The sequence below is a fragment of the Leptidea sinapis genome, chromosome 46 (assembly GCF_905404315.1).
Source record: "Leptidea sinapis chromosome 46, ilLepSina1.1, whole genome shotgun sequence".
Taxonomy (NCBI): Eukaryota; Metazoa; Arthropoda; class Insecta; order Lepidoptera; family Pieridae; genus Leptidea; species Leptidea sinapis.
In genome coordinates this window covers 5,952,555-6,021,624 of record NC_066310.1, presented here as the reverse complement: position 1 = coordinate 6,021,624, position 69,070 = coordinate 5,952,555, and the positions used below count along the sequence as shown (strand labels likewise).

Genomic DNA, 69,070 nt, shown 5'->3' with positions numbered 1-69,070 from the left:
CACACGTTCTTAGCACGATTGGAGAAATGCCATCCGGCCCGCTCGACTTCCTGACATCCAACGAAAACAAAGCTCGCCTAACAGTTTTCTGTCTGAACTGTACTTCAGGCATAGAGCTCTGACACCGCGGGATGGTCGGCGGTGTTTTTCCGTTGTCGTCAAGTGTCGAGTTGGAGGCGAAAAGAGCGCACAGGAGCTCGGCTTTCTCTTTTGCCGTATGGGCCAGGGTGTCATTCCTCATGTGCAACGGCAGCATGGACGGCTGGTTGAAGTTACCAAGAGCAGCTTTCGACAACGACCAGAACTTGCGTGTTCCGGTCGGGTAACTGGAAAGCTGCTCGCCGATTTTGACGACGTGCTTAGACTTCGCACGGGCGATTTGCCGCTTAAAAAATCTGGAGGCACGGTTATATTTCCTCTTAAGAACTTTGCAGTTCGGATCCTTTGTGCCCAGCGCCGCAACCCAAGTTCGATACGCCTGTTTTTTGCAGTCAGATGCTGCTTTAACTGACGCATCGAACCAGGGCTGTGATTTAATACAATTTACTTACTTAAACATACATAAATACATATAAACATCCATGACTTGGGAATAAACATCCATATTCATCATATAAATCATTACACCTACCGGGATTCGAACCCGGGGCCTCTAGCTTAGTAGTCGGGGACACTAACCATTTGGCTATATCGGTTGTCGTACGCCTACCCATAGCTACTTAAAAATAAAGAGTATCATACTGTAGGTACTTTACAGAATAAAATTATAGCATGGGCCACCGACATAAACCCTATCAATAGGTAGTACTTTATTAATATTAAAGGTTTGCATACGAGGTGTATTACATTAAATCTTTATTATGTTATTTTAAACTTTTCAGTTTTTTAAATCGGCTTTTCTAAACATATTTTTTTTAAATAAGTTTCAGGGTAGAATTATCAGTTAATATAATAAATAAAAAAATAACTAATTTTAATTTCTATTAAAATAATAACACAGTGGGAAATAGTAACTGCTCAGTTGAATTCATTGGGAAGGTTGGCAGCATTGTCAGTGATGATAGGGTCACCAGCGCTCCAATGATGGTCTAAGCGTCTATTGTTCAACGATGATAGATGGGTCAGAGTTAATGTTGTGGATGTAGACATCATAATTGGTTATAATTTTTAGACAGTGATGGAGTTAGAGCTGACAGTGTCAATGTTCACGATGATTTGTACTAATGGAGAGTAAAGGGCTCCGTCACTACCCTGCTCTGGGTCAACAAAAGCAGGTCCAATTTCAATACCGTGCTCTGGGTCTACAACAGCGGGTCCAACTTCAATACCGTGCTCTGGGTCAACAACAGCGGGTCCAACTTCAATACCGTGCTCTGGGTCAACAACAGCGGGTCCAACTTCAATACCGTGCTCTGGGTCTACAACAGCGGGTCCAACTTCAATACCGTGCTCTGGGTCAACAACAGCGGGTCCAACTTCAATTCCGTGCTCTGGGTCTACAACAGCGGGTCCAACTTCAATACCGTGCTCTGGGTCAACAACGGCGGGTCCAACTTCAATACCGTGCTCTGGGTCTACAACAGCGGGTCCAACTTCAATACCGTGCTCTGGGTCAACAACGGCGGGTCCAACTTCAATACCGTGCTCTGGGTCTACAACAGCGGGTCCAACTTCAATACCGTGCTCTGGGTCAACAACAGCGGGTCCAACTTCAATACCTTGCTCTGGGTCTACAACAGCGGGTCCAACTTCAATACCGTGCTCTGGGTCAACGACGGCGGGTCCAACTTCAATACCGTGCTCTGGGTCTACAACAGCGGGTCCAACTTCAATACCGTGCTCTGGGTCTACAACAGCGGGTCCAACTTCAATACCGTGCTCTGGGTCAACAACGGCGGGTCCAACTTCAATACCGTGCTCTGGGTCTACAACAGCGGGTCCAACTTCAATACCGTGCTCTGGGTCAACAACGGCGGGTCCAACTTCAATACCGTGCTCTGGGTCTACAACAGCGGGTCCAACTTCAATACCGTGCTCTGGGTCTACAACAGCGGGTCCAACTTCAATACCGTGCTCTGGGTCAACAACGGCGGGTCCAACTTCAATACCGTGCTCTGGGTCAACAACAGCGGGTCCAACTTCAATACCATGCTCTGGGTCAACAACGGCGGGTCCAACTTCAATACCGTGCTCTGGGTCTACAACGGCGGGTCCAACTTCAATACCGTGCTCTGGGTCTACAACGGCGGGTCCAACTTCAATACCGTGCTCTGGGTCTACAACAGCGGGTCCAACTTCAATACCGTGCTCTGGGTCTACAACAGCGGGTCCGACTTCGATACCATGCTCTGGGTCAACAACGGCGGGTCCAACTTCAATACCGTGTTCGGGATCAACAACGGCGGGTCCAACTTCAATACCGTGTTCGGGATCAACAACGGCGGGTCCAACTTCAATACCGTGTTCGGGATCAACAACGGCGGGTCCGACTTCAATACCGTGCTCTGGGTCTACAACAGCAGGTCCAACTTCGATACCGTGCTCTGGGTCAACGACAGCAGGTCCGACTTCAATACCGTGTTCTGGGTCAACAACAGCAGGTCCGACTTCAATACCGTGTTCTGGGTCAACAACAGCGGGTCCAACTTCGATACCGTGCTCTGGGTCAACAACGGCGGGTCCAACTTCAATACCATGTTCGGGATCAACAACGGCAGGTCCTACTTCAATACCGTGTTCTGGGTCAACAACGGCGGGTCCAACTTCAATACCGTGCTCTGGGTCAACAACAGCAGGTCCGACTTCAATACCGTGTTCTGGGTCAACAACGGCGGGTCCGACTTCAATACCGTGCTCTGGGTCAACTACGGCGGGTCCGACTTCAATACCATGTTCTGGGTCAACAACGGCGGGTCCAACTTCAATACCGTGCTCTGGGTCAACTACGGCGGGTCCGACTTCAATACCGTGCTCTGGGTCAACTACGGCGGGTCCGACTTCAATACCATGTTCTGGGTCAACAACGGCGGGTCCAACTTCAATACCGTGCTCTGGGTCAACAACGGCGGGTCCAACTTCAATACCGTGCTCTGGGTCAACTACGGCGGGTCCGACTTCAATACCATGTTCTGGGTCAACAACGGCAGGTCCAACTTCAATACCGTGCTCTGGGTCAACAACAGCAGGTCCTACTTCAATACCATGCTCTGGGTCAACAACAGCAGGTCCGACTTCAATACCGTGTTCTGGGTCAACAACGGCGGGTCCAACTTCAATACCGTGTTCTGGGTCAACAACGGCGGGTCCAACTTCAATACCGTGCTCTGGGTCAACAACAGCAGGTCCTACTTCAATACCATGCTCTGGGTCAACAACAGCAGGTCCGACTTCAATACCGTGTTCTGGGTCAACAACGGCGGGTCCAACTTCAATACCGTGCTCTGGGTCAACAACAGCAGGTCCTACTTCAATACCATGCTCTGGGTCAACAACAGCAGGTCCGACTTCAATACCGTGTTCTGGGTCAACAACGGCGGGTCCAACTTCAATACCGTGCTCTGGGTCAACAACAGCAGGTCCTACTTCAATACCGTGCTCTGGGTCAACTACGGCAGGGCCAACTTCGATACCATGCTCTGGGTTAACAACGGCAGGTCCGACTTCAATTCCATGTTCGGGATTGACAACAGCAGGGCCAACTATAATTTCATCAGGCTTTTCAATAGCGGGTCCAACATCAATACCATGTTCTGGATCAACAACTGCTGGGCCAACAGGGATCAATCGAGCTGCCGGGATGGCGCATGCCGCTGCGACGAGGGTCAGCAATATAAATAATTTCATAACAACTGGAACAAAGAGCAAATCTTAGAAATAGCTCACCAAGCTTTTTTTAAAGATAAATAAATAGTTAACGACGGTTCTTACGGAAAGTAAAATTTTATTATATTTTTTAATTTTATTCATAAATTCCAAAATGTAGCCAAGAATTATATCAGGTAATTAAAATATGTAAACTTTTGATATTAATATTAATAAAATAATGTTTTACTTACTTTCTTTCTCGCTCTTCAGCAACTGATGCATCTAAACTCCAATATCTGATTTTTATACAAAATGTTATCATATCTTGTTAAGTTTTATAACTAATCTCTAGCTTGGGAATCTTATATGGATTTATTGCATAAAATATTGCGCTACCAAAATGCTATTCTGATAGGTACAATAAAACACTTAATATCAAGTACTTAATTTCTCTTAATGATAAGGTTTAAAATATAACTCTATTATTACATTCAGTTTGCAACTGCTGTTTCATGCGTACGAATACGTTTTTTGTATAAAGTTTCCTATCTTTTTTAACACTATATGGAATTTGTGATTCCATATCTATTATAGAACGTATAAATGAAAGATTCCAGTAAAATGTAAGTAGCTAAACTATTACAGTTGTATGATTTTATATAATTTTCTATATCATTTATAATTTGCCTGGATCGATCTTCGTCTTTTAATTAAATTATAATATTTTATTAAGTTTTTTCAACTTATTTAAAATATATGGCATGTTTATTTTAGGACTTTAGGATGAAAAATAGATCCGAATTAGTACATAAATAGTGTTGATGCTAAATTGTATGTTAACCAAACAAAAGAAATTTATTGTATCTGTCTTTCGTCCCAAAATGTATTCTTGCCGTAGCTAAATCGGTATATTTTAAATATTTATCATAAAAGGATAAACAAAGGTCCTAAATCACAGCCTTGACACATTCTGTTGTGTCGAGGCAACATGTAAGACGTGAGTAAATTAAAAACTTTAGTTATGCCTCTCAAAATCTTTAGTAAAACACCAGGATACTGAATAAGATATAATTAAAAAATAATAACATTACTCCACCATTGATTTGTATAATGGTACATAAGTACTTTCTGTTAGTTCTATTGCAGGGCTAGGTAGTGGACTCAAATGATTTTTTTTACAAGACGAATAAGATATACACCTTGTGGTAAATAATAATAATAATATAAGAATTCCGAATGCGGTAATACGAGCGCGCTGTGGTTTGAAAGAGGATGTTGTGACAAGGACTGAAAAAGGAATGCTTAAATGGTTTGGACAAGTGGAGCGAATGAGTGAAGAAAGAATGACGCATCAAATATATAAGGCAAGTGTGTGTGGGCAAGCCGGTCGCGGGAGACCTCGTAGAACATTCGTCGATAGAATTGGGGACGTTTTGAGAAAAGGAGAGGTCCGAAGCACCCGCCACCGGCGAGCATGTATGAAAAGAGTAATGAATGTAGAGGAAGCGCGTGAGGTTTGTAAGGATAGAAGCAAATGGCATTCTATTGTCTCTGCCTACCCCGACGGGTACTGGCAGGCGAATTTTATAAGATTGTACTATGAATGATTTCCTCTTCCTTATCTATATAAATGATCTTCCTAATCTTATAGAGAAAAAACATAAGGTAGTATTGTTTGCGGATGACACTTCACTGATTTTCAAAGTGAAAAGAAACCAAGCTATGTATGACGAAGTGAACGATATTTTATCTGACATCGTGTACTGGTTTAGCGCTAATAACCTATTGTTAAATAGCAAGAAGACTAAATACATTAAATTTACCGTACCAAATGTCAAGAATGTAAATGTAAATGTTTTGTTAAACGGAGAGGTGATAGAACCGGTGGAATCTGCTATATTTCTTGGCATAACTCTAGATTCCAAATTACAATGGGGCCCCCATATTGAAGGATTGGCGATCAGACTTAGTTCTGCAGCATACGCGGTTAAAAGATTAGACAATTAACTGACATAGATACGGCGCGACTAGTATACATTAGTTATTTCCATAGTATTATGTCCTATGGTATATTGCTATGGGGCAACGCTGCCGATATTAATACAATATTTGTGCTGCAGAAGAGGGCTATTCGCGCTATTTATAACCTAGGTCCTAGAGAATCATTGAGAGCAAGATTCAAAGAAATTAACATCTTGACTGTTGCTTCTCAATATATTCTTGATAATTTAATGTATGTTCATAGGCACATAAGTGAATTTGCCAGAAACTGTCATAACCATAATGTTAACACCAGGAACAGACATAAATTGATGATGCCTACTACTCGGCTAAGTCGAGTAAGTAAGTCTTTTGTGGGGCGATGTATATGCTTTTACAACAAGATCCCAGAAAATGTTCAAAACAAAAGTATTACGTTATTCAAAAGAATTGTTAAAAAACGTTTGTGTGGTAAAGGTTACTATAACATAAATGACTTTCTTAATGATACCACTGATTGGGAATGGAGCGACCGCCCTCAGGCTATTAAATAATAAGTTTAATTGTACAATGTTACTTTGTAAATGTTACTTTAATTGTAAAACATATTTTTGATGGAAAAAAAAGCCCGCTGAGTTTGTTGCGCCCATTCTTCTCAGGCCTGAGGCATTCATTTTGGAATGGGTGGTAGATTTTTTGACTTTCAATAAGTGATTTCACATCCTATTTGGAATAAAAATATTTTAATTTGAATTTGAATTTGAATTTGAATGGTTGAATCTAGACTCGTAGTTACCATAGATATTATATTCTTGTTTTATCTACGCCTTCCCTAGCTACGCCCTTGACAACCCGTCTAGTACAATTAAGTGTCTCTCAAGATTCTTGAAAATGATAGTTTACTATAGCTATTATTACAACCACTAATAGTACATCCATGCAGTAATGACTGGACCTGCGCTAACGCCTAGCTTTCGGCCATCGGTCTTCATTGCTGTCTCTAACGCAGTAATTAGGTACAATTCCTTTATATTCAAGTATATCCTTAATATGAAGCAAAAACACATTGGTAGGTAGGTACGTGAAGTACAAAATATACATACTTTAAATATCATTTTTCTAGCTTAAGATTATTTCAATTGAAGATTTTATGTAATCGATCTTGGACCTGCTTTTAGGGTTACGATTTTATAAATCCGCCATTAGTAAAGCGTATTAGTGGTAATCTTGAGTAATATTATAAATGGAAATGTCAATTTGTTTGTTTGTTTTTAACGCTTTCACGCCTGTAATAATATTGTTCAAGCAAACATAATGGAATATTGGACGCACATTGTCAGGGGTAAACATGAAGACATAGGATACATTATTCTCTGGTAAGGAGTCGAGAGAGTATACCTATTTTACCCACTTATGTACCCGACACTGTTCGTGCTGGGTATGGTTGGGTATTCTGAGTTGAGCGTCCGTAGGGATTCTTTTCTGGCAGCGTATGTGGTGAAGTTGTTGCGCGGGAAGGAGCACAACCCGGGAGTTCTGTGCTGCTTGAGTCTCCGTGTGTCGGACCGGTACGTGAGGAGGCACCTCCATCCGCCACTACTATCCATTCCGGTGGCGAGAACAAATGTGTCGCCTTTAGCTAAAGCCCTTCGCCATATAAATGAACACCACAACGAAGTGGACATTTTTGAGTGTACGTGGAGTGTGGACATAGTTATATGTTCTAGTTTTTTGTATTTTCTAGTGTGATATATTATTTGTAATGTAATGTTTAATAATAATAATAATAATTTGATTTCTCACCAACAATCAAAATAACAATACAGCGAAATCTTAAAAATACAGGAGATACATAAGTTTTGGTCGTGGATCGCTGGTGCCTGTGGTAGGTAATAAAATACCTGTATTACTGGTCACCAGGATTCCACTTTTACACTGTGACTAAAAACCTTGAAATTCAAAAGGATAGAGGTAAATGTGTGTGTTTGTGTGTGTGTAAGAGAGAGAGGGTGTATGTGCAAACATGCGTACAATAGGGTGTTCTCGGTAGACCTCCAGAAGTCGTTTAATTGTATCTATGATTAGTTTTAGATTGATTTGTTTGTTGTTTGCTGTGTTTGTTATTCTTGTTTGTTTGTAACTCTCGCATTAGGTAATACCTGTAATGATAGTTGCTATGTGTGTGGTAAATAAATAAATAAAAATAATCATGACAAACCAAAATTCTTTTCGGGTAGCCAAAAGTGGGCTATATGATCGTCGGACATATTTAGGTACTTGGCCGCCCGGTATGTTAAATAAACATTTCTTAATAGAATTTAGAAATTAGCTTCTAGCGTTCCAATTAGATTGGACAAAAAGTTAAATATATTTCACCTCTTCTGTTTAATTTCATTATGTAATTAAGTATGGATAGTATTAGCTATTATCTAAGCTTTTTTTTTAATTAATTCTTTTTGATAATCTTCTAAGTTATCTATAATATAACCGTCACTTTCTTTCTCATTTGCATCATCAGTCCGTGAAGATGGAGCAGTTCTATTAATATTATGCAGTGAAGAAGAACACATCAAAATATTGACGTTTTCTCGTGTTTCGTGTTCGTGTTCGTTAGCACACAATTCCCTGGTTTCAACGGTTTTAGTTCCATGTGGCACAACAATTTCCGATAGATGCCTTTTAGTTGTTTGGCATTAGGGTTGTCATTATAACCACCGCGCATACGTGAAAATAATTTTGCGCGGCGGCCATCTTGGATTTCAAAAATGATCCGAAATTCGTTCCCTGAACCCTGGTGAACCTCAGATAACTATATCCATATTGTTGAAATCCTAATTTTGCGCGGAATCCAAAATAATTGTTTTAAAAATAATAGCTGGCAACGGCGCCTCTATCGTCTCGCTTTTTCGTTTCATCGAGTTTCAAATCACAACGATTCTAAAGAAGTTTCACTCAAATAAGTTTTGTTATTAATTTCGTTTTTACCTACTTAGCAAGGCGGTAGTCTCCATGTTATTAAGTCATAATGTCTTCAACAGATCAACTACTGTTGCTTTGGTGCATTTCTTCTTCTTTTATTATTTTATTAATCACCACATTGTTTACGTAAATAATGTTATTTTTTTTTAATAGGAATCGTGAAAGACTTACAAAAACAGCAAAATGGAATTGAGCAGGCCACATATCAAAGACAATAAACGAAAAACGCAGTAGTAAAACCTCAAACTGGTATCTATTAGATTAGACACCAAAATGAGAAGAGAAAGACCTTTACGAGATGTATAAGCTAGTAAGTAATATTTACATTGAAGTTATATGGAAATAATAATGACGAACGGAAGAATGGTATAATATAAAGTATGTATTTATTACAAGTATATTAATTAGTTGTTAATTGTATGTACATTGAGATAGCTCAAATCTACCAAAAGTAAACTATATTGGTTATAAAGTAGTTACATAAATGATGGTATTGTAAATAGTATTTCATAGTAGATTTGTTTTAAATGGAAAAGGAGGACACACGAGCGTACGGGTCACCAGGTGTTAAGTGATCACCGCCGCCCACATTCTCTTGCAACACCAGAGGAATCACAGGAGCGTTGCCGGCCTTTAAGGAAGGTGTACGCGCTTTTTTTGAAGGTACCCATGTCGTATCGTCCCGGAAACACCGCACAAGGAAGTTCATTCCACAGCTTTGTAGTACGTGGAAGAAAGCTCCTTGAAAACCGCACTGTGGAGGACAGCCACACATACAGATGGTGGAGATGAAAACCTAACTTGTGAAAATTTATTATTATTCTACTCATAAACTATTCAAATATAAGAGATACTAGCTGACCCGGCAAACGTTGTTTTGCTATATAAATTATTTTTAGTGTTTGACCGTTTTTTCTCATTTTGGATAATTCACACTCTAGTTTTATAAATTATAGCCTATGTGTTATTCTTATGTGTAAGCTATATTTTTGTAAAGTTTCATCAAAATCCATTCAGTGGTATTTGCGTTAAAGAAGTACAAACGTACATCCAGACATACAAACATTCACATTAATAATATTAGTAGCATTTTGGAAGGAGATTTCTTTTTTTTTTTTGTAAACAGCACGTGCATCTTTTCGGCTAATACATCCCCGAGATACATTTTTCTAGAAGTCATTCCAAATCTAATGAGCCATACATTTTTAGGACGTTTGGACCTTTTGAACCAGGAGGACCTGTACAAGACTAGAATATGATTACGGTTATTTGCATTTATACTAATAATAGCTTTTAGCCGCGACTTTGTCCGCGTTCAATAGTTAGTTACTTTGGGCATTTTTTTAGGATACTTTTCAAATAATACACATACATACAAACTGCTCTTTCAGCTGCTGGCAGCGCTCTTCTATGAAACAGCGCAAATCCCTTGTCATTGTGAACAGTCTTTTTAATAGTATCATCCTGTGAACTTTAATCTCCTATTTCATCCCCATGTAGTTTCAAAAAATCTTAAACAAATGCTTATAAATAATTTCTTATCAAGTGCCTAAATTCAAAGTTTCATGGTTCTATCTTTGGTAATAAAGAATTTCCATACAAACTGCCATCCCTTACTACAACCCCTCCATTTGATTTTTGTACAATAAAAAGTAGTCTGTGGCCTTTTTCAAGCTCTAGAGTATCTCTGAACTAAATTTCATCAAAATCAGTTGGATAGTTTAGGCGTGAAAGCGTAACAAACAAATTTAAATTCACATTTATAATATTAGTAGGGATTGACGAAGAGTAAAAAAGCATCAGGAGTATGTAATTCTAATTCGGGGTTGTTCTGTATTCTGGGTCTTTTCAAAAGTAAATCCAATCTATATATATACGAATTCATCAAGAGAGCGAGCAATAAAAGTCACAGCTAAAAGCTAGTAAAGACATAAAATATCAAGATCCGAAAAAGAAAATAATTTACCGGCGCAACAATCTCTAAGTAATCCCTTATGATGGAAATTGATGCTTTTATCAAAATCTAATGAAAAATAAAAGATTAACTGTGTATTATTAGACATTTACTTATCATAATACATATTAGATTAGAATATTAACATTATATAACGAAAGAGGCATTTGATTGACCAGGTGACAAGTTAATAATAATAATTGTCTGTTAATTTATAAAAACAACTTTTGAAATAGCTGCCATAAAAAGCTGATGATAACGATTCCATACCGCTTAATTTAAGCTTAATAAAATAAAGATTATTTTTACTTTGCATGCTAGTAAAGAATGTAGTCCTTTATATCAAGCGAAGCTGCCTAAAATAAACTTTAACTCTCTAGATAAAGTAACTTTACAGGCAAGTAAGTATACATTTCAGGGGTGTTACGGATATTCGCTTCCGCATTCGTGGAACATTCGCATTAATTCAGACATCCGCAGCTGCATCAATTGATACGGATCTATTTCGGATGCGGATCTGCAACAAGTAAAGACTTGCAAAAAAAGTGGGCGGGGCTAGAGTTTGCTAGTAGCTATCTTCGTTCGTTGACCAATAGAAAGGCACACATTGGTGACAAGTTTTTTTGTTTGTTTTGTTTTACTTACCAGCGTGACTCGCATTGCAAATCAATTAAGTTCAGTGTTTGTTAACCGTGTTCGTTAGCTGTGTGTACCTATATAAGTATAAGGTGAAAAAGATAAAAATGCTACCACCAATAAAAAGTAGTATTTAGACATATTTTACAGTGGACATAAATGATACGGAGAAATCTGAATGCAAAATATATAATTCCCCAATTGTTAAATTTAATTACTGAATAAAGTTTCTATAACTATTAAATAGGATCATAAATTGTTTTGGTTTTGTTTGTCAGTTTTTAATAAAAACATAAAAAATAGAACAACTTTCATCTATTCATGGACTTTAAATTTAAATATCTTAAAAAAATACTGAAATCCGTATCCGCATCCGCATCGGCATTCGCGGATGCGAACATGTAATAATGCGCAGACGTATCCGCGGATGTCAAAATATTTGCATCCGCAAAAACCCTAATACATTCCCTCGTCTTAAACTCGTGCAATAGTTTTTTAAGTCGAAAGAACTGTGCACAAAATATACTTTAAAACTCTTGAGCATAATGTAATGTCATAAATAAAACAAATTAAAATCTTTAAGTTTGCTGGTTTTATTTCCTCGCAATAGAAATGAAAAGCAGAAAATAACTCGACCATATCTTAATATATATAAATTATGTGACACATTGTTTGTCCTAAACTAATGAACGGATTTTAAGTGGGATTACTTCATGGAGTGCAGTTTGGTCCTACTTGAGAGATGGGATAGTTTTTATTTCAATTTGGGACCCATAATTATTTTTATTTTCAATATTTGTTTTGTATGGACCTATTTTCTATGAGAGAATTTAGTGACGCACGGTATGACAGTTGAAAGTCGCTGTGAAACAATTTCATTATAACAACAGAGAGCATTGCTTACGAAATAATTCTTGATGTTTTGAAATATTATTGGCAAATTCCTATAAAACAGTATTTTTTTAGATTTACAGAACAATGTCTGTCGGGTCAGCTAGTAATATTATATACTTTACTTTGACTTAACTATGTAACTGTCTTGGGTAAAATAGATCGTATTTTGCTCTTGCTGTACATTATATTTTATATAATATTTGATTATGATATTTATTGTCATTGATATTATTTATTTTTTAATTGACTAGCTAATATTACGTATTCCTATTACGTAGAAATCATCTAATGTTGTACCAATATTTAAAAAGGGGGTTATAATTGATGTTTCTAATGATTTTTTAATGGAATAGGAGGACAAACGAGCGTACGGGCCAGATGTAATCAAAATAACCCATATTCTCTTGCAACAAAGGAATCATAAGAGCATTACCAGCCCTTTAGAAAGGAGTACCCCCTTTTTTGAACCCATGTCATATCGTCCTGGAAACACTGCACAAGTAGGCTCATTCCATACACTATATGTACTTCTTCCAGGTGGTCGCTATTCTTCTGTCTATTTCTTGGGCACCTCTTCCTTTACTAAACGAGATTTGTTTGAGATCAAACATGGACGTTTGATTTAAAAACGAGGAACAAAATACAGACTACTCAAAGGAGAATGGAGAGAAGCTGTCTAGGTTTAAAAATTAAAGACACGGTGAGAAACGCAGACCGAAGTAAAACTAAAATAACCGTTGCACTAACTGTCTCCCTCGAAAGAAAATGGAAGTGGGCGGGGCACGTGGCCAGATACTCTGGCGACAGATGGACACACAGAATATTGAAATGGTCCGGTACTCGAGGCATTAGAAAGAGAGGCAACCTTGTGGTAGGTAGACAGATGAAATAGTGGCGGTGGCGGAACAAAGTTGGATAGAGACCAACAAAACTAAATGGAGTTCTTTGGAGGAGGCTTTTACCCAAAAGGGGTCCATACAAAACCAGAGATTGAGTAGATAGTAACTTAGAGTAAGATTAAATAATTGTTATTTTTGCATGGAATGAAATAAAGCTTCATTTTTATTATTATATGAATAAGTGTCCGTCAAAATGCGTTAAATTAGGGTGGCGCTACAGTCGCATCAGGGTAGATCTTAAAAGAAGCGCCAAATATAAAATCACTCTAGTTGCACGTTTCTCTATAATAATAATTCTTAAAGGTTATAAGTACTACATTATATTTATTTACATGGTACAACGTAAATTGTTGAAATATTCAATAATTTACTACTTTACTCGATAATAATATGAAGTTTTTTAACTCGGCATACTTCACTTCGTTTAGAAATGCTACATTCATCATACTTCGTATCATACCCTGTGAGAGTGTGTCAGTATTATTATTATCATATTATTATTTCTAAACTGTTATTTATAGCATACTTTATCAATATTTCTCCCATATGAAAATATTATCTTTGCCTCTAACCTCCAAAGTTGTAAGTTGTCTACTCCGGGAATTTTTTTTTGTTGAAAATAAGGCATGAGACGAGCAGGACGTTCAGCTGATGGTAATTGATACGCCCTACCCATTACAATGCAGTGGCGCTCAGGATTCTTGAAAAACCCAAAAATTCTGAGAGGCACAACAATTGCGCTCGTCACCTTGAGACGTAAGATGTTAAGTCTCATTTGCCCAGTAATTTCAATAGTTACGGCACCCTTCAGACCGAAACACGGTAATGATTACAGATTACTGATACACGGCAGAAATAGGCGACGTTGTGGTACCCATAATCTAGCCGACTTCCTGTGCAAAGCCTCCCACTGGTACTCCCCTCCATATGTTGAAATGAGACACGATAGAGGCATATTAGCTATCGGAGGTTCAATAGACGATTATGATTAAAAAATCTTATCGATCGTTCGATAGGCTTAAAACACGATTAATATTATATAGCCCTATAAGCATTTTGTTGCAAATAAGACGGTTAATGTTTATCTGGATTTCTATTATTCCTAGGTAAGCCTATTTTTGGAAGTGAGCAAAAATATGCCTACCAGTGGGAGGCACAGGATGTCTGCTAAATTATGGATACCGCAACGGCGTCTATTTCTGCCGTGAAGCAGTAATGTGGAAGCATTACTGTGTTTCGGTCTGCAGGGCGCCGTACCTAGTGAAAATACTGGGCAAATGAGGCTTAACATCTTGTGTCTCAAGGTAACGGTCTCTATCTACTGCGCCACCGACCCTTTATCTATATATATAAAAGGGAATGTATGTTTGTATGTTCCCTAATAACTCCCCGATCTCAATGAAATCTTTTGTAATAGATTCGTTGAAGCTCAAGGAAGGTTTACATTATATAATTTATATGGCAAAACAACGTTTGCCAGGTCAGCTAGTATAAATCGTCGAATACAGTACACATTATAGATCTTAAATTTATTGTAGTGTTATCTATTCGGCTTATTTAAATTAGCATGTAAGAAGTATAATTAAAATTTAAAAAATCCTTAACTCTTTTTTTTTTTTTTGTCGATTAACCATTTAAACAGGAGTCCTGTAAATCGTTTCTGTGCTAGGTTTTTTTTATTTCTAGACGTAGATGGTTGTATAATTTTACACACATTGCGTGGCTACTAATTAGGTATAATGTTGTTCTGGGACAGTGGTTATAAACCAGTCTATCCGGTAATCTGGTGGAACGAGGATTCAATTCAATGGCCCTTTAAAATAATTGATTATTTTGTTTTACAAATGTACACTCTTCAAAATATACATACATATTGGGAAATGTCATAATATTTAACTTTTTAAGTACTTTTAATACATTTATACTTTTTAATCAAGTCATAATTTTCGTTAGCAAAATAATCTCCATAATTTTGCATTATTTGATGACCTTGCAACTGAACGCTTAATCTAAATAATCTTAAGCTAAGCTATATCTATTTTATATCTTAAGAAGATTACTAAGCCCGGTTTAAAACCCTACTGTTATTATTATCTAAGTTATATTCAGTATGTACCTTGATTAACGCGAGTGTTACACATTTAAATAAAACATTTCTAAATAATAATAATAATACTTTATTTCAGACGCATGATCCATAATACAGACACACTTTAAAATATATAATTAAAATAAAGTCAACAATATAAACTACAAATAGAAACTAGGTTGCAATATCCACCAAAGGTCGATACGTTGCTGATAGCATCAGCCTGTGGGACAGACTCCTGATAATGCCGTTATTACACGTCTCAACCCTGGACATGAACGATGCAATTATTTTACGCTGAATAGAATTAAACGAATCAACCCTAGCCTCCGCGTACATTTCTGAAGCGCTACAGCAACGTTTCAGGCCCATGAGGAATCTTAAAATATTAAAGGATTAAAACGCGCGGACTGTTCTTTCCAGACCGGGCTCCGCAAAGGTCACGAAACGTAAAAATCTAATGTAAAAAACAGTTACAATTACACACGTTTTAATAACAGTGATTTATTTATTTCTTAAGGCTTACAAACTAGATACATCATTTAACATATACGAATAAGATAAACAAGGCCGGCAACGCTCTTGTAATAATTCCTCTGGTGTTGCAGGAGAATGTGGGCGGCGGTGATCACTTAACACCAGGCGACCCTCGTTTGTCCTCCTATTCCATAAAAAAAACATAAATAAGTGTTACTATATAAATATCTAACTCAAAGGTATGCACAACGTTACTAATCTAAACAATGCTAAAACCAAATAAAAACGAAATAAAAGTAGTGAATTTTTAATCGTTTTTTCGAAACGATAGATCAAAATAGCAAAACTATTTAAGGTGTCAATCATAATATGGATTTCTTTCTTCACAGGTTCTTAGATATGTGCTTTTTATTGATGTAAAACTTCGTTACCCACGCTTGACTTGGGAGCATATCACTTATATTACGCCAACAGCTTCGTATGGTAGCGTGAATATGAGAGATGCAATGTTCCAAATATTTTTGACATTACGGCACCTCTAATCTAACTGAAAACTCATGTTATGGTCTATGTTATCTTTAGGTCTTCAACAGTTCTTGGCTTGTTGATATACACCAGTGATTTAATCCCACAAAAAATAATCAAGCGGTGCTAAATCACATGATCTTGCCATGTCTTGTCCCCAAATCTTGTGGTCAGGAACATGTTGAATTTTTCTTTCAATAAACTTACTGTTCTTTGGTATTATTTATACTACGAATAAAAAGGGTTATCTATGCTATTATTATTAAAAATGATGTTTTATATTGTTAACTCCACGTAACATCAAAATTTTTCAGAATTTCAACGATTGACGTTCGATCTTGTTACGAGAATACGCATCATACGATTTTCTTAAATCGGAACTGAAACGTAGAGTATGAAATTCAACTTTTTTGTCATAAGGCCGCTTTGATTCTATTCTCGTTTTGTTATGTGAATAGGCCCTCAGCCTCATATTTTGTAGGGGTATAGATTCAAATCCTTTCGCAAAATTGGCGCCAAGTTGAAGTATTAGACAGGCCAGCTTGTTGGGAACGTAGTGGAATTGACAAATTCGGGGTTTCTCTCGCATTTCAGCTACCAAATCAATAATCTCGGTGTTTCGCACATTTCGACGACGAGTAGAAGGTGAATGATACATCAACGAGCCATGGTCTCAAATTTATTCAATACTAGCTTTTGCCCGCGACTTCGTCTGCATGGGATAGTTACTATGGGCAGCATTTTTTATTTGTTAGGAATCTTTGCAAATAATACACACACGAACTGCTGCCGGCGCGGCGCTCTTCTACGATACAGCGAATATCCCTTGTCATTGTGGATAGTCTCTTTAATAGTATTTCCCTGCGAACTTTAATATCCTATTTCATCCCCATGTAGGTCTAAGTTTCTTATTTCTACTTACTTCTTATCAAGTGCCTAAAAACAAAGTTTTATGGAGTCATCTTCGATAGTGACAAATTTCCATACAAACTTTCATCCCTTATTTCAACACCTCCATATATTTTTTCGCAACAAAAGGTAGTCTATGTCCTTTTCAAAGCTCTATTCTATCTTTGAATTAAATTTTATCGAAATCGGTTGAGTGGTTTAGGCGTGCAAGCGTAACAAACAAACTTACATTCACATTTATAATATTAGTAGGGATTGTGACAGATAGTGTCCTCTTTTGATAGTACAGTTGAATCATTTCAACTCGCTGTTCAATCTTGATAAATGTCAAACACTTAATATCTGTCAAAAACTCGCGTCAATAGACAGTAAGATGGCCGCCAGCGGCTGTCAATGATAGTCTTTTCCTATTGGAAAACACATTAAAAATAATTGTCGTGTTTGTATGAAGGTTTAATTTGATGCAATTGTGAATTTGGTACAATAGGAATGGAATGAAATGAAATGAAATTATTTATTTTGCCTTGGTAAAGGGTATGTTACAATGTTGCCACCATCCAGCTTAAATTAAAAGAATGCAAAAACTTAAAACTTATTTAAAATATTCATACTATTCCTTTATTATGTAAATCACAACATAGAAATTGTTAAATATTCTATACTCATTTATATTCAATAGTACACGTACTATTTTAATTTGCAAGTAATGCATCAACTTTTTTTTCTTATGTACTTCTAATATACAACCCATATTGAAGTTCAAAACAAAACTTATACATACTAACTTATAAAATGTTTAGCTGAAATCTAATTAATAAATTTATTTCATCTTTTTAGTAATAAGATCGTATTACAAAAATTTTCGCTCAATTCCAAATCATATTATTTTATTTAGACATCGGTCAACTAAAGCTAAGGCCCTGCGGGTTATTCAGTTTTTATATGATGGATATCAAGAGTACTAAAAATATAACCCTTAGTACGGCTTAAATACTAACGGTCATCAATTTTAATATAATAATGTAACTATATGTTTTATGATAACGATTACCTACCTACATAATATAATTCCAAAATATGTATATGAGTTAAATAATAATAAGGAGATACCTAAATTAGCGCGCGTTACGTTCATCTTAACTAGAGCCGCCACGTCCCCCCTGCCTTGAATATTTGCAACATGAATCGTGTTTTTAATTTTATTGAGAAGTATCTGCTGTTTTATTGCATGGTAGTCAATATACCTTTGACCTTCATAATATTATAAACCATGACATGTTACAAACTTAGATATTTTATACGTCTGCGTGGAGCCTCTTGCTCTGCTAGACAACCGATGAAAACAGGCCAGCCCTATTTCTTTAGTGTGCATGACAAGCTACGTCTTATACTCGCGATTTGTATGTAACATTGTGTTAGTGTGCGTGCCTTACTCAAAATAGAGGTTAACTGTCAACCTGATTTTTTTTTCGACTGTTACAGTCTATCTAGACGTATAAATGATCTAAGCATACAATTAATGAAAAACATTATATAATTGTTACGATAATTATCTATAATAACTTGACTATTTAAAATTATTTATGCAACTGCTTACATTAACAACTAGAATGTATGTGATATAAATTTGTAATTTTAAGAACATTTATTCATTCAGTCCGATACGAATGTACTGGTCACGCACGGGCGATACAAATCCGGATCTAGTGGTCGCGCACCTTAACTCGCGGGTGGGTGTGACGACGTGGTGTGTGATACAGATCCGATACGGATGTAATGGTCGTGAACCTTAACTCGTGGATGAGCTGGCGCGACGGGTGCTTCGTGCTGGGTGCGCTAGTAGTAATGGTAGTAGTAGTTGGGTATTGAAAGTATAGATTTTTTCACTCCAATATTTTTCCAGATCATGTTAATTCTTCTAGCTAGTTTGCCTATGTGAATTGTGTTCTTGATTTGTATTCCAATTTATCTAGAGTTCTGTTCGTATTCACGGGGTGTGTTGTTTTTTTTGACATTTGGTTTATCTAAATATTCATTATTACTATAAAAAATATTTTCGACCGACCATTTGAAGAGTCTTGGTATAAACATTTTCTTTGACAGTATTTTCAAGTCCTCAGGCAATTTGTCATACAATTTTATACACATGTTATGTCTATTTTTAAGAAAAAGTGTTGTTTTAGGACAATGTTTCAAAACAAGTCTATGCAGCTGTCTTAATACTCTAGCATTCACCTCAACAGCTGACGTGAAAAGATATCTATGGGTACGCACAAATTTGCAAGCCTCGAAAATGTACATACATGGTAGATTTACCAGATTATGTTTTCTACATAGCGTTTTGCTAGAGTGCCACGGCCCTACACCTACTATTGCACGTAAACATTTTTTTTGGGCAACAAAAACTCGCTGAACATATGAACCCTATATTATTATATTACCCTATATTACTCGTAGTAGTCCATAGCCTAAAACTGATGCAACGTATCCATGATAGTCCATAAGGGATAGCTTGTGTGACCCTATTCTTCTTAACCTATTAAGTACGTAGACAAAACGATTAATTTTGTTACAAACTTTGTCAATATGACTAGTGTAGTTGATATATTTATCAACCTGTATTCACAAAAAAAATACATTATCAATTTCATTTATAACTGTACTATTATATTTTATATTTAATTGCATTTGTTGACGTCCTTTTACATTAAACTGTATATAATTTGTCTTTGTTAAATTAACATTTAAATTATTCATGTCAAGCCATTTGATTATTTTGTCCAACGTCAAATTTATTTCTAATTCATACTCTTTATTATGCTCAATATATTTGTCATGTTTAATGTGAGAAGATATAACAATTGCAATGTCATCAGCAAACATTAGGGATCGATAATTAGTCACTTTAGGAAATTCATTTACATAAAGTAAAAACAAAAGTGGCCACAATAAACTTCCCTAGAGAAGTCCACGATTATTATAGAGGCAGTTTGATTGATAAGTAGTTACTGTATTTGTATTATCAAGAAAATTTAGTTGGATACACTGCACCCTGAAGATATGACTTGAACCATAGTAATGATGTTCCCCTGATTCCATATCTTTCCATCTTAGTTAGCAATATGTCTTGGTCAACATAGTCAAATGCTTTTGACATGTTAATAAAAAGCGTGAAGGCACGTCTTCCGCTGTCCAAGTTATAAATAATAGATTCAATTAAATTAAATATCGCCAGTGTAGTAGATTTTTTCTTCTGAAAACCATATTGATCTGTGGACATTATTTTATACTTGTCACAATAACAAACGAGCCTTAGATACATAAATTTTTCAAATATTTTTGCTAGTATTTTTTACATAGTGGTCTTATTGATTGGGATAGTTTTAAAATATTTGGATAAATGCTTTTTTCAAAAGAAATGTTAATAAGACTCGTTAAAATTGAAGCTAATTCATCTTTACAGGCCTTAAAAATCTTAGTCGGAATTTCATCATATCCGCAAGTATTTGAAGTTTTTAATGATTGGATAATTTTTTTGAATTCTTCTGTATCAAAATAATTTTAATAAAATGAATTAAGCATAGGTTTTATACGTTTACAAGCTTTCAATGTATTTGTCTTATGGTAAGGTATGTCGGATTCTAAATTAGAATAGAACTTATTGAACTCAGTATCCATTTCAAAGGGAACAGTTACTGTTCTATTATCTATTTTTAATATCTCTATATTGTGTGTATATTGTGTTTATACGGTGTGAAGTCCGTTACTATTCTCTTCTTTAATAACTGTCCATGAAGCTCGGGCAGCATTTTTACTATTTTTTATATAATTCATGAATCGAGTTTTTTGAGCATGGTAAATAAATTTCCTTAAAATTCTAGGGAAGTTGAGATATTTTATTTTATTTTCTTTACATTTTGTTCTGTAGTATCTGAAACGTAGACTTCTTTTTGTTTTACAACTTTTTTTGGCCCTTTGGTGACCCAATTCGGACTGTTAGCGACACAGTCGCTGTGTTAAGCGTCCGAATTAAGATGGTCGCGTGGACAGACCGGTTTTGGTTTGTAAATCTTCAGGATTTACAAATGCCTTCTGGAATTTGTTTAGCAGACCCGTCATTTCATATTTCATCTGCTATAGATATATTAGTAGGAGCAGATATATTTTCGAGCGTTATTGGCACTAATCGCATCAATCTTGGCAAAAATAAACCTCTTCTCTTCGAAACACAGCTAGGATGGCTAGTTTCGGGTACAGTACGAACAAATAACAAAAATAACAATGAAATATGCATGTTGAGTAGCGAATTAGAGTTTGATCTATCCCGCTTCTGGGAGTTAGTTTCAATATGTGCCAAATATAATTTGACCCCAGAAGAACAAGCTTGTGAGAAACTCTTTTTAAAACCGCAAACCGCAAACCTGATGGATGATTTACTGCCTTATTACCTCTGAAGGAATCACCTGAAGTATAGGGGATTCATATGACATGGCTAAGTGCAGATTTTTGTCTTTGGAGCGAAAGTTGGGAAGAGATTCTAACATGAAGCAACTTTATGGGGACTTAATGAAAGAATATCTTATTCTTGGTTACATGACTGAGCAAAATTATGTTAATTATAAAGCTTGTTATTTGCCTCATCATGGTGTTTTAAGGGTGTCAAGCAAAACCACAAAATTACGTGTCACTCACGTCACAAGTCAAATCACTCAACAATATCTTAAGAGTGGGATCAACAGTGCTAGACGATTTACTGTCTATATTGCTGCGTTTCAGACAGCACAAAAATACGTCGTTACTGCGGACGTAGAGCAGGTGTCAATCAGAAATCTTCGAACAGGAACGCACTTTTCAACAAATTTTGTGGAGATCCGATCCCTCTCACCCTCTTAAAAGCTATCAACTCAACACCGTTACTTATGGCACGGCCTCAGCGCCTTATTTAGCCGCAAGATGTCTTCTTCAATTGAGTCATGAAGCTCAAGATCCCATTGTTCAACGTGTGATTCGCCACAATTTTTTTGTCGACGATTTTCTGTCTGGACCATTGAGGAAACCATATCTCTATGTCGCGGAGTTATAAGTGCCTTATCATCCGCTCAATTAAACTTACGAAAATGGAATTCGAACCATCATGATATTTTTCAAGCAATTTCTGGTGAAGCGAAGATATCGAGATCTGTAGATCACAGTAGTGACAGCCTCTCTTAAACATTGGGTTTAAATTGGAAATGTCCTACAGACACTCTGTTATTTTCTATTGACATTCCTCAAAATGTTACTGTGAATAAGAGACACATTTTATCAACAATAGCTCAAGTCTTTGACCCACTTGGTCTTGTTTCACCTTGTATAGTGGAAGCAAAAATAATAATGCAGCAATTGTGGATAAATAAATGTGGTTAGGATGATCCACCTCCTACACATAAATCTCGGAGATTGGAAGAGCATCCGTTAACTACGGCATACTTACCATCTGAGCACGAACTTATCCTGACCGTATGATCAATGATCAAACTTCCTTTATTGTAGTTAGCTAGCACAAATCCGCATTATGAGACGGGACATTATCGCGAACCCACTACACTCACTCTGATGAAAGACCTCCGAATGGTCCGAAACTATTCGGTACCCACACCGATAAAACGTGAGTAAAATCGTGCTGATAAATAAGGTTACCTCTGTCTCACGAAAGTGTTAATTATTTAATTACCTCTTTGAGATTGAAATATCGAAACTTTACTAAGACCAATACTCAAAACAACAGATAGATGCCCTGGCACAATATAGGCATGTCTATTTTTACCTTTTTTTTTTAAACTTTACAAATTCTTTACCAAAATTCATGAACAATGTGAGACTCAAACTTGCGCCTCTCGGGCTCCGCCCGAGCTGCACCCCATCTGAGCCAACCGTCCAACTTGTTCAATCCCAGAAGTGAGGGATATCATAAAAAAAACAAACTGAACTTAAATTGCGTATCAATTTAAAATCACTTGCAATGGAAATATCAGCTCACGGCGACGCACCACACCTTTTCCGTAACTGTTGCACGTAACGCCGGGTAAAGCTACAAATGCAGGTGCCAGTAAGTGGCACCACTTCAAAATCAAGCAGCATGGTTGTAAATGCGATCCCGGTCCTGAAATATCCCTGGTATTGGGTAGCAGACGTCCCAGAAAACAAGTAGGATGTAAGCGATCCCACCGCTGCTCTCGGAGATTTATTTGGATTTAAAATCGGGCGTCACGGTGTTGGTATCCTCCATGTTGTTTTAAGTCGATCAGTGCGCACAACCGGCGCGGGCGCTAGCTTGAAGATGAATGCGACTTCTCAATGAGCGCTCTACTGATGGACAATAATAACTAACTTCTATCACGTCACCGACAGTGACAACTTCAAACACACTTTGAAAGATGACGGTCGCCATCAGTTCAGCCCAATACACAGAGTAGAATATAATCATACAGACCATATTACTTTTATATTCTAATTCTCCGACACCGGACAATCCTGGTTAGATTTTGCTAGGTCATTACCACAATTGAATACCTTTAGTATTCCCAGATGTGTTACGTCTAATTTACCCACATCTTTGCAGATGCCTCAGAGAAGGCGTATGGTGCATGCCTTTATGTAAGATGTTTGGACAACGATGGTATAGTTACCACTCATCTGTTAGCATCTAAAAGTAGGGTAGCTCCCATTAAAAAGCAGCCAAACAGCCTTTATGCAGACTGATCTTTAAACATTTTCACATAAATTATTTGCATGCAGGTCCTCAACTCCTTTTAGCGACAATTCGACACAATTATTGGCCTCTAGGAGGCAGAAATCTAGCTAAATTTACTGTGCGCTCCTGTGTTGGATGTTGTAGACTGAAGGGCAAAACGGTTCAACCCATAATGGGTCACTTACCTGAACAGCGAGCACAATTAGAATTTCCTTTTCTTAAGGCGCTATAGTCCTAAAAAGTAACATTTTTGAAAATCTACTTAAAATTCTTCTACAAATACTACGGTTCCAATTTTTTGACATGTTTATCTTCATTTCTTTATCTAAATTATTGGAGTTTCAAAAACACGATTATGAAAAAAAATCTCGATACATTTATTTTGTATTGAATATGAATTGTTTTATATTATCATAAAACTATGATGGCTATAAACACAAAACTTATTTTACTCGATAGTTTCTTAGTATTTATAAATATTCATCGTGGGTTTTATCAATTCGCTTTGTGAATTATTTTATATTAATTTTTTTCGTAATATATCAAACGCTACGCCTTGGTTGCATGCTCGCTCATGCCAGCTGTACACCCGTGACCACTGTCAAGGACGATACTGTTTTCGTTTCTCTCGGGCTAACATTACGTAAGATTTTAGCAAACAAGTACAAGTCGGGAATCATAGTAAAAAAATGACGATGATGCGACAGCATATTTGTTAAAATATATAGGTAAATGGAAGTCAGAAAGTACTAAAATAAAATGTACGTAATATTATTTTGAATAATTATGCCACGCGGAATTTTTGTATCTATGTACTTTAGGGAAGTTAGATAAATCCAAGATGGCCGCCGCACAAAATTATGATTTCAGCAATGTGGATATCGTTTCCGAGGTTCTCGAGGGTGCAGAAAACGATTTTGGGATCCTTTTTGAAATCCGGAATGGCGCCACTCAAAATTGTGATTCGAGAACCTCAGATTCGATATCCATATTGTTGTAATCATAATTTTGCGCGGCAGCCTTCTTGGATTTAAAAAAATATCCCAAATTCGTTCTCTGCACCATCGAGAACCTCGGGAACGATAGCCATAATGTTGTTACCATAATTTTGCGCTGCGGCTATCTTGGATTTCAAAAATGATCCCAGAATCGTTTTCTGCACCATCAAGAACCTCGGAAACGATACCCATAATGTTGTTATCATAATTTGCGCGGCCCCATCTTGGATTTAAAAAATGATCCCAAAATCGTTCTCTGCACCATCGAGAACCTCGTATACGATACCCATAATGTTGTTATCATAACATTGCGCGGCGGCCATCGTGGATTTCTAAAATGATCCCAAATTCATTCTCTGCACCCTTGAAAACCTCGGATTCGATATCCATGTTCACGCCTCAGAGGCACGACTGGTAGCAGCGTAAGGGGAGGGGCGGGCATCGCCAGACCGAAGCCGAGGTAGTCGGCGTAAGCGCACGTCTCACAAAATTAATTTAAATCTTTCATCTTTAATGTAATATTATTAAGGCAGCAAAATATATGTATAAAAAGATGGATTGAAGTTTTTCTTGTTGCATGAACATCCATATTGTTGAAATCATAAATTTGCGCAGCGGCCATCTTGGATTTCAAAAATAATCTCAAATTCGTTCTCTGCATCCTCGAATTCGCTAAAGCAACATTTCTGGACTCGTTTTTCCACAGAATATGTTACCTTATTGCAACAAAAAACTAAGTGGCTGCAATCAAAGGATGATTTAAAAGAAGGGGCTCTGGTAATCATAAAGAATAAGAGTAGCCCTCCTCTTATGTGGCTGCTGGGACGCATCGTACGCGTGTATCCAGGTGGAGACAGCATTAAAAGGGTCGCTGAAATCAAGACCAAAAAGGGAATCGTAAAAAGAGCCTTCAATAACATATGCCCCTTACCTAGAAATGTTGAAGATACATCAACGCTGGGAGTATGTTAGCGACACAGTCGCTGTGTTAAGCGGCCGAATTAAGATGGTCGTGCGGATAGACCGGTTTTGGATACGATACGGTCGCATAGCAGAGAGCCTCGCGACCGTCACTTTTGATACGAATGGACTGTCGTGTTAACGTAACCTAATATTACCTTTGTCAATTGTATTTCACAAATTAAATTAATTAATTACAGCCTTCTTTTTACTTGGACGCTAAGATTTCCTATCATTCAAGACCAGGGCACTGGGCGCCTACCTACCAACTTATTAGTAAGCTTTACTCTAAGTTTTGGGGAGAATTGTTCAAAAAATAATTTTATTGTGTCATAAAATAACTGGAAAGCTAAATTGGGGTCATTTTCAGCATATACGTCACTAAATGTTAAACATTTAGGTACATTTGGAATTTTTTCTTGTTTGCCTTTGAGAAATCCCTTTTCATTATATACCAGCTACTGACTGGTCTTGTTTTATTTTTAACATCAAATTTCAAAAATTGAGCCGTATTAGGATCCGATAGTTGTAAGTGTTCTATTTCACCTTTTGCTGTTTTTATGTTACTTAGCACAAGATCCAAACAAGCTGCACCTCGGGTTGGAACTTCGATGTGAGAAACAAAATTGTATATATTAAGCATGTCACGGAGATGTTTAGTTTGAGGTGTAGATAACAATATGTCAATATTAAAGTCACCGGTAATTATAATTATCCTATTTCTATAGGAATTGGTGATGTCATGCAATAAATATTTAAGTTTCGATATAAATTTCGAAGCAAATTTTTTATGAGAATAATTATAAATACAAATATAAATTAAGTTGTGTGTTGGTATCTCTATCGCACAATTAGCTGTACCTTTTTTAAGAAGTATACATGATCCACCTCGTTTAGTTTTCCTAGAGCAGCTTGCAACTAGCAGATAGTTTTTCAAATCCTTTTTGGATAAATGTTTCCGTGAGGCAAATTGCGTATTCACGACTATCATAAGGAAGGAATTATATTGTGATTACTATATAATGATATGTTATATGTATGTGTAAGTGTAGCCACCACACCTCTTAAGGGAATAACAACATGATCCTTTCCTTGTCCTTTTCTACGTACTAATAGCCTTTTATTGATGTTTTCTGAAAGCTGGCTGCGATAAACATATTTTGTGATAAAAGTGGGAAAACTTTGATTTAGAAAAAAAGTTGTTAAGATTATAGTAATAAACATTTATATTTCAAAGCAACCGTTTCAGTAATTCCATATTACTGGTTTTAAACTAAATTATACAGGTATTTGATGATATGGTTTAATATATGTTTAGTTGAGTTGTTCAGGGAGGTTGGCAGCAACGTCAGGAAAGATGGGGTCAGCAATGCTGATGGGCTCAGCTTCGAATCCCTCAACGACTGAAACTGGGTCTGGCTTGATGATTTCAACATCTTCGATAGCTCCAGGGGTTGGTTCCAATTGTTCGACGGTGACGGAGTCAGAGCTAGAGTCAACGTTTACGATGATCTGGACTAGGGGAGTTTTAAGTCCGAAAGGAAGACCAGCGGGTCCAACGGGCGTTCCAGGTACAACGAAGGCTGGTCCGATGTTGATTCCTTCATATTCGGGCTCAACAGCGGGTTCAACTTGGATTTCGTCTGGTTTGACAATTGCGGGTCCAACACTGATATCTTCTGGTTTGACAAGTGCGGGTCCAACACTAATGTCTTCTGGTTTTACAACTGCAGGTCCAACTTGGATTTCGTCTGGTTTGACAATTGCGGGTCCAACTTGGATTTCGTCTGGTTTGACAACTGCGGGTCCAACACTGATGTCTTCTGGTTTGACAAGTGCGGGTCCAACACTGATGTCTTCTGGCTTGACAAGTGCGGGTCCAACTTGGATTTCGTCTGGTTTGACAACTGCGGGTCCAACTTGGATTTCGTCTGGTTTGACAATTGCGGGTCCCACTTGGATTTCGTCTGGTTTGACAACTGCGGGTCCAACACTGATGTCTTCTGGTTTGACAACTGCGGGTCCAACACTGATGTCTTCTGGTTTGACAAGTGCGGGTCCAACACTGATATCTTCTGGTTTGACAAATGCGGGTCCTACTTGAATTCCGTCTGGTTGGACAATAGCGGGTCCGACTTGAATTTGGTCGGGTTGGACAATAGCAGGTCCAACTTGAATTCCATCTGGTTGCACAATAGCGGGTCCGACTTCAATACCTTGTTCTGGCGCAACAATAGCTGGGCCAACCTGGATGAAACGTGAGGCTGGGACCGCGGACGCGGCTGCGACGAATGCGAGCACGATGAAGAATTTCATAATATGTCTGGAAAATTAAAATATATAAATTATTCACTTTTAAGGAATATTGTTAGTGCTCTAATATTATTTTTTTTTATTCAAACAAAACAAATCTTATAACTATATTTACAATACTATCATCATCTTTTCAGCCGGAAGATGTCTGCTGCTGGACAAAGGCCTCCCCCAAATATCGCCATGACGATTGTTCCTGCGTTGCCCTCATCCAACCTATTCCGGCCATCTTGACAAGATCGTCGGTCCATCTTGTGGGGGCCTACCAACACTAAGCCTTCCGGTACGTGGTCGCCATTCGAGGACCTTACTGCGCTAACGGCCTGTCCGCCGAGCTATGTGCCCTTCCCACTGCCACTTAAGTTTCGCAATCATTTGGGCTATGTCAGTGAATTTGGTTCTCCTACGGATCTCCTTATTTCTGATTCGATCTCGTAGAGAAACTCCGAGCATTGCTCGCTGTGCAACAGTGAGCTTCCTCATAAGGCCCATAGTTATCGACCACGTCTGTGTTCCGTATGACACTGTGGTATTTTGGACGAGCAGATTTTACGGAGCTTCCCGAACTCTGCCTATCCGAGTTGGATTCGACGAGTAACCTCTTTCCGGAAATTGGACCTGCCTAACTGGATTATTTGTCCAAGGTAGACGAACTTGTCAACAATTTCGAGAGTAGAGTGCAATTCCCAGCTGTTACGGGAACAGGTGCGACATGGGCATTAGACATCATCTTCGTCTTGTCCATGTTCATTTTGAGACCTACTCCTTGGGAAGCTGTATTGAGGCCATCGAGCATATGGCTTAAGTCTTCCATGGTCTCTGCCATGATTACGATATCGTCTGCGAATCGAAGGTGAGTGATGTATTCACTGTTGATATTGATGCCCATCCCGTTCCAGTCCAGCAGCTTAAAGATATCTTCCAATGCAGCGGTGAACAGCTTCGGCGATATAAAATCGCCTTGTCTGACGCCGCTGCCCCGCTGCAGTCGGATAGGCTTCGAGAACTGATCCTGGAGAGGGACTGACATGATGGCATTACCATACAAACACTTCAACGCTTCGATATATCGATAATCAATGAGGCACCTCTGAAGAGACTGAAGCTGCCCCCAGATCTCGATCGAATCAATCTCGGCTTTCTCATAGTCCACGAACGCCAAGCAAGTGGCGCAGCGTATGTATGTGGTCTATGGTGCTAAAGCTTTTTCAAAATCCGGCTTGTTCGGAAGGCTGGAAGTCGTCGAACCTATTCACATATAATACTATGATTACATAAAATTAAAACTATCATTACGGGGAAGCGTACCAAGAATACTAGTAGCATTTCCGCGTTGGATAGCTAGGCTGATCCGTTGACCGAAATAGCTGCCAGCGCTTGGGTTTCCAGTAGCTTTATTGAGGCGTGAAGTACTTTGCACATTCTCCGCACCTCTGGGCCCCACGGGCCAAGTGTCTCGACACCAAACGGCACAAAGATGTGTGACTCACTGAGACCGACATATTTGCGACGCTTGCTGTCTTCGGCAGTCAAGGCATCAGCCCCAGCACCAATGACGTAACTTGGACATGAGAAGGAGCCAGAGTGTTGACGCAAGTCGCGTCCCACACCAGTGCCCTTCCCCGTGCCCAAGCCACCAGCGTCATAGCGTCATTCCATTAGGAGGCTTGCCATCGCGGTGGGTAATTTGGTCTAAAACAGCTGGTATATTAAGAGCAGTAAATGCCCTGCGGATGACTTCATTAATGCTGGCATGACGACCGATACGGCCTGCCGATTTTAAGCAATTTAGCCCGTGAGAATATTTGGTTTATTAAATATCAAATGAAACATTTAAGGCTAAAAATATTTTATATGTTGTTATTGCTTTACTTACTTGATGCTTTTTTTGCTACTAATGACATTGGTCCAATGTATGTAGATTATATACCAAAATTTATCAATTCTCTTTTTATTAGCGACTTATCTAAATGAATTAAAATTTAGTGCCTACATCAATAGTGCGGAAGTTTCAAAGAAGCGCTCAGTAAGATGTAATAAAACACTAAATGTATTATTTGCATGATAAAGGTTAACTTTTACTTTTACATTTGATTAGATATATTTTTTGATTGTAATGTTTTGAATATCTTTTAGCAGTAATCATATCATTAAATCATCTGCTATTGTGTAAAGTACTTTCGTTGCGACTTGTTTGAATTATTATAAGATAGTATTTTCTTTGGAAAGTATGAGAGTGATATTGAAAGAAGGGGGAATGCAGGAAACATGGTGAATGGAGCTTTGCACTCCTTTATGAACAGGCAGAAGGTGTCTAATAAGGCTCGTTTGGCTGTGCATAAGGGGGTTTGGTTCCAACACTCATGTAAGGAATTGAATGTTGGGTATGGCAAAAGAAACATGAAAGCAGAATAAATGCAGTTGAGATGAGAGCGTTGAGAAGTATGATAGGAGTAAAACTGAGTGACAGGATAAGAAATAGTGAGATAACAAAACGTTGTAGTCTGAAAAAAAGATGTTGTGACAAATATTGATAAAGGTATGCTGAGAAGGTTTGGTCGAGAGAATTAATGAAGAACGATTGACGAAGAAAGTGTATAAGGCCAGTGTGAATGAAAGTGTTGGAAGGGGTAGACCTAGGCGGACGTTCCGAGATCAAATCAGGGACGTCTTGAAAAAAGGCCAGGTCAAGAGTACCCTAAACCGAAGAGCAAGTATGAAAGGAATAATGAAAGTGGAGGACAAGTATGTAAGGATCGTAGCAAATGGAAAGAAGTGGTCTCTACCTACCCTTACGGAAAAGAGGCGTGATTAAATGTATGTATATATATATTTTCTTTGATTAACGCGAGTGTTACACACTTAAATAAAATACTTTTAAAGGAGTAAAACGGTCTGAAATTGACAATTGAGTCTGAACAGCTTTCTTCAATTTAAATCAGGAGGCCTGGACGGGATCTTCCCAGGACTGCTACAATGGAGCGGTATGGGGCCGCTAGCAGCGCATTTAACTGCTATCTATAGGGCATGCCTGGCCTACAAATACATACCGCTCCAGTGGAGGGAGGTAAAAGAGTATTTATCCCTAAGCCTGGCAAAAGTGATTACACAAATCCCAAATCGTACAGGCCAATCAGTCTCACATCATTTTTGTTGAAGACTCTAGAGAGACTCTGCGATAGGGATATTAGGGAAAATGCCCTCATACAAAAACCGCTACATGACAACCAACACGCCTATACTCAGGGCAGATCAACCGAATCCGCACTCTATTGCGTAACATCTCTCGCAATGAAAGGATTATCACGTAAACAATGATTAACAAGGTTGATTACCTTAGGTGCTTTTATTGATATCGAAGGCGCCTTCGACAAAACCTCTTTCACTAGCATAGGCCGAGCGCTAGCCGATCATGATGTAGATCCTACAATTGCCGGGTGGATAGACAGCATGTTGAGGCATAGGGCGATACGATTCACTGTGAACACCAGTACTAGATGTGTGGTGGCAACTGGCTGCCCACAAGGAGGGGTACTCTCGCCGCTGCTCTGGAACCTTGTGGTAGATGAGCTCATCACAAGGCTAAACAAAAAGAAACTGTACACGGTGGGCTATGCTGACGACCTCGCCATTCTAATAACAGGACCAGTCGAGAGCGTCTTATGTAGCCTCATGAGATCTGCTTTTAAGATTTTGGAAGAATGGTGCGCGCAACACAAACTTACAGCTAATCCGTCAAAGACGGAACTAATACTATTCACTAACAAACGCAGCCTTGGTAATCTAACATTACCAAAGCTGTTCAACACCGAACTAAGCCTTACTAAAGAAGTTAAATACCTGGGGGTTATACTGGATAGTAAGTTGCTTTGGAATAAACACCTTGAAAACAAGCTGGAAAAAGCATGCATCATCTTTTGGCAGTGCAGAAGACTCATAGGAAGAACCTGGGGTCTTGCTCCAAAGATAAGCAGATGGCTCTATACAGCAGTCATCAGACCAATTATCTCCTACGGAGCAATAGCGTGGTGGCCCAGGACAGAGCTTGTGACAGTACAAACCAAGCTGCAGCGTTTCCAGCGGCTGGCCTGCACAGCCATAACAGGATGCATGCGCACCACGCCTTCCTCGGCCCTTGAAATTATTCTAGGGCTAACACCACTCGACATACACTTTCAACAAGAAGCGACAATGGCGACTCTACGTCTAAAGCTGTTAGGTGTATGGAAGAATGAAGACGGCCTAACAGATAAGCTCTGGAACAGGGTAACAAAGGATTATCCACTCTGTGAGGCACCATGTGATAAGATACCTAAAACACATACCTTCCATAAAAACTATCACATACAGCTATATGAGAAAGATGCTGTGCAGTCAGGTGTAAACGAATTAAGAATTTACACAGACGGCTCGAAAATGGCTACTGGAACTGGTGCCGGCATATTCTCACAGGAACTAAACATACACATTTCCATACCCTTGGGCACACACAGCTCCATCTTCCAATGTGAGTGCGTAGCCATCAAGGAAGCCGCCAGCGCTATATTAAGAAGAAAGGTACATGGCCACAGCATCAGATTTCTTTCTGACAGTATGGCGGTACTAACAGCGCTGAAGGGTACCACACACAACTCAGCACTAATACACGAACGTCACCAAACCCTGGAGCAAGTTGCCTCTTATAACCAGGTAACTCTGCAATGGATCAAGGGACATAGTGGTTCGTTGGGTAATGATGCAGCGGATGAGCTTGCAAGGCGGGCATCGGCAAATATAGTGACTGGTCCATTGCCACTTCTGCCACTGCCCTTCAGCCAAATGCACTCATGGATACGCTCTCTCACCAACGACCTACACAACACCCGATGGATGAATGTCTCAAGCTGTAGACAGTCGAAGGTGGCGATACTGCACTATCGCCCAAACTGACACGTAGACTTATCAGCCTCAACAGACATGACATCCGTATAATGGTGGGCACCCTAACGGGTCACACATCACTAAACAAACACCTTTTCACAATCGGCGTAACGGACATTCCTAAGTGCAGAGGTTGTCTGACCGAAGACGAAACGGTCGCTCACGTAATCCTGGAATGTGCGGGGGTGGCCAACCAACGAGCAAAAACCTTAACCAATACGAGGTCGCTCCAAGAAGTCTGTGAACACCCCAGGAATGTTCTGAACTTCTGGAAGGAGCTGGGCTGGTTGGAGTAACTGGCCATTACTGCACGCAATATGGACCCATGCTAGTGGTTTAATTGCGGAAACAGGAGCCCCTATACCATACCATACCATACGGTCTGAAATTTGCTAACACGCGGGATCAAATAATCTCTAAATTTAAAACCCAAAACTACACATACCAAAACAGGAAGAGGACACTGTCAGAAAATTTTGACAAAAACCATCTGTCTACAGCAAATACCACCTCCGAGGCAATAAATGGCGCTAAACTTAATAATGACAACAATGTCAAATACTTACTTGACTCATTTCATCCGCAGTCCCCCTGAAAACGCGATCTGAAACCTCGGGCTAACTAATATAATATTAAAAATATAACTTTTTTTTTGTAATGTAAAACACAATTACAAAACACGCGTTTTAATCCTTTAAAAGTGTTTCATTTAAATATTATAAGATAATAATAAATGGATATAAGAAGACAGATATAAAATATGATAGACACCCGTGATCTTGTCAAAAAGTTAAACATTACTGTTTAACTTTTTGACATACAGTCAAATAGTTTATTGGTTAATATTTTTGTATAGTTAAGTCAATCAAGTAAGTAAAACATGTTAATAAATGAAGCTCTGAATAGCTCTCGGCTATAGTCCGAGTAGGAAATGATTCTTTTACCCGTGTTAAACACTACTTTTCATTTCGAATATGAGGAAAATAAAACTAGTTGTTTATCTAAACTATTTATTCATAATCTATACTAATACTAATATACTAATAATATTATAAAGCTGCAGTGTTTGTTTGTTTGTTTGAACGCGCTAATCTCTGGTACTACTGGTCCGATTTGAATGATTCTTTCAGTGTTGGGTAGTCCATTTATCGAGGAAGGCTATAGAACAAAATGATGTACAATATATATATAGGCAATATTTTATTACTTATAAAACTATCGCGTGAATTATACTTTATATGGCAAAACAACGTTTGCCGGGTCAGCTAGTATATAATAACATTAGTAACACCTATTTAAAATTAATTGTCAAATTAGGACAATTCGTAAAATTAAAAGTTACATTTTTGTATGGAATGTTTATGCTCTTTGATATATTATGACAAATTTGGCTGTTCTGGATATCTGTAAAAGTGGGAGACTCTGGTATTTCATCAGACGATCATTCCGGCCTTAGGTGGGAAGTAATTTGTATGAGTTTTACCCTCTCTATGGAGGGAATTTTCCACCCAATAATCAGATCAAAACAACATTACTTTCCGAGTACGAGAAATGAAAATATATTTTTATGTTCGCATAATGCAAGTAGCGTAGATTATTTATACGACTATGACAACTATGAAAACGTCGAAAAAAATAGACTTCGGAACTAACGTCTATTTTGAGTAATTCACGCACTCAAACGTAGCTTGTCACGCACACTAAACTATAAATATTCCTGGCCTGTTTTCATCAGCTGTCTAAGAGACTCTATCTAGACGTATAAATTATCTAAGAAATGAAATTTATTTATTGCGTCGAATACAGTGTATACAAAATGTGTACAAAATATATATATATATATATATATATATTTTGTATAATAACGGCTAACGGCTAACCTCCAAAACGGCTGACCCAGTTTAATGAAACTTTCTGTGTGTCTTCAGGTGGATTCGAGAATGGTTGTTTAGATTCACAATTGAACTACCTCCTAAACGGTTGGACCGATTTTGATGATGTTATTGTGACCTCCAGTGAATTTGAGATTGGTTTAGATTCTCAATTCTGTCCATATAATATTATTCGCCTGCTCATGTGTAATTAGTGAAGTCCTAACGGCTGCACCGATTTTTCAGATTTAGGACGTGTGTACAGGACAACGTCTGTCGGGTCGACTAGTAAAAAGGCAATAGTAGATAGATATATAGATTGGTATTCAAAATGTTCTTACTACATTGTTGAGAACATTTTGAATACCAACCAACAGTAGTAAATTATTATATACTGCCATGTTATGCGGAAATATTTCAGTCCCTGAAACTGCTTTAAAATGGTTCAAAATACAAACAGTATTTATATATTAGTGTAAGTAAGCTAAAACGAATTCAGCAATCGAAAGAAATTGAGAATACACATTAAAGTTATTACATCTGTAATTAAATCTCATTTTTGTTTTCTATATTATACATTTAAATGTTTTATAAAAAATGGCTCTATCGTAAATCCTATTACTCCATTGCTGAATATCTACTTCTGAACCTTCTGTCCCTTGATCCATTGCAGAGTTACCTGGTTATAAGAGGCAACTTGCTCCAGGGTTTGGTGACGTTCGTGTATTAGTGCTGAGTTGTGTGTGGTACCCTTCAGCGCTGTTAGTACCGCCATACTGTCAGAAAGAAATCTGATGCTGTGGCCATGTACCTTTCTTCTTAATATAGCGCTGGCGGCTTCCTTGATGGCTACGCACTCACATTGGAAGATGGAGCTGTGTGTGCCCAAGGGTATGGAAATGTGTATGTTTAGTTCCTGTGAGAATATGCCGGCACCAGTTCCAGTAGCCATTTTCGAGCCGTCTGTGTAAATTCTTAATTCGTTTACACCTGACTGCACAGCATCTTTCTCATATAGCTGTATGTGATAGTTTTTATGGAAGGTATGTGTTTTAGGTATCTTATCACATGGTGCCTCACAGAGTGGATAATCCTTTGTTACCCTGTTCCAGAGCTTATCTGTTAGGCCGTCTTCATTCTTCCATACACCTAACAGCTTTAGACGTAGAGTCGCCATTGTCGCTTCTTATTGAAAGTGTATGTCGAGTGGTGTTAGCCCTAGAATAATTTCAAGGGCCGAGGAAGGCGTGGTGCGCATGCATCCTGTTATGGCTGTGCAGGCCAGCCGCTGGAAACGCTGCAGCTTGGTTTGTACTGTCACAAGCTCTGTCCTGGGCCACCACGCTATTGCTCCGTAGGAGATAATTGGTCTGATGACTGCTGTATAGAGCCATCTGCTTATCTTTGGAGCAAGACCCCAGGTTCTTCCTATGAGTCTTCTGCACTGCCAAAAGATGATGCATGCTCTTTCCAGCTTGTTTTCAAGGTGTTTATTCCAAAGCAACTTACTATCCAGTATAACCCCCAGGTATTTAACTTCTTTAGTAAGGCTTAGTTCGGTGTTGAACAGCTTTGGTAATGTTAGATTACCAAGGCTGCGTTTGTTAGTGAATAGTATTAGTTCCGTCTTTGACGGATTAGCTGTAAGTTTGTGTTGCGCGCACCATTCTTCCAAAATCTTAAAAGCAGATCTCATGAGGCTACATAAGACGCTCTCGACTGGTCCTGTTATTAGAATGGCGAGGTCGTCAGCATAGCCCACCGTGTACAGTTTCTTTTTGTTTAGCCTTGTGATGAGCTCATCTACCACAAGGTTCCAGAGCAGCGGCGGAGTACCCCTCCTTGTGGGCAGCCAGTTGCCACCACACATCTAGTACTGGTGTTCACAGTGATTCGTATCGCCCTATGCCTCAACATGCTGTCTATCCACCCAGCAATTGTAGGATCTACATCATGAGCGGCTAGCGCTCGGCCTATGCTAGTGAAAGAGGTTTTGTCGAAGGCGCCTTCGATATCAATAAAAGCACCTAAGGTAATCAACCTTGTTAATCATTGTTTACGTGATAATCCTTTCATTGCGAGAGATGTTACGCAATAGAGTGCGGATTCGGTTGATCTGCCCTGAGTATAGGCGTGTTGGTTGTCATGTAGCGGTTTTTGTATGAGGGCATTTTCCCTAATATCCCTATCGCAGAGTCTCTCTAGAGTCTTCAACAAAAATGATGTGAGACTGATTGGCCTGTACGATTTGGGATTTGTGTAATCATTTTTGCCAGGCTTAGGGATAAATACTCTTTTACCTCCCTCCACTGGGGCGGTATGTATTTGTAGGCCAGGCATGCCCTATAGATAGCAGTTAAATGCGCTGCTAGCGGCCCCATACCGCTCCATTGTAGCAGTCCTGGGAAGATCCCGTCCAGGCCTCCTGATTTAAATTGAAGAAAGCTGTTCAGACTCAATTGTCAATTTCAGACCGTTTTACTCCTTTAAAAGTATTTTATTTAAGTGTGTAACACTCGCGTTAATCAAAGAAAATATATATATACATACATTTAATCACGCCTCTTTTCCGTAAGGGTAGGTAGAGACCACTTCTTTCCATTTGCTACGATCCTTACATACTTGTCCTCCACTTTCATTATTCCTTTCATACTTGCTCTTCGGTTTAGGGTACTCTTGACCTGGCCTTTTTTCAAGACGTCCCTGATTTGATCTCGGAACGTCCGCCTAGGTCTACCCCTTCCAACACTTTCATTCACACTGGCCTTATACACTTTCTTCGTCAATCGTTCTTCATTAATTCTCTCGACCAAACCTTCTCAGCATACCTTTATCAATATTTGTCACAACATCTTTTTTTCAGACTACAACGTTTTGTTATCTCACTATTTCTTATCCTGTCACTCAGTTTTACTCCTATCATACTTCTCAACGCTCTCATCTCAACTGCATTTATTCTGCTTTCATGTTTCTTTTGCCATACCCAACATTCAATTCCTTACATGAGTGTTGGAACCAAACCCCCTTATGCACAGCCAAACGAGCCTTATTAGACACCTTCTGCCTGTTCATAAAGGAGTGCAAAGCTCCATTCACCATGTTTCCTGCATTCCCCCTTCTTTCAATATCACTCTCATACTTTCCAAAGAAAATACTATCTTATAATAATTCAAACAAGTCGCAACGAAAGTACTTTACACAATAGCAGATGATTTAATGATATGATTACTGCTAAAAGATATTCAAAACATTACAATCAAAAAATATATCTAATCAAATGTAAAAGTAAAAGTTAACCTTTATCATGCAAATAATACATTTAGTGTTTTATTACATCTTACTGAGCGCTTCTTTGAAACTTCCGCACTATTGATGTAGGCACTAAATTTTAATTCATTTAGATAAGTCGCTAATAAAAAGAGAATTGATAAATTTTGGTATATAATCTACATACATTGGACCAATGTCATTAGTAGCAAAAAAAGCATCAAGTAAGTAAAGCAATAACAACATATAAAATATTTTTAGCCTTAAATGTTTCATTTGATATTTAATAAACCAAATATTCTCACGGGCTAAATTGCTTAAAATCGGCAGGCCGTATCGGTCGTCATGCCAGCATTAATGAAGTCATCCGCAGGGCATTTACTGCTCTTAATATACCAGCTGTTTTAGACCAAATTACCCACCGCGATGGCAAGCCTCCTAATGGAATGACGCTATGACGCTGGTGGCTTGGGCACGGGGAAGGGCACTGGTGTGGGACGCGACTTGCGTCAACACTCTGGCTCCTTCTCATGTCCAAGTTACGTCATTGGTGCTGGGGCTGATGCCTTGACTGCCGAAGACAGCAAGCGTCGCAAATATGTCGGTCTCAGTGAGTCACACATCTTTGTGCCGTTTGGTGTCGAGACACTTGGCCCGTGGGGCCCAGAGGTGCGGAGAATGTGCAAAGTACTTCACGCCTCAATAAAGCTACTGGAAACCCAAGCGCTGGCAGCTATTTCGGTCAACGGATCAGCCTAGCTATCCAACGCGGAAATGCTACTAGTATTCTTGGTACGCTTCCCCGTAATGATAGTTTTAATTTTATGTAATCATAGTATTATATGTGAATAGGTTCGACGACTTCCAGCCTTCCGAACAAGCCGGATTTTGAAAAAGCTTTAGCACCATAGACCACATACATACGCTGCGCCACTTGCTTGGCGTTCGTGGACTATGAGAAAGCCGAGATTGATTCGATCGAGATCTGGGGGCAGCTTCAGTCTCTTCAGAGGTGCCTCATTGATTATCGATATATCGAAGCGTTGAAGTGTTTGTATGGTAATGCCATCATGTCAGTCCCTCTCCAGGATCAGTTCTCGAAGCCTATCCGACTGCAGCGGGGCAGCGGCGTCAGACAAGGCGATTTTATATCGCCGAAGCTGTTCACCGCTGCATTGGAAGATATCTTTAAGCTGCTGGACTGGAACGGGATGGGCATCAATATCAACAGTGAATACATCACTCACCTTCGATTCGCAGACGATATCGTAATCATGGCAGAGACCATGGAAGACTTAAGCCATATGCTCGATGGCCTCAATACAGCTTCCCAAGGAGTAGGTCTCAAAATGAACATGGACAAGACGAAGATGATGTCTAATGCCCATGTCGCACCTGTTCCCGTAACAGCTGGGAATTGCACTCTACTCTCGAAATTGTTGACAAGTTCGTCTACCTTGGACAAATAATCCAGTTAGGCAGGTCAAATTTCCGGAAAGAGGTTACTCGTCGAATCCAACTCGGATAGGCAGAGTTCGGGAAGCTCCGTAAAATCTGCTCGTCCAAAATACCACAGTGTCATACGGAACACAGACGTGGTCGATAACTATAGGCCTTATGAGGAAGCTCACTGTTGCTCAGCGAGCAATGCTCGGAGTTTCTCTATGAGATCGAATCAGAAATAAGGAGATCCGTAGGAGAACCAAATTCACTGATATAGCCCAAATGATTGCGAAACTTAAGTGGCAGTGGGAAGGGCACATAGCTCGGCGGACAGATGGCCGTTAGCGCAGTAAGGTCCTCGAATATCGACCACGTACCGGAAGGCGTAGTGTTGGTAGGCCCCCACAAGATGGACCGACGATCTTGTCAAGATGGCCGGAATAGGTTGGATGAGGGCAACGCAGGAACAATCGTCATGGCGATATTTGGGGGAGGCCTTTGTCCAGCAGCAGACATCTTCCGGCTGAAAAGATGATGATAGTATTGTAAATATAGTTATAAGATTTGTTTTGTTTGAATAAAAAAAAATAATATTAGAGCACTAACAATATTCCTTAAAAGTGAATAATTTATATATTTTAATTTTCCAGACATATTATGAAATTCTTCATCGTGCTCGCATTCGGCGCAGCCGCGTCCGCGGTCCCAGCCTCACGTTTCATCCAGGTTGGCCCAGCTATTGTTGCGCCAGAACAAGGTATTGAAGTCGGACCCGCTATTGTGCAACCAGATGGAATTCAAGTTGGACCTGCTATTGTCCAACCCGACCAAATTCAAGTCGGACCCGCTATTGTCCAACCAGACGGAATTCAAGTAGGACCCGCATTTGTCAAACCAGAAGATATCAGTGTTGGACCCGCACTTGTCAAACCAGAAGACATCAGTGTTGGACCCGCAGTTGTCAAACCAGAAGACATCAGTGTTGGACCCGCAGTTGTCAAACCAGACGAAATCCAAGTGGGACCCGCAATTGTCAAACCAGACGAAATCCAAGTTGGACCCGCAGTTGTCAAACCAGACGAAATCCAAGTTGGACCCGCACTTGTCAAGCCAGAAGACATCAGTGTTGGACCCGCACTTGTCAAACCAGAAGACATCAGTGTTGGACCCGCAGTTGTCAAACCAGACGAAATCCAAGTTGGACCCGCAATTGTCAAACCAGACGAAATCCAAGTTGGACCTGCAGTTGTAAAACCAGAAGACATTAGTGTTGGACCCGCACTTGTCAAACCAGAAGTTATCAGTGTTGGACCCGCACTTGTCAAACCAGACGAAATCTAAGTTGGACCCGCTGTTGAGCCAGAATATGAAGGAATCAACATCGGACCAGCCTTCGTTGTACCTGGAACGCCCGTTGGACCCGCTGGTCTTCCTTTCGGACTTAAAACTCCCCTAGTCCAGGTCATCGTAAACGTTGACTCTAGCTCTGACTCCGTCACCGTCGAACAATTGGAACCAACCCCTGGAGCTATCGAAGATGTTGAAATCATCAAGCCAGACCCAGTTTCAGTCGTTGAGGGATTCGAAGCTGAGCCCATCAGCATTGCTGACCCCATCTTTCCTGACGTTGCTGCCAACCTCCCTGAACAACTCAACTAAACATATATTAAACCATATCATCAAATACCTGTATAATTTAGTTTAAAACCAGTAATATGGAATTACTGAAACGGTTGCTTTGAAATATAAATGTTTATTACTATAATCTTAACAACTTTTTTTCTAAATCAAAGTTTTCCCACTTTTATCACAAAATATGTTTATCGCAGCCAGCTTTCAGAAAACATCAATAAAAGGCTATTAGTACGTAGAAAAGGACAAGGAAAGGATCATGTTGTTATTCCCTTAAGAGGTGTGGTGGCTACACTTACACATACATATAACATATCATTATATAGTAATCACAATATAATTCCTTCCTTATGATAGTCGTGAATACGCAATTTGCCTCACGGAAACATTTATCCAAAAAGGATTTGAAAAACTATCTGCTAGTTGCAAGCTGCTCTAGGAAAACTAAACGAGGTGGATCATGTATACTTCTTAAAAAAGGTACAGCTAATTGTGCGATAGAGATACCAACACACAACTTAATTTATATTTGTATTTATAATTATTCTCATAAAAAATTTGCTTCGAAATTTATATCGAAACTTAAATATTTATTGCATGACATCACCAATTCCTATAGAAATAGGATAATTATAATTACCGGTGACTTTAATATTGACATATTGTTATCTACACCTCAAACTAAACATCTCCGTGACATGCTTAATATATACAATTTTGTTTCTCACATCGAAGTTCCAACCCGAGGTGCAGCTTGTTTGGATCTTGTGCTAAGTAACATAAAAACAGCAAAAGGTGAAATAGAACACTTACAACTATCGGATCCTAATACGGCTCAATTTTTGAAATTTGATGTTAAAAATAAAACAAGACCAGTCAGTAGCTGGTATATAATGAAAAGGGATTTCTCAAAGGCAAACAAGAAAAAATTCCAAATGTACCTAAATGTTTAACATTTAGTGACGTATATGCTGAAAATGACCCCAATTTAGTTTTCCAGTTATTTTATGACACAATAAAATTATTTTTTGAACAATTCTCCCCAAAACTTAGAGTAAACCTTACTAATAAGTTGGTAGGTAGGCGCCCAGTGCCCTGGTCTTGAATGATAGGAAATCTTAGCGTCCAAGTAAAAAGAAGGCTGTAATTAATTAATTTAATTTGTGAAATACAATTGACAAAGGTAATATTAGGTTACGTTAACACGACAGTCCATTCGTATCAAAAGTGACGGTCGCGAGGATCTCTGCTATGCGACCGTATCGTATCCAAAACCGGTCTATCCGCACGACCATCTTAATTCGGCCGCTTAACACAGCGACTGTGTCGCTAACATACTCCCAGCGTTGATGTATCTTCAACATTTCTAGGTAAGGGGCATATGTTATTGATTGGCTCTTTTTACGATTCCCTTTTTGGTCTTGATTTCAGCGACCCATTTAATGCTGTCTCCACCTGGATACACGCGTACGATGCGTCCCAGCAGCCACATAAGAGGAGGGCTACTCTTATTCTTTATGATTACCAGAGCCCCTTCTTTTAAATCATCCTTTGATTGCAGCCACTTAGTTTTTTGTTGCAATAACCAAATCTGTTTCTACAAATTTTAAGTCTTTTAATCGTTTTGCAGTAATCCAAACATAATTTCAGCTAATGACAGTAATATCTAAATCATTTTATTTTATTATAGCTCCTAACTCCCCAAGCACATTTTCAATCTTATCCTCAACCAATACCATTTTCAAAATTGAAAAATTTGGCTTGAAAAGCTTGGGCGTCTCCCGGCGCGAGAGCGAGTCCATCGAGTGCCTTCTCGTGCAGGGCAAAGTGGAGGGCACCAGAGGGCGAGGAAGGTTGCTCATGCGATGGACCGACCAAATTAAGCCTGCTGTGGGCGGTCCATTGACCGAGTGTACCAGGCCAGCAGGGAAAAGGAGCGATTGCTCGTGCGGCAAATCAGATCTGCCCCCGTCACTTAGTGATGACCACGATCGCTCGGCCAAGGGTGCCACGAAGAAGAAGAAGATGTGCTTGGAAAAGTTGTTTCATGTCATAAATGTCGGCCGCTTTTAACCAAAATAATTAACAGCTTTTGATTCTCCCCCTTTGAAAATACCTTAAGATACCCTTAGCATTCTAATGGAGAAAACTTCTTCTCGTAAACACCTCTTATTTGCCAGTGATTATTTTATAGTGTGAATAAACACATGAAGGTAGCATTTGTATTCAAATGAAATCAAAATCACTTTGTAGGTCAAGGGAATGACACTATTGAATGTCAAAATTTTAAAACTATTTTGTTCGTTGTTAGAGACGAGATGAGCAGGACGTTCAGCTGATGGTGATTCAGGATTCTTGAAAAACCCAAAAATTCTAAAAAACGTGTTCACATTGAAAAGCATTCTCGCTTATATAAATTAGTATACTATTTCAACGGGTTTAAATCCGTTGTAAAGTCGAAAAATATTTTTAATATTTGAATTTGAATTATGTTAGTTCCGTAGTTAATACTAATAAGGATTGTTAATGATGAAATCTCCCACGCTACTATATCGAATTAACGATTCTATGTTCTGCTAATGAATTTTCTTTTTAACACTTTTATATTGTTAGGGTAAATGATTGTCAGGCAGTATACCATCATATACATTGCCTTTGTATATTAACAGTTCTTGAATACTTTCAGAGAGAAAAATGAAGTTCCTAATTCTGTTCGCATTGGTCGCGGCTGTGACCGCCGTCCCTGTCGACTTTGCTGAGATCGAAGAGATCATGAACGCCATCCACAGCCCCAGCACTGACCCCGCCACTGCTGCAGCTCTCGAACAAATGCTTTATGACATACTCGGAATTAATACAGGTGAAATCGGTGTTGGACCCGCAATTATTAAACCAGACGAAATCCAAGTTGGACCCGCAATTATCAACCCAGACGAAATCCAAGTTGGACCCGCAATTATCAAACCAGACGAAATCCAAGTTGGACCCGCAATTATCAAACCAGACGAAATCCAAGTTGGACCCGCAATTATCAACCCAGACGAAATCCAAGTTGGACCCGCAATTATCAAACCAGACGAAATCCAAGTTGGACCCGCAATTATCAAACCAGATGAAATTCAAGTTGGACCCGCAATTGTCAAACCAGACGAAATTCAAGTTGGACCCGCACTTGTTAAACCAGAGGACATCAGTGTTGGACCCGCACTTGTCAAACCAGATGAAATTCAAGTTGGACCTGCAGTTGTCAAACCAGAAGACATCAGTGTCGGACCTGCAGTTGTAAAACCAGAAGACATCAGTGTCGGACCTGCAGTTGTAAAACCAGAAGACATCAGTGTTGGACCCGCACTTGTCAAACCAGAAGATATCAGTGTTGGACCCGCACTTGTCAAACCAGACGAAATCCAAGTTGGACCCGCAATTGTTAAACCAGAAGAAATCAATGTTGGACCCGCAGTTGAGCCCGAATATGAAGGAATCAACATCGGACCAGCCTTCGTTGTACCTGGAACGCCCGTCGGACCCGCTGGTCTTCCTTCCCAATTTAACACTCCCCTAGTCCAGGTCATCGTAAACATTGACTCTAGCTCCAACTCAGTCACCGTCGAACAATTGGAAACAATCCCTGGAGCCATCGAAGATGTACACATCATTAACCCCCAGCCAGCCCTCGTTGAAGAAGGTGTCCACATCATCCCTGAACCAGTCAGCGTCGTTGAGGGAATCGAAGCTGAGCCCATCAGCGTTGCCGATCCCATCATTCCTGACGTTGCTGCCAACCTCCCTGAACAACTCAACTAAATAATGTTAGTTAAATAAATGTAATCTTATAATAAAACAAACCGAATGTACACTATGTCTGTTTCTTATTTGCATCTATGTGGGTCTAGCCGCTTTCAAGCGAAAATAATCACAATATACGCAGTGCAGGAAAACTTACTTGGATTATCATTATAGCCATAGCAATGAAATAAGTACAAAATTGTATATATATATATCTTTTCGAAATAGAGTAAAACACAATACTTGGAGACTTTCTTGCGCCGTTTCTTCTCCCACAGTGTCACTTGTTATTCCATTCCATTTTGTCTTGATTATTCTATTAACAAATACGAAGAAATGGAATTACTAGCGTCTGAGAGCAATGAATATGAAACGGAACAAAAATTGACGAATTCGTAGGACAAAAGCAGGTGTAAATGCGGTTATTTGTCGGAATTGGAAACCGAATACATATCGCAAGAAAGAAAGAATTTGGCACCTACTGCAAAATGTAGGGTCCGGTGCAGTCGCATAGCGCATTCAATACATGCGTCCATACTATACAATGAAATCTAGATTCGGTTATTTGCTGGATCTTCAGACCGAATAGGTGAATAGATTAGCAAATGTTGGTATAATGATTCTAAAGTTGTAGAAAAATGGTGATCATTTTTCAACTGTCGCATTAGATTTGTAAAGGCCCCAACTTTACATCATCTTTGTACTATGTCTATTACATATTCTGGGCTTGGCTTAGCCACAATCTTTTTCGACGACGCTGATGTTGATAATTCTATTTATTAAAGCAAGACAGGCTCAAGGTTGCAATGAGGGGCTCTTGTGCGCATTCTTGCAAAAACCGCGAATCGTGTGTTCACATGGATTACGGCCCCCGATTCGGGACTGTTGGATACGGTATCGCAAGATGTGCCATGTGAACACAACATTCGGCATTTCCAGATCCGATGAAACGTTACTCCGTATCAAATGTAGAGTTTTCATCAGAATCTGATCATATTGTGTGTTATGGTTACCGTATCGCTGTTACGTACAGATGATGGAGTTGAAGAGGAGATGGTCGTGTGCTCGACAAATTATATAAAAAAGTGGTATTGAAAAACAAATATGAAACAAAAATATATTTATTCATTAAATAAAAAAAGTAGTAGAAAAGAAGGATTTGTTTAAATTCAAATTATTTACTAAAATGTCGGCTCCTTCTGTTGTTATCCTAGTTCTTTAACATTGCAGTTTTTCAACAATTGCTGCACTGCATTAGCTCAAGAACTACCTAATCAATCTTAACAGCAATCCCAGCCCGTGCCAGTCACTCCTGCGATGTGACAGACTGGTCAGAATTCAGGATAATCTTACCCGACAGTCTGGAGCGACAATCCAATTGAGACTAGGATTTCTTTATTTGTTAAGGAAAGAAACAGATACATCACCATACTAAAAAATGAAGTTATATAAAATATAAAAATTGCAAATTGGATATATCTTAGAATAGTTCCACTAAGAACACAAAATAATACAATTCTACAAACATGACAAGATAAGTAAACAATAGAATATTTAGGCGAATACATAATCTTATATATATACAATTCTCGTGTCACGGTGTACGTAATTGAACTCCTCCGAAACGGCTCAACCGATTTTCGTGAATCTCAGCGTGCATATCGGCTAGGGTGGAGAATCGGACAACATCTATTTCCCACCCCTATACTTTTTTTTTAAATTTTTGGTTTTATTTTTATAATACAGCATAAAATTAACATTAACATCTATTTTTGTATCGCTGTTTTTATAATATTCTATTCCATCCACAGATCCGCAATAGGGTTGCAAGATGGCAATCGAATACAATAATTGTAGTACGATATAATATTTGGTAGGTCTGAAAATCGGTTGCATACCTAACATTTTTTTTAATCACTTTATATGGCAATACGTTTGCTGGGTCAGCTAGTATTATATAAATCAAGGCAAAGACAGACATACTAGTGGATATAATAATGAAACAAGGTTTAAGGCAAGGACAGTAATTGTTGTTTTAACTTATTCTTAAATAAAGCAGTAGAGGAGTGTGAAAACAGGATGACATTTATGTGAGAATCCAATGAAGATGAAAGAGCTTCTAAGATCTAATGTATCTCACTGCTAGGTGACCAGTTTTTTCCCTCAGGCCGGGCAATATTTTGATCAAATGTTACGAAGAAGGAAGGCAACTGGTCCAGATAATTTAAGAAGCCAGCTACTCTTATTACACTATCACACATACAAGGCTATTAAGCCTTGTACGAAGCAAGCTGGAGTATTGCTGTCAAGTCTGGTCCCCGTGCTATAAAATCCACATCAAAAGAATAGAAAGTATTCAAAAAATCATTTTTACGACATTTAACTTATAAATTTCATAAACCCAGAATACTGGACAGCTACTGTAGCCGGCTTGAGTTCTTTAAAATACAGAGTTTGGAAGAGAGGCGTAAATTGTTAGATTTAAAGTTTTTACATAAACTGTTTCACAATTTAATTGATAGCCCAGACTTGCTGACGAAATTGTGTATTAATGTGAAGAGCCCCTCGAAGCCAACGTCCATTTTTGCACAAATGAAAGTAAATACAAACCTGGGTAAAAATTCTCCAATCGAGCGAATGGCAAGAGAATATAATGATTACCTAAATAAAATACTAGACTTCGACATTGGTGCAGATGGGTTTACAACATTTATAAATAAATGTACTGAAATTTATAAGAAGTAAATGCTGTTGTTTTGTATTGGACTTAATTTTAATTTTAACATAATATTTAGATAAACTGTAATTTTACCAACATAATATTTAACTATTATAATCTAAGTTGTATAGTATGGTCGGGAAGGTAACAGATAATGAAAGATGTGTAACCCTGTAAGTTATCTGTACACTTAGATATATATATATTTTTTTATTTTTGTATGTAATTTCTGTATTACTGTGCGATTGTTAGGTTTCTGAATAAATAAGATAGTATACTACCTTAAAAACCTGACAAACATGGGTTTATGTCGGTACTCTAGACTTCAGATCAAGCAAACGAAATGTCGGGTTAGCTAACTAAAATTAAAAATGTTTTTAAGACCAACTAACGCATAATCGAATGTAAAAACACAGTTACGTAGATACACGAGTTTTAATCCTTTAAAATGTGTTTTATTTCAATGCTCAAAGGTAATATTGGCCTATAGCTTTCAAGCTTACGGGTGCCTTTACTGGTTTTTGAAACGTCACATTACCTACTTTCCTCTTTCTGATTTTACTAGGCCTCTGAAAAATGGCCGTATTAAAATTCCGTTGAAGACACTCAGAGCAATTAAGGATTTCATGGCATGATCTTTGTTGATCCTATGCTTATATTATTTATTTATTCAGAAACCTAACAATCGCACAGTAATACAGAAATTACATACAAAAAAAAATATATATATCTAAGTGTACAGATAACTTACAGGGTTACACATCTTTCATTATCTGTTACCTTCCCGACCATACTATACAACTTAGATTATAATAGTTAAATATTATGTTGGTAAAATTACAGTTTATCTAAATATTATGTTAAAATTAAAATTAAGTCCAATACAAAACAACAGCATTTACTTCTTATAAATTTTAGTACATTTATTTATAAATGTTGTAAACCCAATTGCAGCAATGTCGAAGTCTAGTATTTTATTTAGGTAATCATTATATACTCTTGCCATTCGCTCGATTGGAGAATTTTTACCCAGGTTTGTATTTACTTTCATTTGTGCAAAAAATGGACGTTGGCTTCGAGGGGCTCTTCACATTAATACACGATTTCGTCAGCAAGTCTGGGCTATCAATTAAATTGTGAAACAGTTTATGTAAAAACTTTAAATCTAACAATTTACGCCTCTCTTCCAAACTCTGTATTTTAAAGAACTCAAGCCGGCTACAGTAGCTGTCCAGTATTCTGGGTTTATGAAATTTATAAGTTAAATGTCGTAAAAATGATTTTTTGAATACTTTCTATTCTTTTGATGTGGATTTTATAGCACGGGGACCAGACTTGACAGCAATACTCCAGCTTGCTTCGTACAAGGCTTAATAGCCTTGTATGTGTGATAGTGTAATAAGAGTAGCTGGCTTCTTAAATTATCTGGACCAGTTGCCTTCCTTCTTCGTAACATTTGATCAAAATATTGCCCGGCCTGAGGGAAAAAACTGGTCACCTAGCAGTGAGATACATTAGATCTTAGAAACTCTTTCATCTTCATTGGATTCTCACATAAATGTCATCCTGTTTTCACACTCCTCTACTGCTTTATTTAAGAATAAGTTAAAACAACAATTACTGTCCTTACCTTAAACCTTGTTTCATTATTATATCCACTAGTATGTCTGTCTTTGCCTTGATTTATATAATACTAGCTGACCCAGCAAACGTATTGCCATATAAAGTGATTAAAAAAAATGTTAGGTATGCAACCGATTTTCAGACCTACCAAATATTATATCGTACTACAATTATTGTATTCGATTGCCATCTTGCAACCCTATTGCGGATCTGTGGATGGAATAGAATATTATAAAAACAGCGATACAAAAATAGATGTTAATGTTAATTTTATGCTGTATTATAAAAATAAAACCAAAAATTAAAAAAAATAGTGTAGGGGTGGGAAATAGATGTTGTCCGATTCTCCACCCTAGCCGATATGCACGCTGAGATTCACGAAAATCGGTTGAGCCGTTTCGGAGGAGTTCAATTACGTACACCGTGACACGAGAATTGTATATATATAAGATTATGTATTCGCCTAAATATTCTATTGTTTACTTATCTTGTCATGTTTGTAGAATTGTATTATTTTGTGTTCTTAGTGGAACTATTCTAAGATATATCCAATTTGCAATTTTTATATTTTATATAACTTCATTTTTTAGTATGGTGATGTATCTGTTTCTTTCCTTAACAAATAAAGAAATCCTAGTCTCAATTGGATTGTCGCTCCAGACTGTCGGGTAAGATTATCCTGAATTCTGACCAGTCTGTCACATCGCAGGAGTGACTGGCACGGGCTGGGATTGCTGTTAAGATTGATTAGGTAGTTCTTGAGCTAATGCAGTGCAGCAATTGTTGAAAAACTGCAATGTTAAAGAACTAGGATAACAACAGAAGGAGCCGACATTTTAGTAAATAATTTGAATTTAAACAAATCCTTCTTTTCTATTACTTTTTTTATTTAATGAATAAATATATTTTTGTTTCATATTTGTTTTTCAATACCACTTTTTTATATAATTTGTCGAGCACACGACCATCTCCTCTTCAACTCCATCATCTGTACGTAACAGCGATACGGTAACCATAACACACAATATGATCAGATTCTGATGAAAACTCTACATTTGATACGGAGTCACGTTTCATCGGATCTGGAAATGCCGAATGTTGTGTTCACATGGCACATCTTACGATACCGTATCCAACAGTCCCGAATCGGGGCCCGTAATCCATGTGAACACACGATTCGCGGTTTTTGCAAGAATGCGCACAAGAGCCCCTCATTGCAACCTTGAGCCTGTCTTGCTTTAATAAATAGAATTATCAATATCAGCGTCGTCGAAAAAGATTGTGGCTAAGCCAAGCCCAGAATATGTAATAGACATAGTACAAAGATGATGTAAAGTTGGGGCCTTTACAAATCTAATGCGACAGTTGAAAAATGATCACCATTTTTCTACAACTTTAGAATCATTATACCAACATTTGCTAATCTATTCACCTATTCGGTCTGAAGATCCAGCAAATAACCGAATCTAGATTTCATTGTATAGTATGGACGCATGTATTGAATGCGCTATACGACTGCACCGGACCCTACATTTTGCAGTAGGTGCCAAATTCTTTCTTTCTTGCGATATGTATTCGGTTTCCAATTCCGGCAAATAACCGCATTTACACCTGCTTTTATCCTACGAATTCGTCAATTTTTGTTCTGTTTCATATTCATTGCTCTCAGACGCTAGTAATTCCATTTCTTCGTATTTGTTAATAGAATAATCAAGACAAAATGGAATGGAATAACAAGTGACACTGTGGGAGAAGAAACGGCGCAAGAAAGTCAAAGTCAAAGTCAAAGTCAAAATATCTTTATTCATTGAGATCATATTTGATCATTTTGAATCGTCAATTTAAGGTTTCTTATAATAATAAGAGCTACATAATGTAGTTTGTAAAAATAATACATATACTTATACTCTAGAAAATTATAATATATATTTTGTTTTATTAAGACAGAGTTAGAGCATGTTCATTCCCAAGCATTTTTATCATCTAAGTAATCCGATATTTTATAGTATGCTTTTTTATAAAGTTTCCCTTTAATTGAATTTTTAAATTTGTTTATTGTCAGATTAAGCATATCACTTGGGAGTTTGTTATAGAAGCGTATACATTGCCCTTTAAATGATTTATCAACTTTATGGAGCCTGGTAGTGGTAACAGCAAGCTTATCTTTATTCCTAGTATTAAACTTATGACAATCGCTATTTTTCTTAAACAAGTTAATATTCCTGTGCACATACATCAGATTTTCATAAATATATTGACAAGTGACGGTCATTATACTTATCTCTTTAAATTTTTCACGGAGTGATTCTTTGGGACCCATATTGTAAATTGCACGTACAGCCCTCTTCTGCAGCACAAAGATGATGTTAATATCTGCAGCACTTCCCCACAGCAGTATACCATAAGACATAATGCTGTGAAAGTAGCTGAAATAGACTAGTCTAGCTGTGGCTACATCTGTATAGAGACGGATCTTTTTAACTGCGTATGCTGCAGAACTGAGCTTCTTCGACAATGTATTAATATGAGGGCCCCACTGAAGCTTATTATCGAGGGTTATACCTAGAAATACAGTGGTGTCCACGAGAGCTTATTCTTCGTTTTTAATAATAATATTAGCTTTTACTTGTTTCACATTTGGTAGTATAAATCTAATACACTTTGTTTTATTCTCATTAAGTAGAAGATTATTAATATAAAACCACTTTACTACCTTCGAGATTGCATTGTTTACATCGTCGAAAACGTTTTGTTGTCGCTTAAGTTTAAATAAAAGTGACGTGTCATCTGCAAACAACACAACCTCATGATCGTCCCTCACAAAATGCGGTAGATCATTTATGTATACTAAGAATAAAAATGGTCCAAGTATTGAGCCTTGTGGCACACCTAAATTAGCTGCTGATCCTGGGGATCGCTTTCCATTCACGTCGACTCTTTGGACTCTATCACTCAAATAGGAAGAGAGAAAATCTAAAGCAACATCCCTAATACCATAGTGGTGTAGTTTCCTGATCAATGTGTCATGGTGTACACAGTCAAATGCCCTGGACAAATCACAGAAAACGCCCAGAGCATCGTAAGATTCTTCCCAAGCATCAAAAATGTGTGATATCAACTCGACACTAGCGTCAATGGTTGAACTACCCCTAGTAAAACCAAACTGTTTACAATGCAATAAATTATGCGAATTAAAGTGCCTTAACAATTGATTTAAAATTATTTTTTCAAAAATTTTACTAAATGTTGGTAAGACAGAGATAGGTCTAAAATTACCAGGGTCAGAACAACTACCTGATTTGAAAAGTGGAGTTATTTTACTGTGTTTCATTAAATCAGGGAACACACCACAGTCGATACATTCATTGAAAATTAATGCAAGTTCGGGTGCAATCATATCAATTATTGGTTTTACAACGGTAATAGAAATGCCCCAGAGGTCTGTTGATTTCTTAACATTAATAAGTTTAAAAGCACTAATGATATCATCACTATTAATATAGTTATATTTGAATTGAGATTTGCACTCCGACACGTTTTGTTTTAATAGAGATTCTGCTATTAGGGGAGAGGAGTTTAAAGATGATGTAGTAGAGATTGGAATGTCTGTAAAAAAATGTTCAAACGCTATAGCTACTTCCTCATCCAGATGAATGGCTGTATTGTTAATTTTCAAATTAAATTTCTTATTACTCATTTTGACTCTTCCAGTCTCATTATTAATAATTTTCCAAGTGGATTTTATTTTATTTTGACTATTTTTAATTTTTGAGCTTAGGTAACGCGATTTTGCTTCAAGACAAACATTTTTAAAAAATTTTGAATAATTTCGAACTTTTTCTTTAAACTCCTCACTACAATTATACTGCTTTTCACCATAAAGTTCATACAATTTTAGTCTACTTTTATATATGCCTGCTGTAAGCCCAGTCACAAAACTTTATGGTGTCGGTGACCATAATAGACCTGGCTGTAAAAATGGAATTGAATGCATTACTAAATTTATTAAAAAATATTTCGTACATCTGATTTGGATTATTGGTGTCATATTGAAATGGTAGTATAGATGACAAATTCAATTTCAGTTTTTCAAGTCTATCCATGGTCATAGGTACATAGGTAATTTTTCGCTTACAAGGGATTTTTGTTTTAATTTTTAGTTTTATAAATTGGCCGAGATGGTCAGACGGAAGGTTACAAATTAATTTCTTATTTATAATATTAGCATTTGCATAAATATTATCTATACATTTGGCCGAAGTGGCAGTTATCCGAGTAGGCTCCATAAATTGAGGCATCAAGCCAAAAGATTGAAATAAATTAATTATTTTGGTAGTATCTGAATTATTTTCTAATATATTTACATTAAAGTCACCACATGTTATAATATTTTTATTTGAATTTGATATTTTATGTAAAATTTCTTCCATAATTTTTTGAAAAATGTCAAATGAAGCAGAAGGCGGGCTATATACGCATATAACTATGAACTGCTTCAACTCTACACAGGCTATTTCAATGTGTCTTTCTACAGAGAGATTAACAATATCCAAGCGTTCCTTAGAGTGTATTTGTTTATTAATTAATATTAATGAACCACCACATTCGGCCCCCACTCTGCAGAAAGAACTACCAACTTGATGATTACTAAGATTAAACATGACCTCATGACTTTTTAGAAAATGTTCAGTAATGCACATAATGTCTATGTTATTTGAGTTCAAAAATAGTTCCAGTTCTAGTATTTTGCTTTTAATTCCTTGAATATTTTGATGTACCAAGTATATATATATATGATATTTAACATTTTTACTATTAATTAACAGTTTATTCTTTGGCTTCGCAATGCTAGAGACTTCCTCTATTGAGAAAGTCTCCAAGTATTGTGTTTTACTCTATTTCGAAAAGATATATATATACAATTTTGTACTTATTTCATTGCTATGGCTATAATGATAATCCAAGTAAGTTTTCCTGCACTGCGTATATTGTGATTATTTTCGCTTGAAAGCGGCTAATCCGACATAGATGCAAATAGGAAACAGACATAGTGTATATTCGGTTTGTTTTATTATAAGATTACATTTATTTAACTAACATTATTTAGTTGAGTTGTTCAGGGAGGTTGGCAGCAACGTCAGGAATGATGGGATCGGCAACGCTGATGGGCTCAGTTTCGAATCCCTCAACGACGCTGACTGGTTCAGGAATGATGTGGACACCTTCTTCAACGAGGGCTGGCTGGGGGTTGATGACGTGTACATCTTCGATGGCTCCAGGGATTGTTTCCAATTGTTCGACGGTGACTGAGTTGGAGCTAGAGTCAATGTTTACGATGACCTGGACTAGGGGAGTGTTAAATTGGGAAGGAAGACCAGCGGGTCCGACGGGCGTTCCAGGTACAACGAAGGCTGGTCCGATGTTGATTCCTTCATATTCGGGCTCAACTGCGGGTCCAACATTGATTTCTTCTGGTTTAACAACTGCGGGTCCAACTTGGATTTCGTCTGGTTTGACAAGTGCGGGTCCAACACTGATATCTTCTGGTTTGACAAGTGCGGGTCCAACACTGATGTCTTCTGGTTTTACAACTGCAGGTCCGACACTGATGTCTTCTGGTTTTACAACTGCAGGTCCGACACTTATGTCTTCTGGTTTGACAACTGCAGGTCCAACTTGAATTTCATCTGGTTTGACAAGTGCGGGTCCAACACTGATGTCCTCTGGTTTAACAAGTGCGGGTCCAACTTGAATTTCGTCTGGTTTGACAATTGCGGGTCCAACTTGAATTTCATCTGGTTTGATAATTGCGGGTCCAACTTGGATTTCGTCTGGTTTGATAATTGCGGGTCCAACTTGGATTTCGTCTGGGTTGATAATTGCGGGTCCAACTTGGATTTCGTCTGGGTTGATAATTGCGGGTCCAACTTGGATTTCGTCTGGTTTAATAATTGCGGGTCCAACTTGGATTTCGTCTGGGTTGATAATTGCGGGTCCAACTTGGATTTCGTCTGGGTTGATAATTGCGGGTCCAACTTGGATTTCGTCTGGTTTAATAATTGCGGGTCCAACACCGATTTCACCTGTATTAATTCCGAGTATGTCATAAAGCATTTGTTCGAGAGCTGCAGCAGTGGCGGGGTCAGTGCTGGGGCTGTGGATGGCGTTCATGATCTCTTCGATCTCAGCAAAGTCGACAGGGGCGGCGGTCACAGCCGCGACCAATGCGAACAGAATTAGGAACTTCATTTTTCTCTCTGAAAGTATTCAAGAACTGTTAATATACAAAGACAATGTATATGATGGTATACTGCCTGACAATCATTTACCCTAACAATATAAAAGTGTTAAAAAGAAAATTCATTAGCAGAACATAGAATCGTTAATTCGATATAGTAGCATGGGAGATTTCATCATTAACAATCCTTATTAGTATTAACTACGGAACTAACATAATTCAAATTCAAATATTAAAAATATTTTTCGACTTTACAACGGATTTAAACCCGTTGAAATAGTATACTAATTTATATAAGCGAGAATGCTTTTCAATGTGAACACGTTTTTACTTACTTTTGTACTTGATTACTATAACAATAATAACTTTTGCTCGGTATTATATACTAAAAATTTATCTAATAGTGCGGACATGAATATTGTCTCAAATTATTATTTATGAAATAGGATTAAGCAATAAGGAATACCACGATAATTTGTTTTATGACGATATTGATTGACTGATATCATAATTTACTATTTTCTTTATTCGTATCAGTGGTGTAGATGTACAACCCTTTTCGTCATCAATGATATTGAAGTAACCGTGTTAGTTTGCTCTGTGCTTCCCCGGGTCATAAAAAGAATAGGGAAATCCCAGGCCCAAGGTTATCGTAGGAGGTGACAAAGATTATTTACCAGTGGAAGGCTCTCTTGCACAAGCTGCCGGCTAGATTATGGGTATAACAACAGAGCCTTTTTCTGCCTTGTAGTAGTAATGTATATGCATTATTTTGTTTCGTTCTGAAGGGTGCTGTAGCTTGTTAAATTACTGGGCAAATGACAACTTCTTATGTCTCAATGTGACGAGCGCAATTGTAATGCCACTCAGAATTTTTGGGTTTTTCAAGAATCCTGAATCACCATCAGCTGAACGTCCTGCTCGTCTCGTCTCTAACAACGAACAAAATAGTTTTAAAATTTTGACATTCAATAGTGTCATTCCCTTAACCTACAAAGTGATTTTGATTTCATTTGAATACAAACGCTACCTTCGTGTGTTTATTCACACTATAAAATAATCACTGGCAAATAAGAGGTGTTTACGAGAAGTTTTCTCCATTAGAATGCTAAGGGTATCTTAAGGTATTTATTTTGGTATTATTTTGTATTATTTTGGTTAAAAGCGGCCGACATTTATGACATGAAACAACTTTTCCAAGCACATCTTCTTCTTCTTCGTGGCACCCTTGGCCGAGCGGTCGTGGTCATCACTAAGTGACGGGGGCAGATGTGATTTGCCTCACTAGCAATCGCTCCTTTTCCCTGCTGGCCAACAGTCTGGTACACTCGGTCAATACAACCGCCCACAGCAGGCTTAATTTGGTCGGTCCATCGCATGAGCAACCTTCCTCGCCCTCTGGTGCCCTCCACTTTGCCCTGCACGAGAAGGCACTCGATGGACTCGCTCTCGCGCCGGGAGACGCCCAAGCTTTTCAAGCCAAATTTTTCAATTTTGAAAATGGTATTGGTTGAGGATAAGACTGAAAATGTGCTTGGGGAGTTAGGAGCTATAATAAAATAAAATGATTTAGATATTACTGTCATTAGCTGAAATTATGTTTGGATTACTGCAAAACGATTAAAAGACTTAAAATTTGTAGAAACAGATTTGGTTGTAGTAATCAATATCGGCATGGTGCTGATAAACAAAATTGAAAGATGGATTAGAATAGGTTAGCTATTAAAACAATAAAAGATAGTAAAGGAGTAATAAATTCAGCACCCACGATTACTTAATCCTGTTGTAAATCAACAAATTATATATTTGATACACTTCTGTATAGGTAGATTATTGTTATGATAAGAACATGCCTGATACCGAAGCGTGCGTGTTTATGAAACTGTAGTTATTTCATTTATTATATTGATGTTAACAAGTATTTATCAAAGGCAAGCGAACTTCCGTGAAATCACCCGCAAGTACATAATTGTTTTGTACCTGTGCATAGGTTCAGAATAGAAATGAATCAAATGAAATCAGGATGTGGATCAGGTCTTCCCCGTAAGAGGATTTGTAGACTTGGAGAAGGCTTACGATAAAGTCATCCAGTGGTAAATTAATTGGGGAGAATCTTGGCCATTTGTGGTGTGAATAACGTACTGAATCAAGCTCTGTAGTCACTAAATAGTGATTGCAAAGCTTGCCTCATGATGAAAAAAACGCACGCTGATTGGTTTTGTATTCACTGTGGTGTTGGTTTTTCAATCTATTCATCAACATTGCCTATATATCTACGAGAGGTTCAATGGGACTTTCAAATGAATGAATGAATTTATTTCAAGAAATAAACATTTTAATTGTTGCCTCTCAATATATTCTTCGTAATTTTATGTTCCTATATATTCCTAGGTACACTGGCTAATTTTCTAGAAAGTTACTCCTCTACAAGAGGCATCCTCAGTAGATGTTGACTCGCCAAAGGAGACGAGTCTTTTGTAGAGCGATGCTTTTACAATACGATCCCCGAAAATGTTAAAAAGAATATGTTACGAAATACAAAAGATTTAAAAAAAAACGTTCATGTTACCAACGAATGACTACTGATTTGGAATAGAGCGACTGCCCTCGGGCTAATTAATAAGAAATTTTATTGTACGAAATAATATTGCGATGAAATATTATAAAAAAAATATTTTCGAATGGATGGTTTTTCGTTCAATAAGTGATTTTTAATACTATTTAAATATTTTTTTTTATATTAATTTGAATGGTGTCACCTTAAAGTGTATGCTGATGATCTAGTTATTAAATCATCATCGTTGGAGGAACTCCAGAAGATGGTTAAGGAATTGTAATCCATAGTATTGCTGCTACGAAATAACATGACGTATGAATTCTCTATGAAGCGCCTTTTGATGGGCTTAAATTTTACGAACATTTACCATTGTATTTTATATTTTTTTACACTATCAAAAAGTAGTGTTAGGGTTTGTAATCGATTACAGTTTGATATTGTTCATAGATGTCGCCCTAAGCCATCAAGGACGCATTATCTAAGTTTATTATAGAACTGTGACCTTACTTATTATGTAACTGGTGAATATACGATTGGTACGCCCCTATTAAGTGTTTTAATACCTAAGTTAGTGGGATATTTGTGGGATTTGTACAAGTAGAGATTTTGACGAACAGAAAACAATCCAATTTTTTTAAAAAGCTGATATTTTGCCGGGTGAATTTTTGATTAAAAATAATCACTTTCGATATTTGAGTCAAAATAAGGTAAAAAAATAAATATTTCAATCCTTACAATCCTCCAACAAATTACATTGTATTTGGGACATAGAAAGGTAAATTTTCACCAAATTTCGGGAAAAAAAAATGATTTTGGAAAAGATAAAAATAAAAAACCAAAAACTTGGTTTTTTGAATTTTTCACATAACAAAATTTATGTGAAAAAATTGTTTAAACATAAATTGTAGATCTTTTTATTACCTACAACTTTGCCATTTGACTTATTTCCATAGGACTTGCAGTTTTGCCGGAAAGCGTGATAAACCGTTTTTTACCCTTAATCATCCCCTCCCTTTCCACTTCCCGACCTCAGATCGCCCGTAATTAATTTTTCCTTTCATTTTTGTTATATTCTCTTCCATTTCCAATGGGTTTCGTCCTACTATTATATTTTTTGGTTTCAAAAATTATCGACACTAGTCTATAGTAATATAAATGATAAGAAAACAAGGGCGTGAATTGCTCTAAGGACACAAGATATTAAGTATATTTTTTTCAGATAAATCATTAAATAAAAAAAGAATTGTGTGGTTTTATGAAACCACGGTAAAAGTATAATTTATTTTCACAATCTAGACATTTAACTAATAATTTTTGGAATAATTATTCCACTAAGCGTATAAAAATCGCTTTATTATTAATATTTAAATCAATTATAGCTTATTCATCAAAATTGTTCACATTATAGACATTTAACTAAAAATTTTAGGAATAATATTCCATTAAGGCTATAAAAATCGCTTTATCAATCTTAATTTTATTCTTGGAAAATTGGAATGATAATGGGAAATAATAAAAAGTAGACTAAGTCTCCAACTAATATTTTTATTGAACTCTGTGTTGCTCTGCCCTGCCCTGCCCTGGTTAAAAATATTGATTGAAAAGGATTACATTAAACACTAACAAACAACATTTACACTGACAAAAAAAACAAAATAGCGTGGAACACTGGCACAAATGAGTATTAGTCTATACTGTCACACTACACGGTCAGCTGCTGCGAACTATAGGCCCCGCCCGACCGTCACGCGACATGCAACACACAGACGAAAAAAAATGAGACGATGTAATAAAAGTTACAAGAGTATAATAATTATAATAATATATACACATCCGTTTTATTATTTGGTGGAGTTCTCGGGCATAGCTGTTTGGCTAGTCGTTACCTTCGTTAAGACGAGCGATGTAAGCGATAGCGGTTACATGCGTCATGCTTCTCCAGAACTGGCGCCGCTTGTGGTGCTAGGTTAACCCTGGTCCTTGTCTTCAGAGACGTTTCGTGATATATTATATATTATATGTTTTGATTTTATCATCATCATCGTCATTTCAGCCGGAAGACGTCCACTGCTGGACAAAGGCCTCCCCCAAATACCGCCATGACGATCGGTCCTGCGCTGCCCTCATCCATCCTACTCCGGCGATCTTGACCAGATCGTCGGTCCATCTTGTGGGTGGCCTACCAACACTACGCCTTCCGGTACGTGGTCGCCATTGGAGGACCTTACTGCCCCAACGGCCATCTGTCCGCCGAACTATGTGCCCTGCCCAGTGCCACTTCAGTTTCGCAATTATTTGGGATATGTCGGTGACTTTGGTTCTCCTACGGATCTCCTTTTCTAATTCGATCTCGCAGGGAAACTCCGAGCATAGCCCTCTCCATTGCCCGCTGAGCAACAGCGAGCTTCCTCATAAGGCCCACAGTTAGCGACCACGTCTGTGTTCGTATGTGCGTATGTCATCACTGGCAGCACACATTGGTTAAAAACCTTCGTCTTCAGACACTGTGGTATTTTGGACAAGAAGATTTTACGGAGCTTCTCGAACGCTGCCCATCCGAGTTGGATTCGACGAGTGACTTCTTTTCCAAAATTGGACCTGCCCAACTGGATTATTTGTCCAAGATAGACGAACTTGTCAACAATTTCGAGAGTACAGTTCCCAACTGTTACGGGAGTAGGTGTGACATGAGCATTACACATGATCTTCGTCTTGTCCATGTTCATTTTGGGAAGCTGTATTGAGGCCATCGAGCATATGGCTTAAGTCCTCCATGGTCTCTGTACGAGATACGACTATGAGAAAGCCTTTGATTCGATCGAGATCTGGGCGGTGCTTCGGTCTCTTCAGAGGTGGCACATTGATTATCGATATATCGAAGCATTGAAGTGTTTGTATGATAACGCCACCATGTCAGTCCGTCTCCAGTTTTGGATTTATATTCAATGTGCCTATTACTATGCGGTGATCACTCCCAGTTTTCACTGAGATTATCACAGAGACATCATTGAATATATGTCTTTTGGTCGACATGATGAAAACAATCTCATTTTTGGTGGCACCATCGGGGCTGATCCAAGTCCATTTGCGTTGTTCTGGCTTCATTAAGAAGGAGTTCATCATATAGCCTGTTGTTCCTCCTTCTCCATGAAGTCAGCCATAACCAATAAATATTATAATTGATTTTATATTGATAAAATAATATTTAAAGCTAGAAGTATATTATTTCAAATCATTTTATTTCGTAAGTTCACACACATTGACAGCATTTACAGTGTATGCGGACTGTTGTTACTATTTAAGTTTTTTTTATGAGTACTTTTACTTCTTTTTACATTTTTAATCACACAAGGAAGTCGACACATTTCAGTACCTGTGTTGCATCGCCTTGCATACATGTTGTTAATATAATGTATAATGTTATATGAGCTATAAGTTATTTAAAAGAGAGGAACTCATAAAGTTCAATTGTAACTTCTTCTCTATAAAACTTTTCCGAAGTGGTGGTAGTGTTATAATATTTGTTTATTTTTTGATTGATTTGATTGAGTAAATAATTTGTTTTATGGATTTCCAGTTTCTATAATTTAAGAAAAACGATTGTTTTTGCAAATAATTTGTAACGAATGAATAAGGATCGATATATCTTTGCTGTTAGTATCGCGAAGAGAATTTCATTATTAGGTATTACCTTGTTGTGAGTTTCTTTATTATTAGTTAGTTAGTTTCTTTAATGCCGAATATTAAGACTATCTTCCAAAAAAAACATAATTTGAGGATCTACCTTTTAACTTCTTTCGTGATTAAGAATGCTTCTTTGGGCGCGATTTTGACGGCTAGATTTCGTTCAAACTTTGTAGATTTATCGAGGACCGATGACATTACACTAATTTGATAAAATTATTCAATTTTTCAATTGCTAAATATGATTTTTGTTAATTTATATAATTTTTAAATAAATAAATCACTAATAAGCGCCATCTAGTAATTTATTGTAAACTACAAAGGAAACGCGCGACATGTCAAGACAGTTCCACAAAATTAAAGTATCTAATTCGTTTAGAAGCGAATAGATGGCGGTGGATTTATATTTCCTTTATAAATTATTAATGCGTGATTTAACAGAGCTAATTATTATAAGATATAGTTCGGGAACTCGGGCTAGCTGAATTAAGTGATCATTCAATATAACTAAAATATTTTTATTCGCAAATATTAAAATCCCTTCATTCAATCTAAAAAAATTAACTAAAAAATGAAAAATAAATAATAGTTTAAAAAAACTAAAGAACACGCTGTATATAAAATTCAACTAAATTTAAATTGAAAATAATGTAAAAAAATATTATATATTTCATTATAAAAAAGTGTGGGGTGCTTTTTAAGATATTATTAAAATAATAATTCTTCTACATCCCACGCTTTTTTTATAATGAAATATTTTTTTAAACTATTATTTCTTACATTTAGTATCTTCAACATCAAATACTCAGTGTTACTGTTGTCTTCGGTGGCAATAAAGTTTGTAAATTCACTAGTTTGGTTTCTTTTGAATTTCTGGAATTGGAGGACGTATTGAATTGGAGGATTTGTCGCTTGATGAGTTGATGATAAATCTTACAAACTTGTTTTTTGTCAATGCGCATTGTAAATTCTCAAACGTATTTTTATTAGTGAATGGAAAATTTTGGATCTAACTAAACACCAAAGGTTAACGAAGAAATCGATAATATATTTCCTCCAGTGTGATTAAGGTAATTTTGTTAAGTAGCTTTGATAACTTTTCATCGGAACATAGCACCCAAAACCATTATCAAATCAATTCAAAATCACTTTATTCATGTAGGTCATGGAAATGATACTTACGATTGAGAAAAAATATATTTTCTTATTGAATCTACCGTAAAGGATTCAGCTAATGCGAAGAAGTACTGAGAAAGTTATTATATATATTGTTAAGTTCACCTTAAACAAATGAGTATATTACCTATTTCGATGGTTAGTGCTGCTGTTAAGTTTAATACTTCCTTCTTTTATAAGTTCTATGTGTCAAAGGCTATCAAACTGTAATGCTATCTCTATGTGACGAGAGGTCTACTTCGAGGGTGATCTGTAGACTATAAGGTATGTAATTTAAACTACATAAATAATAATTGTTAAATAGTTCTTTTTTTCAGTAACAGCACTGTCTTTACCATCGACTGGTATTATTTCTTTGGGCTTCTCGTGTGTTTGTTCAAATTAATATGAGAAAAATAATGCACAAAGTTATTTTGATTCATATTATATTTTTAATTATTCTACAGTGGTTAATTTAGGATCTCTGGTAGGTTAACAGCGGGTTCAACAAAAATTGGGTCTTGAACATTGACGACTTCCAATTCTGCTTCAACGGCAACAGGAGATGGTTGCGGGATGATGCTAATATCATCAACACTGTTTTCAGGTTCAAGAGGGCTTGGCTTAGGTGGAGCCTTGCTCTTTACATTCACAATGACTTGTACAAGTGCAGAACCTTCAGGCTTTACGGCAGGCATGTGGTCAACAAATGCAGGCCCAATATCAATTCCATGGAGGATATCTTCTTCTTCAATCGCTGGGCTAGCGCTGATTTCTTCAGGACGTTCTGGCATATAGTAAGTGTTAAGAATTTCATAGAGCTGCTCTTTGAGAAGAAGTGCAGTGGTTGAATCGGTGTTTGGACTCTCAATGGCTTCTATAATAGCCTGAATATGCGCAGTGTCAACGTCGATGGGTCTGTTAAGAGGGCTGGCCGTAGCCGTAGCAATGAGAACAACGAATGCCACGAACAACTTCATTTTTATCTGAAAAATAGACATTGAGAAATATAAATCTGTTTATATAGCATACGATCCCAAACTCCGCTTTTTTCTCATGAATTTTACTATAACTTGTTCTTGATCTGTTTGAAACAATCGTCTCAACAGAGAATAGATGGTATAGTCATTTTTGGAATCATAATAGGTATATTTATTTATTTATCATCTATGCAAATGCATCAATAAATAGGTACATTCTCTCCTTTCAGTACGCGTTTTAAATTACAAGACACTTGGTTTGTCTTATTTCAACGATCCTATTGGTCGAATATAACTATAATAACAAGTGTCTGTCTCTAGAGTTACCGATTGCATACTTATAGGTTACAATATAGGACCTGACATCACTGAACTCGTTGGTCATTAAATCACTGACCTCTACTTTGGACTGGCGGCTTTCAAAGTGCTTTTGTGCCTGTTTGATAGTCGCCATTTTGACGCTGTTGGCATAGCGAGAGTCTGCGGTACTAAAACTATGGAAAACAACCTCATCAAACATCGATAAATGGTGGGAGACTAGTTACCCTGATTCTTAAAGTATAATAACACGGAAAACTAACGAAATTAATTCAAAATGCAAAAATACTTCAGAGTATTGTGAGTTCCTTCGCAGCCATACGTCAAAATTAGTTCTCTGGACGCTCGCAAGTGGCGCTTCAAAATATGCACAAAAAATTGCTGTCAAATATATGGAACAGCCTGGCCAGTGGTATTTATACAGGTCAGTGTATGCGATTGACCGCAGCGGCTAGCCGGTACGAATGGCTATATCTATGACGATGTATGAAGCCTTGCAGATAAAAATGGCCAACCGCGTAAATAACCAATGCATCGTAAAGACAAAGCCAATCGCGCTATCATCGGCCTTAATGTAATTGAAATGTACGTTTCGATCAGTTTATGAATGTCCCCAGTGTTTAAAATTATATGCTTGACCAAAATCTGATCGCTACCAAAACTTTAAGGATCGCTTTCAGCCAGTGCTGGGCAAAACAAATTTTTTGTTAAAACTAATGAGCCCCAGTAGAATTTTACATGAAAAACTGCTTAATCAAATAGTTTTTTTTTTAATGAAAATAAGGGACGAGACGAGCAGGACGTTCAGCTAATGGTAATTGATACGCCATGCCCATTACAATGCAGTGCCGCTCAGGATTCTCGATTTTTCAACCCAAAAATACGCTCACTATCAAATATGAGCAGCACTACAATTACGCTCGTCACCTTGAGGCATAAGATGTTAGGTCTCATTTGCCCAGTAATTTCACTAGCACGGCGCCCTCCAGACTGAAACACAGTAATGTTTACGAGACGAGCAGGACGTTCAGCTAATGGTAATTGATACGCCATGCCCATTACAATGCAGTGCCGCTCAGGGTTCTCGATTTTTCAACCCAAAAATACGCTCACTATCAAATATGAGCAGAACTACAATTACGCTCGTCACCTTAAGGCATAAGATGTTAGGTCTCATTTGCCCAGTAATTTCACTAGCACGGCGCCCTCCAGACTGAAACACAGTAATGTTTACACATTACTGCTTCACGACAGAAATAGGCGCCGTTGTGGTACCCATAATCTAGCAGGCATCCTGTGCAAAAGAGCCTCCCACTGGTAAAATTTTCAATAGATACTCTAATTTTACAAGTAAGCAAAAGTAATGGATATCATTTAGTTGCATTTGTAAAAATTAATAACCTTTAATACTCACAGTATTCTTGACAATAGTACAGCGGTGAAGTGGATAGGTCGTTTTATATATCATATTATTGTCAACCCATATTTTTTATCTTATAGCACCCTAAAAGTATACCTTTATTGCAGATAAAATTACGATTACCTATAATTTGTATTCTATATGATCGATAATAAATGTTTTATGACTGGAATAGTATAGGTACTATGTACATAGGTAGGCCTATGATGATTAAAAAAACTTCTCGCTAAGAAAATTTAAAAACATTTGAAAATTCAGGAAGTTATTGGTTATACCTTGTTTTTCGAAAATCCAGTTCACCACCAAGCCGGTCTAAATCGGTTGATTCGTTCGTGAGGTATCGTTGACGAAAGAAAACCGAAAAAAGTGTTGTTCTAATTCAATTCAAACTCAAGATCCTCTATGAGGCTCAAAAAATTGCGTCGAATGCCGCCAACCACGTGAAAATCAGATCATTCATTCAAAGTTATTGCCGTTTTTAAAATTAAAAAAATATTGTTTTATTAAACTGTCACCAGACTTTTGAGCTCGGAGAGCTCAAAACAACATAAACTATATTTTTGAGCTCGCAAAGCTCAAAATCGTCATAAGTACGTCAATCTGAAGCGTTTAGGTACCTATGGAATTAGCTATTAGTTATGGTAGGGAAGTTGCAGGGATGGCCTTGAATGGATGGAATTTCGACTTAGGCGGATTTAAATTCGACATAGATTGAGAATTAAGGTTTTCAGTTACGTTCACAGCACTCATGTTTCAAGAAATTTTATTACCTAAGGTGTTGTACAAATTGATGTGTTACGTAGTTTGCTTCGCTAAAGTTCAAATGAACCGAAAACCTTCCAAAGAGAATCAATATTTTATTATAAAAATAGATTGATTGCCCCTTAGATAATTTGTACGCCTAGATAGTCTCTTGCTGTTAGACAGCCACTAAAAACAGGCCAGGAATATTAGTTTAGTGTGCGTGACAAGCTACGTCTTACACTCGCGATCTGTATGACACTTTGTGTTAGTGTGCGTGCATTGCTCAAAATAGAGGTTAGTTCTAAACAGAATATTTTCCGACGTTTTCACAGCTGTCAATTTCTATATCTAGACGTATAAATGATCTTCCTTTCGTAGACATCAGTTGACTGATTTCGAGCTCTCACAGTTCACATCTCCGCTATGCAGAGCTCACATCTCCTCCCCGCTACGCATCTCGTCCCCGCTACTCATCTCCTCTCCACTTTGATGGAAGTAACCTGAGCGCTTCGCGGGTAATCGGCCGCACTGCCCTATAACAATATACCATAGGACATAATACTATGAAAATAACTAAAGTATACTAATCTCGCCGTATCTATGTCAGTTAACCGTCTAATTTTCTTAACCGCATATGCTGCAGAACTCAGCCTATTCGCCAATCCTTCAATATGAGGGCCCCACTGCAATTTGGAATCAAGAGTAATGCCAAGAAAAATCTCTTCTCCGCTTTGGTGGAAACCAGGCCTAAGGATTGCCCTTCATAAATGTCGGGGCATCCCCGTCAGGAACACAGTTCCTCACGCCTTATCTTTAACTCCGAATGTGTCATGACATGCACATAATTATACTGATCGTTTATATTTATAAATTATCGTATCTAAGCGTTATGTCCACTCCATGCAACTCGTGTTAATAGACTTAGTTCCAAAAAAGAGGCCCACTGAAGTTCTTGTGACCCTAATTCCTAGTTCGTATTAAAAAAAATCCGAGATTTATCTTTTGGAACATTCAGTTTAAGCTATTTCCTATTCATATGTGTAAAATGGTACTTACTAATGTGTTAATTTTTTTTTCCATTTATTGTTCAAAACCAAGCGTGCAAGAAAATTACTACAACTAAATACCACGAAAACCCCTACAGGGTTTATCTGGGTAAGTTGTCGCTTGTAAATTAATATATATTTATACTTGCAAATTACTATGAAAAATCTTAATATGCTATTATATGCATATGCATATAATAGCATAATATTCCAGGCCAATCTCGGCCTCGGCAACAGTTACCTGGAATTTCAAAAGAACATTATATGAGATTAATTATTTACTAAGTTTTTTTTTTATTACGTAAAAATCAAGTATTGCTCTTAAACACACATATATGTACGTTATTACACATATATGTACGTAACTGAATCCACACAATATTATGTATTCCAGGCCAATCTCGGCCTCGGCAACAGTTACCTGGAATTTCAAAAGAACATTATATGAGATTAGTTATTTACTAAGTTTTTTTTTATTACGTAAAATTCAAGTATTGCTTTTATGATTGTATATTTTATATCAATTAGGTATTGACATTGCTTGTTCACGACGGACAGATGGCCGGTAACTGGCAGAAAAGTCCTCGAATGGCGACCGCGTACCGGAAGACGTGTTAGTAGGCCACCCACATGATGGACCGACGATCTGATCAAGATCTCCGGAATACGTTGGATGAGGGCAGCGCAGGATTGATCGTCGTGGAGATCTTTGGGAGAGGAGGGAGAGGGGAGGCCTTTGTCCAGCAGTGGACGTCTTCCGGCTGATGATGATGATTACTGCTATTATCTAACCTTTGGTGTGATCTCTGGTGGCTATCGTTCTCGATTTTCTTAGAAAAGGACAAAGTGCATTTGTAGCACGTAAATACCCCACCAATATTATTGAAACTGATACCGCAGGAGGACGAACCTTAATTTCATAAGACGTCCCTCTTGTTAACTTGCATGTGCATGGGACGTCACTATTCAGGTCGCTTTGCCACTTTCATCTTCCACTAAAAGGGGTCCATATTGCATCTTTTATGTGTATTTTCATAACATCCTTCTACCGTAGGATATATATAGGTATAATATAGCGAACGACGGCAAAATTGGCCATTTTTATATCGTGTTATTTTGTTTCGGTAGCTGAATACAGTTATACAGAAAAAGAATATCTGGCGGTGCTGGTGAGGTATTTGAGTTTATTGCATTGATTTAGAATATAGCAGTTCTTGGGATACTGGTATTCCTATTGAAACGTGATCGTAACATACAACCCTGTAATCTTAGATTTATTAGCCTCCGCTGCGCTCCAACTAGATACCGCAGGCCGCGTAGTCGCAAAGTGCGGCAACTAATAATACACACACGTGGGCGTACTCGAGCCAGTCCCGAACAATGTGTGACGTTGACGTGCCACATGTTCTGTTGAAATTTGCTAATAATAGAAACTAAAATGCCGGGTAGTAAATCTTTGTAAAAATAATACTTACTACAAGAAATAAGAAAGACACTGGGATCACATATCATCAGTA

The 69,070-nt window shown here is 37.7% G+C and overlaps 5 protein-coding genes and 1 long non-coding RNA gene across 57 annotated transcripts; 3 read left to right on the top strand and 3 right to left on the bottom strand.

Moving 5' to 3' along the window:
• Positions 1 to 968: 968 nt before the first annotated feature.
• LOC126977906 (uncharacterized) lies at positions 969 to 4,096 on the bottom strand. Of its 50 annotated transcripts, none has more exons than XM_050826539.1 (5): positions 4,056 to 4,096; positions 3,147 to 3,848; positions 2,601 to 2,951; positions 1,797 to 2,561; positions 969 to 1,718 (listed from the first exon to the last, which is right to left on the bottom strand). In XM_050826539.1, exons 1-5 carry the CDS (start codon positions 4,084 to 4,086, stop codon positions 1,168 to 1,170), a joined length of 2,400 nt encoding a protein of 799 aa, XP_050682496.1. In that variant the 5' UTR covers positions 4,087 to 4,096; the 3' UTR covers positions 969 to 1,167. The 50 variants fall into 50 exon arrangements, with proteins under 50 accessions (XP_050682496.1, XP_050682498.1, XP_050682501.1 ...); XM_050826541.1 differs by having other exon boundaries at positions 1,836 to 2,561; XM_050826544.1 differs by having other exon boundaries at positions 1,875 to 2,561.
• A 209-nt stretch (positions 4,097 to 4,305) lies between these two features.
• Positions 4,306 to 14,750, top strand: LOC126977910 (uncharacterized). 2 transcript variants are annotated; one of them, XR_007732452.1, is made up of 3 exons: positions 4,306 to 4,427; positions 8,917 to 9,073; positions 12,785 to 14,750. It is a non-coding gene; the product is annotated as an uncharacterized LOC126977910 (long non-coding RNA). The 2 variants fall into 2 exon arrangements; XR_007732453.1 differs by having other exon boundaries at positions 8,917 to 9,141.
• Positions 14,751 to 27,045: 12,295 nt separating this feature from the next.
• Positions 27,046 to 30,153, bottom strand: LOC126977989 (uncharacterized). The gene is made up of 2 exons (XM_050826719.1): positions 30,027 to 30,153; positions 27,046 to 28,160 (listed from the first exon to the last, which is right to left on the bottom strand). The coding sequence occupies exon 2, from the start codon at positions 28,151 to 28,153 to the stop codon at positions 27,152 to 27,154; it is 1,002 nt and encodes a 333-aa protein (XP_050682676.1). The 5' UTR covers positions 28,154 to 28,160; positions 30,027 to 30,153; the 3' UTR covers positions 27,046 to 27,151.
• Positions 30,154 to 40,301: 10,148 nt separating this feature from the next.
• Positions 40,302 to 41,416, top strand: LOC126977995 (fibrous sheath CABYR-binding protein-like). 2 transcript variants are annotated; one of them, XM_050826729.1, is made up of 2 exons: positions 40,302 to 40,891; positions 41,000 to 41,416. In XM_050826729.1, exons 1-2 carry the CDS (start codon positions 40,309 to 40,311, stop codon positions 41,308 to 41,310), a joined length of 894 nt encoding a protein of 297 aa, XP_050682686.1. In that variant the 5' UTR covers positions 40,302 to 40,308; the 3' UTR covers positions 41,311 to 41,416. The 2 variants fall into 2 exon arrangements, with proteins under 2 accessions (XP_050682686.1, XP_050682687.1); XM_050826730.1 differs by having other exon boundaries at positions 40,302 to 41,144.
• Positions 41,417 to 43,957: 2,541 nt separating this feature from the next.
• On the top strand, positions 43,958 to 45,142 carry LOC126977984 (110 kDa antigen-like). The gene has a single exon (XM_050826709.1). The coding sequence runs from the start codon at positions 43,978 to 43,980 to the stop codon at positions 45,085 to 45,087; it is 1,110 nt and encodes a 369-aa protein (XP_050682666.1). The 5' UTR covers positions 43,958 to 43,977; the 3' UTR covers positions 45,088 to 45,142.
• Positions 45,143 to 54,459: 9,317 nt separating this feature from the next.
• On the bottom strand, positions 54,460 to 55,700 carry LOC126977979 (110 kDa antigen-like). Its single transcript, XM_050826704.1, has 2 exons — positions 55,081 to 55,700; positions 54,460 to 55,044 (listed from the first exon to the last, which is right to left on the bottom strand). Exons 1-2 carry the CDS (start codon positions 55,658 to 55,660, stop codon positions 54,515 to 54,517), a joined length of 1,110 nt encoding a protein of 369 aa, XP_050682661.1. The 5' UTR covers positions 55,661 to 55,700; the 3' UTR covers positions 54,460 to 54,514.
• Positions 55,701 to 69,070: the final 13,370 nt, after the last annotated feature.

Bases quoted from the DNA above. Each gene is read 5' to 3' on its own strand.
- LOC126977906 (XM_050826536.1), bottom strand. From the start codon at position 4,086: ATGCATCAGTTGCTGAAGAGCGAGAAAGAAA. The intron at 2,913-3,146 runs CTGCCGTTGTTG...TTGAAGTTGGAC, and splicing joins GCACGGTATTGAAGTTGGAC to CCGCCGTTGTTGACCCAGAA. The intron at 2,562-2,600 runs CTGCTGTTGTTG...TTGAAGTCGGAC, and splicing joins ACACGGTATTGAAGTCGGAC to CTGCTGTCGTTGACCCAGAG.
- LOC126977989 (XM_050826719.1), bottom strand. From the start codon at position 28,153: ATGAAATTCTTCATCGTGCTCGCATTCGTCGCAGCCGCGTCCGCGGTC.
- LOC126977995 (XM_050826729.1), top strand. From the start codon at position 40,309: ATGAAATTCTTCATCGTGCTCGCATTCGGCGCAGCCGCGTCCGCGGTC. The intron at 40,892-40,999 runs CTGCAGTTGTAA...TCTAAGTTGGAC, and splicing joins AGACGAAATCCAAGTTGGAC to CCGCTGTTGAGCCAGAATAT.
- LOC126977984 (XM_050826709.1), top strand. From the start codon at position 43,978: ATGAAGTTCCTAATTCTGTTCGCATTGGTCGCGGCTGTGACCGCCGTC.
- LOC126977979 (XM_050826704.1), bottom strand. From the start codon at position 55,660: ATGAAGTTCCTAATTCTGTTCGCATTGGTCGCGGCTGTGACCGCCGCC. The intron at 55,045-55,080 runs CTGCAGTTGTCA...TAAGTGTCGGAC, and splicing joins AGATGAAATTCAAGTTGGAC to CTGCAGTTGTAAAACCAGAA.